Source organism: Eublepharis macularius, chromosome 12 (assembly GCF_028583425.1).
Source record: "Eublepharis macularius isolate TG4126 chromosome 12, MPM_Emac_v1.0, whole genome shotgun sequence".
In the NCBI taxonomy this organism is placed as follows: domain Eukaryota; kingdom Metazoa; phylum Chordata; class Lepidosauria; order Squamata; family Eublepharidae; genus Eublepharis; species Eublepharis macularius.
In genome coordinates this window covers 52,103,917-52,173,942 of record NC_072801.1, presented here as the reverse complement: position 1 = coordinate 52,173,942, position 70,026 = coordinate 52,103,917, and the positions used below count along the sequence as shown (strand labels likewise).

Genomic DNA, 70,026 nt, shown 5'->3' with positions numbered 1-70,026 from the left:
TTTGGACTTCGGAGTTCTAGTTGGACCTTTATGACTCAAGCCTGACAAAGTAACATCTGTGGTAGGAGCCCAAAGCCTTATTTACTTTTATTATTTTCTTTCCTGTTTTACACATTTTTCTACCTTTGTAATCTTTTGCAAACTTCTTAATAAAGTTTATTCATTATGTTTCTGTGGTGTTATTTAGTTTTTGGGGCTTCAATCGAAATCCAGGACTTTGGCCTATTTGGTTACAGCTACCAAATCATTGTTCTGTGGAACTCAGCCTGTGGGCATCTTACCTTGCAGAATTGACTTCTTGATTAATGCACAGTAGGGTTGGACACTTTGTTTCTCAGGGCCAAGCTACACATGACGAATGACACTTGAACAGCAAGTGTATTTCTCCCTGTTCACTTGCCCTCCACTCAATCCACTTGCCGTTCAAGTGTCATTCGTCATGTGTAGCTTGGCCCACACTTGAACAGCAAGTGTATTTCTCCCTGTTCACTTGCCCTCCACTCAATCCACTTGCCGTTCAAGTGTCATTCGTCATGTGTAGCTTGGCCCTCAGTCTCTAAGCTGAGGGTTAGTTAAGAGGGCCTGGTGGTGACTCCTGTCACCCTGGGAAGTGAGGATTCGCTCCTCATAGTGTATTTTGTTCTTGCTCCCACTCTAGACCCCTTTGAGGATTCAAGTGGTGGTAACAACTGACCATTTCAGGACACTAAATAAGGGGCATAAAGAAATTCTGTCCTCTACCTTTCAACAAAGGACTCTACACAACAGTACTGCCTTATGTACAGTCTCCTAAAGGATAGAAATGATGGTGATTTCTTCATCTCCTCTGACAGATCAGTTTATTTAATTCTCAACATGGCCCCATTTGTGGATTCTTAAATCTAGAGATCAGAGCCATGAACAGACAAATCTGAAAAAAAGCACCGAGTTGGCAGAAAAACCTGACATAATACATGCATGAGGGGATAAAACATCACAAAATAATAAAACAGTACCTGTACCTGTAAGAAATGTATGGTCTCTGAGATCTGGCCATTTTAGGGGTTGGTAGGCAACCACAACCATATTGCCAGCCTTCAAACCTTGGTATTTGTTAGTAAAGGCTGGGGGGAGGGGGATCTTTCCAGGACTATTTTGGCATCCTAGTTCACCTCTGCTCTCTTTCGTCCTGTCCTGGAGGGAAGACTCATCAAGATCAGGAGGACCAACAGCAACTACCAGACATGGGCACGGACAGCATTACTAACAGAAAAAATCAATGAACCGCCTAATCTGCTGTTCTCGAACAAGCTGTTCGTGAGGCCCCATCCTAAACCAACAGGTGGTCTTTCCAAGCCTCGTTCGTTGCCTTCGACAGCCGTTCATCAAGCCAGACAGTCTGGCACCTGCAATCAATCCCCTTGGCAACTGGAGGCTGGGAGGGACTGAATTCCGTCTGAACTCCTTCTGGCTTTCCTTCTGGCTTTAACCCTTCAAAGTACTTCCAGCAGAGAGTCCCGTTTTTGCCACTTTGAAGAGAAAATGACACCCAACGGGTAGATCCATGGATCACGCCTTTCCTGGGGTGCAATCTCTCTGAAACTTGGGGGGGGGGGGTCTTCAGAGGACAGTGAGGACTATGTCCCCTGCAAATTTGGTGGGTATTGGACATTGGGAAGGTCAGTTTGTTGGGTGTTTAAAGAGCCCTGCCCCTTGCATGTGGCAGGAAAGGGCCCTATAAACTATCAGCTGGTATGCAGCAGGGGTAAGTGGGTTTGAGGGGAGGGGGTCTAAGTGGGGGAGTTGGAGGTGGGGGTGGTTCTGGCCCCCATGAACAACAAACAACAAACCTGTCCGGGAACAGTTCATGTTCGTCCATGTTCGTTGTTCATTGTTCGTTGTTCATGGATGGCACCGAATGACGAACAGGGTGTTTAGGGTTTTTTTTTCCCCGTGCATGCTCATGTCGACACACAACTCACCTGAGCTACTTGCTATTGCATCACATTTGCAACTTGGCTAGACTTTTCCTAGGGATATGCTGTCAGGGAAGGGAAGGAGGAAAAGCTGAGAGCCAGGCTGTGGGTGTGTATTAGTCAGAGCACCAGACTAGAATCTGGTAGAGCCAGGTTAAAATCCTCAATCTGCCAAGGAAGCTTGGAGAGTGACTTTGGACCAGCCACACACTCTCAGTGTAAACTGCCTCGTACCTTCCTGGTTTTCTATCTGAACTGGACAAATCTCAGGGGGATTGCAGTACTCCACTAAGACATCTACACTGCCAAATATCAAACAAATAGAATAAACGAGTCCCCCCTTTTTGAGTCAATGAAATGTGCCCATGTTTAACATTAAAGTCTATCGGAGAATTTACTAATTGGAAACAATAACATAGAAAGTAGCTTGATGAATTGGCACTGTAGCTACTTAGCTTGTAGAACAGTAGCTTGAGTTTGCAGGGGTAACTTCCAGTGCCAGGTAGACTGCTACTATTGTTGGCAGCTGCTGCTCTTTCAAAATCACCCCTTCTTTTCTCCCTCTGGCAGATCTTCCCCCACTATGTTGCACATTCTTCCCACCAGAGTCCAAAGATATGCTAGTCATAATGTGCAGTATTTGTACACAAATGTCACATAAAATAATATGTATATGAAATTTATGTGATTTTATTACTGGGCAGTGTGTGATAAGACAGATAAATAAAATTAAAGTATTACACTTGGGTTACAATTGGGACACCCATAGATACAACACAGATTCACTTACACAAGACAGATAAATGCTAAATTAATTGTAATTCCCAAAAACCTATAGCAGATCCTGTGGGGTGGGGAACAGTTAAAAATCAAGAATCTGGTAGGAATAGGACACTGAGGCAACACACAATCATAGCAAGTCACACACTGAAACAAAGAGGTAATGAAGCAGATAAAACTGACTGGGGTTAAATAACAGAAAGGCTCCTAAGAGCTGGAAGTGGCCGAAGGAAGCCAGAAGGCAAGTCACAAATCAAATAATAAGGCAAGTATAGGGTTGTCAGGTCCCCTTACCTTCCCAGCGGGAGAGTGGGAGACCTGGCTCTTACCTCCTGCTTCTCCCCATCATGTCTTACTGCGCAAGTGCAGTCCTGCCGCTGCACAGTGATGTGCCTGCCAGTGATGTTGCTTCTGGTTGCATCACTGTGCAGGTATGGGAGTACGCGGCCGCTTTGCCACGGGCCTATTTGGGCCTCAAATGGGCCTGATTCAGCCTGTTTGGGGCCCAAAGTGGCCTGTGGTGAAGCACAGGAGTGCTCTCAGGGTGGTGCCATGCCACTTCAGGAGTGTGCTAGGGGGCTTTCCTCCCCCCTAGCCAGGTAAGTTAGGGCACGGGCTAGAGGGTGAAAGTGGGGACTCCCCCACCCCCACCAGGAGAATAGGATCTCTAGGCAGGGAAGAAGGGTGTGGAGGAGCAAGGCCTAAGTAAAAACAAAACAAAATGCTTCTGAGAGAATTAGAAAAAACATATAAACAAAAACCAGAAACTATATTCAAGAAGAAAGTTAAGAAAGCAAGAAAGGAACAATATACAATAAAACAGTACAGTGTACTTCCACAAGAAACTTTGCAAATGATTCCTCTCCCTTTGAGCTGCTTCTCTCTTCCCTACAAATAACTATGTGAAACCAACTGATCTGATTCAGAGTCTCACCCCATATGCTTCAGGATTGGTCTACCTTACACATATATGCCATCCTAGTGGCTACATCCTGCAATCAATCAAGAAAGCCCAGAGAGTTACTGCCCCCCCCACCACCAAGGAAGACAGTTTCATGCCCTTATTAGAAAGCACAGCAGAGAGAAAGAAACAGAAATTCCCTCCTGCAATAAGAAAAGCTGCATAACAAAATGAAAGAAAATCATGGGTTTCTTTTGTTATATGCTATTTAGATAAGGAATTTGTTTCATTTTCATATTTATTACTATAATTGCGAAACACTGTACTTTTGTACTTGCTGTAATTATTAATGAAAGAAATGCATATATCCAACCACTAATTTACTCTGTCAGAAAAAGGGTAAGATTTAACCATTTTTTCATTAATTTTGCTCAATTCTTTCCCTTATTACAGTCTCCTTTCTACATGGTTTTTCATTAAAAAAGCCATGATGACCCCAGTGTAGCCTGTTTGAATGGTTGAAAGGGACCCATTCTTCCTTTTTCATCAGCAGAAAAGCTAGTTTGATCTTTCTTATGGGTTAATTTGCAGCGGCCAGCTTACATCAAAACTGAACAAGAATAAGAAACTGTTCCTAAAATTTCTTCCTTTGAAACATTAAATAAGATTTATTCAGAATCTCTTACTTCATATACCCACAGTCAGTTATAGCTAAATTCCTTGAAATGTTCTTTGACTGGCTCACGTGATTTTTTGCTCTTCAACCACAATTTGAGGCTTAATTGTTGTGGAATAGTCTAGTTTCAAAAAGAGAGTGTTCTTTCATCATCAACCTCTTCATTGCCAATTTCACTTCCTTATTCCGCAGGCTGTAGATAAGAGGGTTGAGTGTTGGAGTTAAGATATTGTATAGAACCCCAATAAGCTGGTCTCTTTCCAGTGAGTAGGTGGAGGTAGGACGGAAATATGTGAAGATGCCAGAGCCGTAGAACAGAATCACAACCGTCAGATGAGATATGCAAGTAGAAATAGCTTTGTGACTCTGCCGCTTCTGTTGGCTGCTCAAAATGGCATGAAGGATGAAAGCATAGGAGACCAGAGTAAAGAAAAAAGGGCTAAGCCCTACAAAGACACCCACTGTGAAAAGAGCTGCTTCATTGACAGATGTGTCTGAACACGAGATACTCAGCAGTGGAGGGATGTCACAGAAAAAATGGCTAATTCCATTAGATTGGCAGTAAGACAGATGGAATGTGAGTGTTGTATGGAGACAAGCATTGAGGAAGCCACAGATCCAGGATACGGCAGCAATCTGGAGGCATATCCATTTATTCATGAGCCTGGTATAGTTCAAAGGGTGACATATAGCAAAATAACGGTCCAAAGCCATAGAGGCCAGCAGGAATCCCTCTGTGCCCACTAAAGTGACTAAGAAGTACATCTGTGCTGCACATTCCATGAAAGAAATTCTTGGGAATTCAGCCCAAATATCTGCTAACATTTTGGGTACCGTAACAGAGATGTAACAGACATCTAGAAAAGAGAGGTTGCCAAGAAAGAAATACATAGGGGTGTGGAGTGTCTGATTTAAGAGGACCACAGCAATTATAAGTGAATTTCCTAATAAGCAGATGGTATACATGGTAAGAAAGAGGATAAAAAAGAAGCTCTTTCCTTGCTTGATGTTTACAAATCCCAGTAGTATGAATTCCTTGATGGATGTTTGATTCTCAGCGTAGGAGAGGTTCATGTTTTCTAATCTAAATATTATAAATACAAAAACAATCATAAGTATGTAACATAATTATGGATGTAGATATCAAAATATAATACTTAGACATAAGGAAATTGTATGAGCTTCATCACACTCTCAGATGGTCCTTAAACAACAATTCTTGCTATATAGTTGTAGCACTTGTGCCAGCCATTATGTATTGCAATGTGAAATTGTTAGATGTGGTGGGACTAACAGAATATGCCATGGTGGTATAGAAAAACTTCACTCCCTCTCCCTTGCTCTCACATACACCCCTTTGTTTTGATTGTTTCAAGTAGGTAACTGTGTTGGTCTGCAGTAGAACAGAAGGATTTGAGTCCAGTGACACCTTAGAGACCAACAAGATTTTCAGGGTATAAGCTTTTGAGAGTCAAAGTTCTCTTCTTCAGATGCAAGTAGAAATGGAAATCCCTGAGCCTTTATATCCCAGTCAGGAGGTGGAAGGGGTGAAGCAAAGAAGGGAGTCAGCATGTAAAGGTACAATGCAGCTTGATTACCTGTGTTTTGAAGCAACTTCGTTTTGAAGCAATCGTCTTCCCAAATGTTCTCCAAACCTATTTGTTTTTGTTTTCATCTCTAGAGGGTGACTTTTCCTGTTCTCTCCATTATATATTTTCGGGCTCGATACCTTAATCATTTCCTCTCTTCCCCATTTTAAGAATTATTCCCATTAAGAAAACATTGATGGTGAAGAGATAGAGTGGTATGCCTGGATGTCCATGATTCAAGTTCTGCCTCCTCCATAAAGTCAACAGATGGCCTTAGGCAGCCACCATCTATCCTGGTTTTCTCTTCCCATCTTCCAGGGAATACTGACTTAACTCCCAAGTTTGTTGAAAGGATTTCTGACAATGTATGTGAAATGCTATCAACATTCAAAACATTATGGCTTGGATCTTCCCAGCTTTTTCTGCTAGCACAAGAGAGAAGAGGGATTAATCCCTTCCTTGCTGCTGTTCCATGATTTCTAGCATAGTCTTTTGGGGGCTCAGAAGGGACCCAGCTTCCTTTTGCATCAGCAGTAAAGCTAGTGGAATTCAACCACAGAGATGCAGAAAGGTATATGCAAACATAAGTAATAAAGGTATTCTGTTACTCTATTCATGCTCCTTGGTAGAAAGGCAGCAAAGGTCAGAGCTATAAGACTAACACATATTTCTATGTAACACATATATTCTTGAGGAAACAACTAAAATTCATGGATTTAAACCATGATCCTGTACATTTTTATTCTGAAGGCAACCTCATACCTTTATGATTCAATATTCAGTGTGCATCACATGGACCTATTGTATAAGTCTATGGGCAGCATTAGGATATCACAAGTATCCATGAAATATGATGTAAAGCTCATGGCCCTATCATTGTTTGGAATTTGCTTCATATTGTTTGTATTTTCTGGCATCCTACCATCAATCTATGGAAATTTTTTGGGGACAAGCTTTTCAACATGCTTGGATGTAGACTAACCTCATGTGCATGCTTCCAAATAGCTTCATCCATAAGTCCAGGCTGACAGAAAGTTAGTTGACAGAATGGCTTCTTCAAAAATCCATCCATTGAGCCAAGTCATTGAATGGAAACCTGAAAGTATACAGGAAATTCTGACTTTGGACCAAGTTCACACATGCATCTTTTTTAACCCTTGCTTCCCAATCCATTTAAATTCCTCCTGTCTAATGATGCAGTTCCAGAGAGTGACAGTGACAGTCTCCTACTGTTGTAATCTAGCTAGCTCTTCTAACTACTAACTCTACATCAGATTTATTTTACTAGCTAACAGTACCATCTTCTTCAAATGCAAGGAGCCTTCTTCCAGCTCCTTGTGCTGGAGGAACATCTTGTCTTAGCTGAGTAGAGTATTAGGATACAACTCATTGCTTCTCTAAGTTTACCTACAGTATCTTATAGCTTGTTGAGCTTTAACCCTAAAAAGATGTGCCAGAAAGTGAGGAGGAAGAACAAGATAGCTAGACATTGTAAATCCTCACTGCTATTACTAATTGGAGACTATATATAGCACATTTTAGGTAAGTCTTTAAAAAAACTGATTGAATAAGTCCCAAATTACCATTGGTCCTCATACAAAGGTGATCCAAACACTAATGAATCTTGTAGTACTGTACTTGGCTGTCTGGACATTGCCGTTTCTGTAGGCAAATCCGTATGTCAATGGACAGTGCGCTACAATCATTCACTCTCTGAATTTTCCAGTCTGGATGTTGCCCTATTCTATGGAAGGAACCATGTAACATTTGACAATACACAACTATCATCATCCACTTCAGAAATTTTCCAGTTTGGGCAGAATCTAGTTCAGCTCCAAATAAACATGCAAAAACTTACTCTGAACAATGCAATCCGTTTGTTTCATTCTAATGCAAAGTCATTCGGACCTTGTTAAATTCAAATATAATACTGAGTCTTCTTGATTTAATGGCAAAAAACATACCATTTCAGCCTATTTCTTCTTTCACTGAAACAAAACAAAGTCTGGCTCCAAAGAAGGGCATATAGGAACACAGGAAAAAAGAGTGTTTCCATTTATGTCTGCTGACATTTGATGTAATTTCATTCTTGAGGGAAACTATTGGATAATGAATCCATGGGGATGAAACAATAGCACAATATAGTAAAATGCATGATAAAAGAACATTTCCTCCAGAGATGGCAGAAAATATTAATTCCATCTCACTACCCTCAGTCTGAGTTTAAGTCATTTGAAAAGGGGCTCCCACATTCCAGCAGGAACTCATTCATCGAGCTGATTTGGGAGTGGGCACTCAATATTAAGTAGCCATGCTGAATCTTTTAGAAGAATTTGATGGAGCTGGAAAAGAATACCTCCTATTACTACGAAAAGTTCAAGAAGGTGATTTTATAAAGGGAATAGGACTGTGGGCTACACTACTATGTGCAGTACGTATTATCTGCTTGCCCTATATCTTATTCTCACTACATTATATACTTTTGTAATTCCAGATATTATCATTTTAAAAATATCATGTCTAATCCTTATGCTTTGTTTTCAGGTTTCTGTAATCCTAGTATTATTACTCTGCTTTTTCAGATGCCTTATTCTATTGATTGCACTGATTTACATTGTGTAATCCATCTTGGTTCTCAATGAGAAAGGTGAACTCTAAATATTGTAAATAAAAATAAATACCAACTAATATGTATGCAAGTCCTTCAGATCTCACAGATCTCTTCTCTACCTAGACTATCAAGATGTAGAGAGAAAAATAGATGTCTCTGAGCTGGGACAATGCAGGGAGGCGCAAGAGAGACTTTTGGCCTGGCTCTCAAGAGGAAAGGGGGCCGAAATTTTAGAATATTTTTGGTATTTGATACATTTTGAAACTTGTTTAGTGTAGAATTGCCAGCTCCATTTGGGAAACATCTTATGAGTTTGGGGTAGAGTTTGGAGAAGCTGAGATTTGGGAAGGGCCATGAGTGCAGTATAATCATACCATAGAGTCCAACCTCCAATGCAGCCATTTTTCCTTGGGGAGCTGATCCCTGTAGTCTGGAAAGCAGACTTCTAGGGCTGTCAATCTCCAAGCAAGGCCTGAAGTTTCCCCAGAATTACAACTGCTGTCCAGACAACAGAGATCAGTTCCCCTGGAGAAAATGGCTGTTTTGGAAGATGGACGGAATTATAACCCACTGAAGAATATCCCTTGCCCAAGCTCTGCCCTGCTCAGACTTCATCACCAAATCTCCAGGACTTTCCCAACCTAAAGTGGGCAACCTTACTACATTCAAACTGAGAAACTGTTTCATGAAAGAATTACATATTTTATTTTGTACAATGCATAGTGCTAAAGCCAAAAATAAATTTTCTCTGCACTGAATTCCTTATTCCGCATTGTCTTCACTCCATTCATGATGTCTATAAAGCATCAAAATGTAGTTAGCTCTGACATATGAGAATGTGCCCTGTTACCAGTTCATTCCTGCTTGGTAAACAAGATCCACCAAAGATAAAACTGGATAATATATATAAAGAGCAAAGATCACACAACGACCAAATGTTGTTCAGATTCCAAACTCTGCTTCTTTCAAATCAGATAAGATTCAAGAAATCTAAAGGACAGGCTCAATAAAAAAAATATTGTTATAAATCCACAACAAATACATGTTCTGTTTTGTCGCCTATGTGTTATATTAGCCTCCGTTCCGGCTCGAATGACTCACACGACACCTGTTTTGGGTTAGAAAATGGCCACAACTTTATTGATTACAGCTAGATGGAGCATTGGCCCGGCATCTGGGCACGGATCCCCGTTGGCATCAAGGGCCCCCTGCCAATCGATGCATCGTCCGCCAGTCCCGTGCTGGCCCAACACAGCAAATGTCATCCCCCGCCAGCACATGCCAGGCGGCCTTCTCCTTCCCATCCGTCGGGGTGAGCAGACCCGTGGTTGACTCACCCTGTTTGGGATCCGGCCCAATGCCACAAACCCGCCAAACCCATAAAGTTGTGACAGTCCTCACTCCTTCCACTGAGCGGAGGGTGGGTGGGAAATGCGCTGCTCCTGCCGCAATCCTGGGAGGAATGGCGCCTGCCGCGTTGCTGACCGGACGTGGGCTGGGCGCTCCTCCCCATCCTGGGATTTGACGCCTTCACTGCGTCTTTCACACGGCGACAACTCTGCACGCTGGTAATTCAGCGAGCTTCTTTTAGAGGAAGGTTTGGAGTTTTGTCTTTAGCTTAAGGAAGGAGACCAAACACTGAAACAGAAGCATGAATGCATCATTTTGAAGGACTAGCATGAAATCTGTAAGTATTAGGTTGAATCCATCCAGCTTTTTCACTCAATTTCACCTAATTCCTCTCCTACTACAATCGTCGTCTGACAGGGCCTTTGTCTATGCAGGTCCCACAATCCCAAGCTTAGCTCTTTTGGGTGATCAAAGGGGACTCCTCCTTCATTTTTTCTTACCAGCAGAAAAAGGTGGTTGGATCCAACCCATCACTTCACTATCAGTATTTGAACCCACTTGCCAAAATAAAAGGTGTCCTTATATGTGATGAGGCAATCACATATGGTTATATGTGCCATTATGGCCAAACCTCAACCAGGTTTTTGGTATCCTTGATTAATAAATATTCAAAGGACCAGTAGAGAGAGTCAAATATAAAGAGTCAACCTCGAATGCAACACTTGTAGGAAGTTAATCTTTCCCTGGCCATGAGGTACATGAAAATGTGAGGAGAGTGGGGTGTGCACAGGAAGTGTGAAATATCCCTCTCCTACTCACCCCTTCCCCTTTCCTAAGTGTGTCTTTTCCTCACTGTTTTTTTTTAAAAGTTATTCAGAAGACAAGAAGTTACCAAATAAGGGTCCATAATAGACATGGGCATGAACAGCATTACAAACAGAAAAAACCCACAAACAGCCCAATCTGCTGTTCGTGAGCAAGCTGTTTGTGAGGCCCCATCCTAAACCAACAGGTGGTCCTTAAAAGCCTTGTTCGTTGCCTTCGGCAGCCCTTCAGCAAACCAGACAGTCTGGTGCCTGCTGCAATCAATCCCCTTGGTAACTGGAGGGAGGGAGGGACTGAACTCTGTCTGAACTCCTTCTGGCTTTCCTTCTGGCTTTAACCCTTCAAAGTACTTCCAGCAGAAAGTCCCATTTTTGCCACTGTGAAGAGAAAATGACAGCCAACAGGGAGATCCGTGGATCATGCCTTTCCCGGGGTGCAATCTCTCTGAAATTTGGGGGGGGGGTCTTCAGAGGACAGTGAGGACTATGTCCCCTGCAAATTTGGTGGGTATTGGACATTTGGAAGGTCAGTTTGTGGGATGTGTAAAGGGCCCTTCTCCTTACACATGGCAGGAAAGGGCCCTTTAAACTATCAGCTGGCAGGGATTCCCCCCTGCCACCTGCCAGCTGATAGTTTAAAGGGATCTTTAAAGGGCCAGGTAAGTGGGTTTGAGGGGAGGGGGGCTAAGTAGGGGGGTTGGATGGGGTTCTGGCCCCCATGAACAATGAACATGTCCGGGAACAGTTCATGTTCATCCATGTTCATTGTTCGTTTTTTGTGGACGTCGGCACTGAACGTCGAACAGGGTGTTCAGTTTTTTTTTTCCTGTTTGTGCCCATGTCTAGTCTATAACTGAATCTCTAGGTCCAGACTGAACGATTTAGAAAGCGTCCTTTGACAACAGCATTTTGCCCCCCTCCCCAAGTTGGAAGAACGAGACAGACACAAGGCTTTGGAATTAAGGGCCACTTTATTAAATACAACATCAACTGTAAACTGCAGCAAAATCTAACTAGCGGTACAGGTCAAGCCACGGGGTCACTCCCTGACTTCTGCCTTGACCTGTCTGTGAGAGCCCCACTGCTCCGAGCATGAGCCATTCTTGGAATGGCCTCGGCCCAGCCAGCCAGGTAAAGGGTTCCCCCCATCAGGCAAAGGGTTCCCCACATCAAGCTCCTAAAGCCTCAGCCATACAGCACGAGGGAAGGACTTGCACCTGGGGTTCCCTGGAGGCAGTCTGCAAGGTGGTGGTAGCCATGAAGCATACCATCCCTCCTGACAGACCCCATTTCCCCACCAAAGGGGAATTGCCAAAGGGGTGCTCACCAGCCCGCTTCCTATTCCCCAATTTTCTCCTGCTATGGGCAACCTACAAGGCACCACATCAAAAATTGCCTCATACCCCTGCTTCAGTACAAGGTAGGCAAAAAACCCATTCCCCTCTTTGCCAGTTAGGAGAACAGGAAAAAATTCCTACCTGGCCCTAAAAAAGCAACCAGCTAATCCTGAACTGAAAAGGGAGAGGAGGGTGGGCTGAGCACAAGGAGCAACTGTGCTGTCAGGGGTGGAAATGCCTTTACTGGCTCTGTCTCCGCCCCCAAGGCAAGGACCCGGATGCCCAGGACAGCCATCTGTCTCCTCCTCCTTCCGATGAGGCAAACTTTGGCCCCACGGCTATAGCCTCTGCGCGGTTGCAATGCATGGCCGCATTATTTTTCATTCAAAATATAGCATTCTCATTTGAGTCATCAAGCAAAGATGCCTGAGGCACATTTAGAGACATCTGGTCTAGCAAAAAGGGGGGGGGAGAGAAACAGAGATGTAATATGAATAGCATTTTTCCTACACATTTTCAACATCCCTAGACAAAATTTATTATCTTTAAATCCTTCCCAGACTATTCTGCTGCAGAACTTGTTGATAACATCCCTTACACATACTAATCATGAGTCATTTATTCATCTACTGCTTTAGAAATGACAGTTTAGTGCCCCTCATATAGTTAGAAGCTGTGTGCTTCTTTCTTTCATGTAAAGAAAGACCATGTTCTTCAGTCACTCTTCTACTTTTAAATCACAATTGGAAGTACTCAGTCTAATTCAGTTATTGTGGAAGACCCTACGTTCCAAAAGAGAATGTTCTCTCATCAGCAACTTTCTCATTGCCTGTTTGACTTCCTTGTTACGAAGGCTGTAGATGAGAGGGTTTAGTGTTGGTGTTAAGATGTTGTATACAACCCCAGCAAGTTGGTCCTTTTCTAGTGAGTAGCTGGAGGTTGGACGGACGTAGGTGAAGATGCCAGAGCCAAAGAACATAATCACAACTGTCAGGTGAGATGCACAGGTGGAAATGGCTTTGTGGTATTGCCCTTTCTGTTGGCTACTCACAATAGCACGAAGAATGAAAATGTAGGAAACAAGAGTGAAAAGAAAAGGGCTAAACCCTACAAACACACCTGCTGAAAAAAGGGCTGTTTCGTTGGTTGACGTATCTGAACATGAGATGCTCAGTAATGGAGGGATGTCACAGAAGAAGTGACTAATTCTATTTGATCGGCAGAAAGAGAGACGGAATGTGAGTACTGTGTGTAGGGAAGCATTAAGGAAGCCACATGTCCAGGACATTGCAGACAGCTGAAGGCAAATCCATATATTCATGAGTCTGGTGTAGACCAGTGGACGACATATAGCAAAGTAGCGGTCCAGTGCCATAGAAGCCAGGAGGAATCCCTCCGTGCCTGCCAAGGTAAGAAGGACATACATCTGTACTGCACATTCCATGAAGGAAATGCTTGGTGATTTGGCCCAAACATCAGCTAGCATTTTGGGTACAGTCACAGAGATATAACAGATATCTATGAAAGAGAGGTTGCCAAGGAAGAAATACATAGGAGTATGGAGAGATGGACTGAACACAGCCACAATAATTATGAGAGCATTCCCTAAAAAGCAGATGAAATACATGGTGAGAAAGAGGATGAAGAGGAGATTCTTTTCTTGTTTGATATTTATAAACCCCAGCAGTACGAATTCCATGGGAGTTGTTTGATTCTCATTGTAGTCCAAGCTCATTATGTCCAATCTGAATAGTATAAAAGCAAAAATTATTTTTAAGATAATCCAACATTATTCAATGAATTCTCTAAAGATTCTAGAATGATAGCTAAAGAATCATAGATACAGTACCCAGGATTTAGAATGGTATAACTTAAGCTTGCACCATCAAATATATAGACAAGGAAATTGCCTGAGCTGTACTGCACCCATCGCTTGCCCATGAGCAACAATTTTACTACATATAGTTTTGCATTGTAGATAATAAATACCATTACTTGTATTTATTATCTACAATACTTACTACGCTACTAGTGTTACTGACACTAAAACACTAGACTGCCTTCCTTTAAATCGAAACTTTCACATTACAATACCCCATCTCTTGCTAAGGTTTAGTCCTAAGGAAACACGCTGGACAGAGGGCTGCCAAAGAAGATATGCTACACATTTTAACACACTCCCACAAAGAGAGAGAGAGAGAGAGATGGTTAGAGGGAGGAGATATGGCTTGCTGGAAGGGCCTCTGCTTTGTGTGCAGGAGATCCCAGATTCAACCTTCAGCATCTCCTGTTAAAAAGGACCAGGCAGTAGATTATGTGAAAGTCCTCTTCCTGATATCCTGGAAAGCAGCTGCCAGTCGGTCTACTGACCTTGAGGAACCAATGGTGTGTTCCAGCATAAGGAGCTTCATGCATGTTCATGTGTGGAATAAATTGCAAAAATTCACGACTTCCCATATAAATATGAAGAGCTATTGTCTCCACATTCGTGGAGCTGCTGAAAGTAGTATCCACTGGTGTCATCTGTATCACAGACTCCACACACACACACACACACACACACACACACACACACACACACACACACACACACACACACACACACACACACACACACACACACACACACACACACACACACACACACACACTAGATACAGGAACACAGATATGCAAGTTGATTCTCTCTACTGTATAATACATTAATTTCAGTGTAACACCATTTTGAGATCATTCGGGTCTTATTCTAAAAATAAATAAATAAATAAATAAATAAATAAATAAATAAATAAATAAATAAATAAATAAATAAATAAATAAATAAAAAGTTGAAAAGTTTTGATTTCGAGGAAGCAAACTTACCCTCTCCGATAATGCTTTTTTTTTTTTTGCAGAAGGAACAAGCACTCTCCCTAGATTCATGGCAGTGCAGAGAGGTATGGCTAATAAAAGAGCGTTTATATTTCTCTCTTCACATTTACTGCAGCCCAGTTCCTCAGGGATGCCATTGGATCCATTTCCCAAATGAACCCATGAGTCCTAGAACAATAACAATTCGTGTTACAGAATGTATCTCTAAGGCTTGCTCCCTTTTCCATATAGAACCAGTCTGCATAGTGAATGCTTACTTTTGGAAAATGCTCATTGTTTTCATTTTAAAGAATATCTAGCCTGAAGAAAAGTTTTGTGTAAATGCTACACTATCCATATTATCTTTTTATGTAAATGTATAATTTTCCCAAAATGGAATTTTGAAAAAAAAACAAAACCATAATGCAGCAGTAAGGTTTCCAACTAGAATTAAAAAAAAATCTCACATGTTCTAAAATAATGGTCTTCTACCTTTTCATAACCAGTTCCCACACTCACACAGTAGCATGGAGCCCATTAAAATGAGAGCAATTAACAGGATGTCGTGTGACATCAAAGCCACAAAACAGGAAGAGGAGGAGACATAGTTATGCTCTTAATACTCAGAAGGGAGAAGGGAAACTCTGTGTATAGATTATTGGCAGACTAACAGGAATGAGAGTTATTGCATAGTGAAGCTCCTGGGTTCTTTGACTCTTTATTTATTAACACTGGAACTTCAGGGTATAGAACTTGGCTTGAAAAGGAAATATAACAATACTTGCATAAAATTTGCTTCTTGCCCAACTCGCACAAGGATGTCCTGGCGAGATTCTGAACTGTTTATTTAGGCCTAGCACTCCAGCAGATTCTTACCAGGAAAGTGAAATGGTGTCACTCACACCTACTCTCCTGCTTGCATGGAGGCCTTCTTTGTTAAAGTCTTAAAGAGGCAGTTCATAACAGGGGTAGCCCAGGGAAATAGACAGAAGAGAATTTTGTTGGCAAGCTAGGGTTGTCAGGTCTCCCTACCCTCTGGTGGAGGGGGGGGACCTGGCACTTACCTCTTCACCACTCCCATTGTGCTCTTTGTGTGTAATGCCATCACTTCTGGGAAGTGAAGTCATCGCATAGGCATGGGGGCATGCACACACTCCACAGTGGGCCAATTTGGGCACCAAATGGGCGTGGCCTATTTGGGGCCCAAATTGGCCCTCTGCAAAGCACGACAACATTTTCGGGACAGTGCAATGACATCACTCCTGGGAAGTGATGTCATGCCACCTTGGAGCACACCTGGGAGGCCTGTTCCTGCACCTTTCCCACCCAGCAGCCAGGTAAGTGGTGGCAGGGGGTGGAAGGTGGAAGTGGGGGATCCCCCCCACCAGGGGAATGGGATCCCTATAGTGAATAATTTTCTGAATTAGGGTGTGCTAAACAGAATCTTCTCCATTTAGAGTTGCCAAACCAAGCCTGACAACTGTCAGGAGGGTTAAGGGTGGGGAATGAGCTATCATTGTCAGCTCTGACCTGTGAATGAAATTCCAGAATCAGGAACAATAGGTGTTTATCGGTGTTAGTGCCTGCTAGTTTTGCCTGCAGTTAATTTTGATCTATCGAGTCAAAGGCAGCAATCAGATCCACAAATGCTGCAAACATAGCCTTGGTGGGGCCCTTAATGCTATGTTGAGTCAGCTGATAAAGAATCAGGTAGTGATAAATAGTGCCTACACATTTCCTAAACCCTGCTTGCTCAGGATGGATAATATTATTAGAGGTCTCCCAGTCCTCCAGTTTGTGCAGCAAAAATTTGCTGTATTTGGAGGCTATATCCAGCAAACTAATTAGTCAATAATTTGGGGGGCTGGTTTGCAGCCCTTTTAAAATATTGGGACTACGTTTTGTTTTCAGCAAGGGAAAAACACTAGTTCGATTGATCTGGGTAAACAACTTTGCAAAGATGGGCACCTACCAGTCAGGGAAGGAGTTAAACAACTCAGGAAGGATCAGGGCCTCGCCAAGGGACTTACCAGAGGAGAAAGAGGAGATGGGGCCTCTTATTTCAGATGCTGTAACAGGAGGCCATTGTGGTGAGCCGGACAGATCTAAAAGTGGTATCTGCCCTACTGCCTTATTCTCCCCAATGGTGGTGCGGGGATGGGGGGGGGCGCTAAATACCTGTCTGTAGTGAGCATGCCAGTCTTTTGCTGAGCCACTGATAAAGGGGGGGGAGTGTTCTGCCTAAATGAAAGAAATAAGTTCCTGGAACTGGGACTTCCTCTTGTCTTGGGCTGCCATACTAAGTTCCTGCTATTGCAATTTTGCAAAGGCATGCTTCTTCCGCCTGAGCAGTTAAAATCTGAATTAAAATGTGGTGCAGAGATTCTGCTCTGTAGGACCTCATCTTCCAAAGTAAGGTGGGTGGTTTCCAGAGGTGACCTTTTTTGCTGAGACACACACTTTGTGAAACACCTCCCTGCACCTGGCACAAACATTTTTTGGGTATTAGGTACAGTTATAGATTTTATCTCTTATTTTCCCAGACGTGGCTAAAGGCAAAAGACTTTTCCATTCACCACCATCTTGACAATATGATATACTGAGTAAGGCAAAGACAAGATGCGTGCAATGACATAGTACATACTATGTATAATTAGGCATTCATTCCTCCACCCCATGAGTCTTGTAACAGTACTTTTAAATAGGAATAGAACAACATCCTGGATATTTGATGTTCCACTTGGATCTTACTCTTCTAAGTTTTCAAAATATGTATTCCTGAATGTATGGATCCAGATATGAATCCAGACTGAACAGATGGAACAGAGAAGATGAGAACAGCTAATGTTATATCATCAGAATTCTTGATGTAAATAAACTTAAATCCTATAGAACATCATAAATCTTAACATTATAATCTAAAAGGATCTGCATTGGTGGTAACAAAAGAATTGTGATTCTTTATTTTATGTTTTTGTACACCAACTTTTCTATCATAAGATGTAGACATTTACAAATTACAAATTAATACAAATTAATTTACATACGAAGAGTGAAAAGAAAAGAACCAAAATTGTTAGAGAAAGATTCCTCAGTTAGTAGAAGAGAATCACTGGATCCATTCCATAATAAGACTTTCATTTATTTTGACAATTCAGATTACAAAGTACTATTGTTAAGTGAAAGTCTCTTAATTCATCTTTACTCAGTTTCTCTCTGAAATCCAACAATCAATTTCTTTTCCTGTTTTGGGAATTTGGAGTCTGTTTCCCATCAATTTCATTTTGATCAAATTGAAATTTGAAGAGGAGAGGAGCAGGAAAAATTCAGAATTGCACTCTGTAAATGCTTAAAAGCAGGTCATGTCTTCCCAAATCTTCCTATCCTCCAGCTAGTACACCACCCTATGCTACGTAACATAAAACAACAGCAAGGACTGAAGTTATAAAACTATGCATTGATTTCTGTACAAAGAAAAATCAAAGAGAATGAGAGATCTCTCTTAGAAAAATCTGAATAAGAGGAATTAATGTCTATATGTAAAAAAGTGAATTTCGAAGGAAGAAATTCTCCTCTACGTAACAATACTATTATGGAGAAGATTTTTTTCCCACAAAAGAGAGGGAAACATCCACATCTCTAAAGTAAACAATGGATGGGCTTTTTGTATAGAGTGGAAATACACGTTACTAAATACCTAAGGATGTTCAAGTGAACCTCATTTCATGTGTGTCCCCCTCCAACTTCCCATGTACTCGCTCACACAGTCACACTTCAGTTTGCTCCACAATACATTCACGTGTTCGATATCAGTTCCTCCTCAACTGCTAAAAGTATCCCAGTTTCCCCCACATCCTTTCAGCTTGACTCTTTCTCACACCTTAAAGAAATGCAAATTGGCAAGTTAGAGAACCCTCCAGTACTTGTTCTTACAATGATAACAAAGCTGAATTGGTGCTTTGCCCTCTGGAATCTCTTGCAGATGCAATCACACAAAGGGAGCTCCTGTAAAAGCAGCATTTAAGTGTGCTGAGCAAGAACAGCCTGTATCTGAACTGACGACTATACATACAATCCTGCACTTGAGTGTCCTACAGCCAGGTTGGTGTAGTGGTTAAGAGCATCAGAACTCTAATCTGGAGAGCTGGGTTTGATTCCCTAGTCATCCACTTGAAGCCAGCTGGATGTTCCTGGGTCAGCCCCAGCTCTTTCAGAGCTCTCTCAGCCCCACCCACCTCACAGGGTGATTGTTGTGAGGGTGTGTAACACACCTTGTGGGTAGGTGTTAAGTTGTCCTGAAGGGCAGTATATAAATCAAATGTTGTTATTGTTATATTATTAGGTACTTAGTAACATATATTTCCACCCTCAGTCTTGTCTATTTCTCCTTACTATATCATCCGTTGTTCATGCAGGTCCCATGGTCTTCTCCTTTTTGAGGCTGGTCAAAGGCTCTTCTTTTGAGGCTCTTCTCTTTTTTTACTAGCAGAAAAACTGGTTGAATCTCAAACATAATTTTGAATTTTTGTCAATATTTATTTAGTTAAAAAGAGGATTTCTTTAACTCACTGAGAAAAGTTTCTGAGGACAGATGATTAACATTGTACTTTGAAGTAATCTGCAAATGTTAGCAAAAAACTTTGATCCATGGTTGTGGAAACTGGGAGATGAAAACCAGGAAGCTTTAACAGTAGTCAGCATGTTGTCAAGAGCTCATTACTAGAGATGGGCAAGATCCTCATTACAATAGAAAAAAACCCACGATAATGGCAATCGCGTGATCAGGACCCAGTAGATCGTGCTTGGGCACGGCCAACGGTCCAGCAGTTGGGGGGGGCTGGATTGGGGTTTGATCAGGGAGGGAGGGGGAAGGGGGTGTTCTGTAGCCATGGGCACTGCAATCGCATCCCTGCAAACCCTGATAGGCAGCTCTGATGGCAAAACACAGACAGCCAAACACAAACACAGATGCCGCCAGCATCAGCCACCGTTCCTGTATTGCTGGGAACAGCGGGGCACCCCTCTGCTTTTGCCTCCATGATCCACGATCCACGATTCATGAATTGGAAATGGGAGATGATCGGTGTGGATCATTAATTCAGGATCGTCGTCAGCGCCGATCCACGATCAGCTGGATCGGTATTTTTTTTTTTTGGATCGTGCCCACCTCTACTCATTACATCAGCCAGCTACCAAGTGTGGTTGTCCAAAATAAAGTATGAGGTGCCTTGTAAAATTCAAGTCATTTATGTCATGTTTGTAGAGAGTTATTGTTATCTCTCTGTTCTGACTTATTTCAGCCTTTACAAAGGAAGCACGCCAAGAATTATATTGCCCTATGTACAATTATAGTCCTTCGAATGGACTTTGCATTGACTCTGTACTTGGTTGGTCACTTTCACGTGTTAAGATCATGTTGGAATCGAAATAGTTGGTGGCCTGATGAAGGATTCATCCTGAAACGAGCCAAATCGAATAGGACCGGTAAGCTCGTTGCCACTCAGCGTTCCTGGATGCCTTCAACTAGCTCCCACGGACTTTGGGACATTATGCATTAACAGTGACGTGATCACCACTTACCTGTTGAATGTTTATAGAAACATGATGGAACTTTTCTTGCTCCTATGATTATTGTAACTAATTGTTATTGCACCAATTGTTGTAATCTTTATTGTATAATTGTACATAGGGCAATATAATTCTTGGCGTGCTTCCTTTGTATTTCGTTTGGTGTAGCTTTTCTGAGGAAGCCTTTTCCCTTTTTGGTTTTTGTTATTTCAGCCTTTCACAGAACCCTTGCTTTTCATTGCAGTTCCCCTCTTCGCAAAGAGAGCTTTCTTAAGGGCTGTTTTCACCTCCTTGTTCCTGAGACTGTATATTATAGGATTTAAGACTGGGGTTACTAAGCAGTAGAACACAGCTACTACCTGGTCCATGTTGAAGGACAGGTTTCTGGTGGGCCTGACATAAATGAACATCATTGTTCCATAGAAGACTCCAACTACTGTCAAGTGGGAGGCAAAAGTGGAGAAGGCCTTTTTCCGTCCTGCTGAAGAAGGAATGCGCAGGACAGTGATAATGATGGCAGCATAAGAAACTATAGTTACTGTGAAGGAGCCAACAAGGATAAATGAACAGATGAAGAAACTCAGCATTTCATTCAGTTGGGTCCTATTGCAGACTAGCCTCAGCAAAGGCAAGATGTCACAAAAGAAGTGATCTACCACATGGCTGTCACAGTAGTTAAGCCGAGAGATAAGGATCACGGGTATTAATGGCAGGACCAAACCAATAACCCAGGACCAGGCTGCAAGCTGAATATAAACAGTACTACTCATAATGGTGTTGTATCGTAGAGGGGATCGTATAGCCACATACCTATCATATGCCATAGCAGCTAATAGTAGGCACTCAACACCACCAAGACCATGGAAAAAATATATCTGGGCAAGGCAATTGTTGAAAGATACAATGTTATTTTCCCTCATGAGATCAACAAGCATCGTTGGTACTGTGACAGAAGTAAAACAGATCTCCAGGAAGGAAAAGTTGCCCAGAAAGAAGTACATGGGTGTATGGAGAGAGGGTTCATGTCTGGTGATAAAGACTATGACCAGATTCCCTGTTAGTGATAATGTGTACATTATTAAGACCAGCACAAATATTGGAACTTTTATATTTTGCAGGTTGGGAAACCCTGTGATGATAAATTCATTCACTCTCGTATGGTTTGAAAGATCCATCTTATGATTGTATCTTTATCTGGAAAGTGGAAAAGAAAAAAAAATAAATGACAGTTATTAACCCCAGTGAATATTCTGAGTATTTATTTTTTCAGTAGGAATGGTTTGACAAAGTAACTCAGAGCTCCCTAACAGCAAACATTTCCAACAAAACATTTAGTGAATGGAATGTTAGTCCTATGCACTGTGTTTTAAAACATAGGAGTAAAGATCGTGATGTTTTCAAGCTTAGCAGCCAAAGGAAAAGGAAACTGTTCCATTGCTTAAGAAATGTAATGGTATGAGTGACGAAAAGAAAGCCTCAATGATCATGGCAGGAGCTCCTTCCATCATGGAACACAAGGTAGTTTACATGAAACTCCACAGGTAGTTTCCCATCCAGGTGTTCACCATGTACAAACCAGCTTAGCTTTAACAAGATTGCCGCAAATGACCTTCTTTTCATATCTCTGACCAACTGAATGATTTTCTGAGGGGAGAAAAATAGCATTAAGGTACAACTGGGCAATAGTTTTATTTATTCTATTTCTCTAGTCATGCAAGCTACGGTTCTCCATTATGGGTGTCTGGACATGTAACTGTACAGTTTGCTAAGGCTGTTATCCTTTACATACTTACATGTAAGTCCAAATGCATTTGATGGGATTTCTTCCCAAGTAAATATGCGTAGGACTTTGCTGCATATATTTTTCAGAAGTTTCCTCACAAATTTATTAATAGCACATTACCAAAATTAAGAAACATATACTGGGATTTTTTTTGTATAAAACTAAAATAAGTTTTAGAATATATCACCCATATGGAAATATCTTTCTTCATGTTATATTGCTTTGTAAGTATTGCAGAAAGGAAGAAGGAAAATGCCATTCCTTCCCATTGACACCAGGCTAAAAATCTTAAAGCTTACCCTTGTTAGCTTAATAAAAAAATATTCACCAGAGCATATAAAAATAACATAACCTTTAACATAATCCTGTAAATAAAACGGTCAATGGTTTGAAATATTTAGCATTTTTTGGATGTCTGATAAGATAGGTATCAATAAAACAACATTTATTACATTAGATCAGATAGTAGTGAAATAACATGATAATACTCACATTAATGGAAACCACACATCTTGAAACTAATTTTTTTCCAAGAGTGTCTTAGTGCTGAGGTAGGCATTTAATTCTTTCTGAAACAAAGTTAGATGTGTGTCATTGACTATCTCAAAGTAGGAAGAAGGGGAAAGTGTTAAAAAAAAGAGGCCTAAGAAGTCTAAAGAGAAGAATAGAATATAGACGTGTTGATACATTCTCGAGCACTGGCCAGAAGATAAATTCTGTCATCTTGCTTACATGAGAAGATTTTCCCCAGCATATAAACCCATTCTGAGTTGCCGCCATTTCATCAGCATATTCAAACTCTGGGGAACCTGATCTCCAAAGGATCAAACACTGGAGTTTACAGTTAGGATTCTTGGCAGCCAGAATAACCTATCCAGCTCTACAAACAATACTGATTAAAGTAACGGAATATATACCAACATTTTTAATTACCCTGCAAAATCCCTGTGAAATTAATAAGTGTTGGAACATGATTAAAGATTGGGCACTATCTAATTAAAGATTTAAGGTTAAAGGGTTGGATTCTATCAACATTTTCACTGCAGAAGTGGAGGAATGGAATATCAAACCTGGCTCTCCAGATTAGAGTCCCACACTCTTAACCACTACACCAAACTGGCTCTCAGCTAACAGAGTCACCAACACAGGTACCAAACCCTGCAACATACCCAGATGCCAACTCTACCCTCATATCTACCCAGAAAATATGATTACAGGACCCAATGGCTTCAACTACACTATCTCTGGCTCTTACAGCTATTCATCGTCCAACGTGATATATGCCTTCATGTGCCAACAATGTCCATCTGCTCTGTACATTGGACAAACCAGCCAACCTCTGCACAAAAGAAAAAATGGACAAAAATCTGACACTAAAAATGGCAACATCCAGAAATCAGTGGGAGAACACTTCAATCAACATTCCATCAAGGACTTAAAGAGGGGGCGCTGGGTCTTTAGGCTTTTGGAGCCCCATCTCCTTTCCTGCGGCAATGCTTGGGGGGGGGCTTCCCGTGCAGTTTGTCCCTCCCCCTTTTTTTGCCTTTTGGAGGGTTGCTGCATGTGGGTGTTGGGGGCGAGCGACAGCTCCTTTCAGAGAGTGGGTTTTTGGAGGTGGGGTGGCTTGCTCTTCCCCTCTTTGCCCTGATTGCACGGTGGGTGAGTGAGGGTGGCAATTTGGCCTGTCGCTGGCTGTTCAGCCTCCCCCCTTCCCCTTTTTCCTGTGTGAGTGGCCACCATTTTGGGTGTGCTGGGCGGCCATTTAGGGGCTTGAGTTCGAGGCTAGGCTTGTGTGAGCGTGCCTGTACTGGGCCTTAGGCGAGGAGCCAAGTGGTTTAGTGGTTAAAGGGACAGGATTTTAATCTGGAGGGCTGGGTTTAATCCCCACTTTTCTGCTTAAAAGGCCAGCAGGGTGACCTGGGCCTTTCACTGTTCCTTGTGTTCACTCGGCCTGTCCCACCTTACAAGGGTTTAAAAGAGCAGTTCTTGCCATTCTGTGGGCCATTTTGTCGCCAGTGTCAGTCCTTGACTCAATTGTAAGTTCTGTGATTTCAGAAGCTGAGCAGGATTTGCCTTGGTGGAACAGGATAGACTGCAGTATGCCTCCAAAAAAAGGAAGCGGCCCTTCTAAAGGGAAACAGCCAGCGAAGAAGGCTGCTAAAAGGCCCCTTCCCCCTGTGGTGTCTTGTTCAGATGAGGAGGATGGGGGTTCCTGTATGTTAGAAATAATGGAACGTTTGTCGGCCTTGGAGCGGGCCCGTGCAGGGACTCAGCCTGAAGCTTCGATGGCTAGGGTTCGTCAGCCTACTAAAAAAAATTGCACCTGTTGTTTTTCAGAAGAACGTCCTGCATCATATTGCTGCTTTGGAGGCGGCTTCTGCCGTTGAGCGTGGCGAACCCAGTACGAGCTGTGACCCAGGACATCCGGTGGAGGAGGTGTCCGTACTCGAGCCGGAGCAGGAGGCTGCAGCTGAGGGCGGGCAGGTTGCCGTTGCGGTGGATCCTGTGTTGCAGGAGGGTAAGTCGGCTGTGTCTCAACAGCCTTGCACCTGGCCCTGGGGGCCCTGGGGTCAGCCTCCTGCCTCAGCGCCTTCTGGCTACACCTCTCCAGCCTTGCCTCACTCGGCTCAGGCTTGGAACACTGCTCCCAACACTGTTCCATCTTCATCCCCATCTGTATGGCCACCGGCACCTTCCTTGGGTTGGCATGGTGGTGCTAGTGTTCCTCAGGGCCAATCGCTGTCCTCGTCCTTGGGGTTGCCCTTATGGAGTTGGCCATATGGGTATGGAGGCCAAGTAGGTTTCCCTCCTTATGGGCCCTCGCCTTACAGCCTTGTGCCATATGGGGCTATGCCATTTGGGGACACGGCTTTGCCTCTAGGAGACCACCTCACTCAGGCCACCAGGGACAAAATTGTCCGGGGGGAGTATGTGGACGTCTTTGCCCTTCTCTTCAGGGAGCTGGAGAAGAAGGACAAAGACGATTTGGATGAAAAAGACAAAGAAAAAATTAGGCGGCATAAGGTGGATAGGAACTGGTTGAATTGGTTGCCCGGGTTCCTGATTTATGCGGGCGTATTGGTGAGAGCGCAGCCCTGGCGGGCTGTTTCTCTTTTCCAATACTTAGATATAATTTACAAGGGATATATGATTTTTGTTAGCCCTGCCTGGCTCCAATACGACAAGGAGTTCAGGATGCGGGCTGCTATGAGCCCGAACTTGCCATGGGATCAGGTTCACCAGCAGCTTTGGCTGCAGGTTATGACCCCAGCTAAACCAAATTCGGGTGATAGGTCTGATAGCGACCATCTGATTTCCCGCCCCCAAAATGTGACTGGTTCCCGCGCCCCGGCGGGGCAGCAGGTTCAACCCCGGCTGCTGTGCTGGAACTTCACATCCAGGGGCCAGTGTAATCGGAAGGCGTGTAAATATCACCATGAATGCCCTGCCTGCGCAGGCCCCCACTCCTATGCTGCTTGCACCAAGGTCAAGCCCGGTGGGGGAGGTAGGCGATTCGGTGGCGGCGGCAATCAGCATGGGCCTGGAAAAGGGCCCCAGCCCAGTAAATCTGAGGGTACTTGAGGGCCTGTTGGCCCTTTACCCTCGCCATGTTGATGCGGATTATTTAGTCTCTGGGTTTAAGTTTGGTTTTCGTATTCCTTTTCAGGGCCAATGCACGCCTTTCATGGCAGCCAACCTACGGTCTGTGGCTGGCATGGAAGACGTGGTGCGGGTTAAGATTGCGAAGGAGTGTGCTGAAGGCCGTGTTCTTGGCCCATTTGATTCTCCTCCTGTTCCTTGTTTACGGGTTTCCCCACTTGGTGTGGTGCCAAAGAAGGTGGCTGGTGAGTTCCGCCTTATTCACCACTTATCTTTCCCTAGGGGAGAAACTGTAAATGATGCCATTCCTGAGCATCTGCGTACGGTGCGTTATACGTCCTTTGACCAAGCGGTCAAGGTCGTGCGCCGTTGTGGAGTGGGTGCTGAAATGTCAAAGTGTGACATTAAGTCTGCGTTCCGCCTCCTCCCGGTCCACCCCGAGGACTTCAATCTCCTCGGCTTTGCTTTTGAGGACAAGTTTTACATGGATAGGGCCCTCCCTATGGGCTGCTCCATTTCATGTGCGGCCTTCGAGCACTTCAGTTCCTTTTTGGAATGGGAGCTGCGTTGTCGCTCTGCTTGCCCTGATTCTTGTCATTATTTAGATGATTTTTTGTTCGTTGTTTTTAAACTGATCCGACAGATAAAATTGAAAGCTTTTTTCAGTGGAACGACCGAAGTGAAAAACAAGGACTCAGGGTTAGAGATACCTAAGCGCCTCAAGCAAAAGTCCAATTTTATGCCTCCCATGACCGATCACAGAATTGATACTTTCGAGTATATGGTCATGCGGGACATTAAAAATCTTGAGAGCCAACCGATAAGGACCTGGCAGAATATTTCCAAGGATGAGAGGAGAGCAATCAGCAATTTAAAAAATGATAAAAACATCATCATAAAACAGGCGGACAAGGGAGGGGGAGTGGTAGTTATGGACCGGGATATGTACATGGAGGAAGTGAATAGGCAGCTAGGAGATGCCTCTAGTTATCTCAGGATTCCATCTGACCCAACAAAGCATATTAAGGACATCATTAAGGTAGTTATTGATGAAGCAAGGGAGATGGGCGAGATTGATGATCAACTACACAAGTTATTACAAGCTAGAACCCCACGCATACCAGTCTTCTACATACTACCAAAAATACATAAAAAGATCTTCCCCCCTCCCGGACGGCCGATTATATCAGGATGCGGGTCTATTCTGGAACCGTTAGCTCTACTTCTGGATATGACCCTGAAACCAGCAGTTGCAGCAATTGGTCCTCTCATACAGGATACCAGGGACTTTATCCAAAGAATAGAGGGGACACCCATGGTGGAGGATGCATGCTTCCTCACCATGGACGTAACGTCATTATATACAATCATTCCACATGATTTGGCACGAATGGTAGTGGAGGAGGCTTTGGATTCAATAGGAGGCAATAGACCATCAAAGAATTTTCTTCTACAGCTTTTGGACCTGATATTAGAAAAAAACTATTTTCGCTTTCAGGATCAGTTCTTCTTTCAAGTGAGGGGAGTGGCCATGGGGTGCTCTGCAGCACCAAATATTGCAAATCTCTTCATGGGTAAATGGGAAAATCAGCACATCCTGGATCAATCGAACCCGTTTGTAACACAGATCATACAATATTTTCGATTTATTGATGATCTCTATTTCGTATATAGAGGGACAGACTCAGTCGTCAAGTTTTGCGAATGGCTCAATAACAGGGACCCCCATGTTAGGTTCACCTGGCAATATAGTAAGAATGAGATCAATTACCTCGATGTGATTACCTTTAGGGATGTAGAAAACACCATCAGGGTACGTTCCTTTAATAAGGAAACAGATAAGAATTCCTATCTACACTTTGACTCGTTCCACCCCCGGCATTTGAGGGAAAACATTCCCTTTAGCCAATTACTGCGGATTAAACGCAATTCTTCCTCTGCTTTGGATTTCTTAAAGGATGGGAGGAGGCTTTGTGAACAGTTTAGGAGAAGGAGCTACCCGGTCAAAGTTATAGAGGCAGCTTGGAAAAGGGCAAATAATACAGGAAGACCGTTACTCTTCATGCCGGGAATGAGGAACCAGGGTGACAGGATAACGTGGGCGTTGGATTTCACCCCCAGAGCCAACCAGATCAAAAAGATAGTATATCGACATTGGCCTCTGATAGAAGGAGTAGAGGGTTGTGAGTCTAGACCAAGGATTGGTTTCCGCAAAACCAAAAGTTTAAGGGACGACCTGATACGGGCAGACATTAGAGAGAGGGAGAAACATCTTGATCTCCCACAGGGTAACTTCCAGTGTGGCAATTGCCAAATTTGTAGCATCATGAATGTGGGTAGGGAGTTTAACATCAGAGACATTAAAGTGACAGTTCACCATTTCGCCTACTGCCAGACCAAGGGGGTAGTTTACCTTCTGGAATGCCCCTGCAGAATGCTTTACGTCGGCTGCACGTCCAGACCGGTCAAGGTTAGAATACTGGAACACATATCACGCATCCGCAATAACATACAGGAAGCTCCACTCACACAACACTACAGGGAACGCAGTCATCCAGAGAATGCCCTTAAGGTAATGATCCTAGAAGTAGTGGGAAGAACTAGCGCCGATACAATCCAAACAAGGCTTCTACGCAGAGAAGCTTTTTGGATTCACAAACTTGACACGATAAAACCAAAGGGACTGAATAATGAATTATGTTTGAATTGTTTCTTGTGAGGAACTGAGGCACATAGCATGTGAGGTTACAGCATACAGTGTGAGGTTGCTTTAAGAGAGGGTGGTACCAACAGGCTACAGCTGATTTAAATAGAGGGCAGTTTGCAATGACGTACAAGGAAGAGAACAAGCATACCTACTAACCAGGCGATGAGAGAAATGTGGTGGTGACATTCTACTGGGGAGTGTTTGTAAGTAGGAAAGATTGTGAACTACAGGGAAGGGGTATTATGGAGAAAAGGCTGTAAATGGGTAGCATACTCATAGAGTGTTTTCATCATAGATGGCACGCTCCTGAAGAAGGTGGCACGAAATCTGCGTTCGTAGCCGGCCCCAGATTGAGCGTGGCGGTCTCCACTCCCTCCTTTGGAATTTATTTGGGCTTTACACCACCTTTGGGAAGAACTAGTTGAAGGAGAGGAAGGAGTGAATCTGTATAAAATTCATTGTATTACTGATATACCTGGTATTGTAGAGTTGTACTGCACCAGAAATGAAATTGCACATGTATGATTTTGCACTTGTACGATTTGCACATGTATGAATTGTCCTATGAGCAATGGTCTTTGTATGAATTGCAATATTGGCTCAATCAACCTACGGTCTGTGGCTGGCATGGAAGACGTGGTGCGGGTTAAGATTGCGAAGGAGTGTGCTGAAGGCCGTGTTCTTGGCCCATTTGATTCTCCTCCTGTTCCTTGTTTACGGGTTTCCCCACTTGGTGTGGTGCCAAAGAAGGTGGCTGGTGAGTTCCGCCTTATTCACCACTTATCTTTCCCTAGGGGAGAAACTGTAAATGATGCCATTCCTGAGCATCTGCGTACGGTGCGTTATACGTCCTTTGACCAAGCGGTCAAGGTCGTGCGCCGTTGTGGAGTGGGTGCTGAAATGTCAAAGTGTGACATTAAGTCTGCGTTCCGCCTCCTCCCGGTCCACCTCGAGGACTTCAATCTCCTCGGCTTTGCTTTTGAGGACAAGTTTTACATGGATAGGGCCCTCCCTATGGGCTGCTCCATTTCATGTGCGGCCTTCGAGCACTTCAGTTCCTTTTTGGAATGGGAGCTGCGTCGTCGCTCTGCTTGCCCTGATTCTTGTCATTATTTAGATGATTTTTTGTTCGTTGGGCCTAGGGGCACTGGGCAGTGTGCCCAGTTGCTTGCCACCTTTGTTTCCCTAGCGGAGGAGGTAGGGGTCCCCTTAGCTCATGAGAAGACTGAGGGCCCCTCCACGGTGTTGACCTTCCTGGGTATCGAGTTGGATACCATTCAGCAGTCTTTAAGACTACCTGCAGACAAGGTCCAGGACCTTCGCAGGCGGCTTGATGAATTTAAGGGCCGGAATAAAGTTTCCCTCCATGAATTGCAGCAGCTGGTTGGCACCTGAACTTTGCTTGCAAAGCTGTGGCCCCAGGTAGGGCTTTCTTGAGGTGTCTGTGTGATGCCATGGGGTCCTTGAAATTGCCTCATCACCGTCTGCGCCTCAGTCGTGGCATGCAGGAGGACCTCCAGGTTTGGAGGGACTTTCTGCACTCCTTTAATGGGGTGACGTTTTGGAGCGAGGATTTGTTGCTCGAAGCCGAGCTTCAAGTTACTTCTGATGCGTCTGGTGCTCTGGGTTTTGGTGTGTACTTTAGAGGGCACTGGTGTTCAGCTCATTGGCCGGCTGATTGGATGGAGCATGGGCTGTCCAGGGACTTGACGTTCTTGGAATTTTTTCCCTTGCTTGTGGCAGTCTGGCTGTGGGGAGACGAGCTGTCAAATCACACGGTACATTTCTGGTGTGATAACCAAGCTGTGGTGCATGTAGTGAACTCCTTGACGTCAAAGTCGAACAGAGTAATGCGGCTGGTGCGGGCTTTTACCCTTAAGTGCTTACAGTTGAATATTTTGTTCAGAGCCAGACACGTTCCTGGAGTTAGTAATGGTGTGGCAGACGCTTTGTCTCGCCAACAGATGGAACGGTTCTGGCTCCTTGCACCAGAGGCTGATCGTTTGCCAGCATGGATGCCCAGTGAGCTTTGGCGTCTTGGAAGGTAGAGGCGAACCGGGCGATCCAGTCGGCCTTAGCTCCTAGTACACGGAGGGCATATGATCGTGCGGTAGGGCAGTTCATGGAGTTCAGGGGAACGGTGGGTCTCTGGGATATTTGGACCATTCCTACGGAGCATCTTATTCACTTCTGTGTGGTGCAGCATGGTCGTGGCTTATCTGTTAAGTCCATTAGAGGCCAGTTGGCTTCCCTGGCGTTTGTTAGTAAGGCTCGTGGCCTGCCAGAGGCCACGGGGGACTTCAGGATCCGCAAAATGCTCGAGGGTTGGTCTCGGGAGGCCGGTGCTCCTAGGGACCTGTGGCAGCCTATTTCCCCTTCAGTTTTGAAGGGTTTGGGGGCCACGTGGGCTGAGGTGTGTTCATCATCATATGAGCAAAGGCTGTTTCATGCAGCGTCCTTAGTGGCCTTTTTGGGGGCACTAAGGGTTAGCGAGCTGGTAGTGCAGTCTCGGGCTGATTCATCTGGTAGGGCCTTGGCTGCCGGAGACATTAAATTTGTGGAGGACAAGGTATCCATACGGATTCGTCGCTCCAAAACGGATCAGAGGCAGTTGGGAGCCACTCTGGTTTTGGGCCCCTGTTCGGATGAGGGGCTTTGCCCTTCGGGATTATATTGAGCTGTGGGGTGAGGCCCCAGGGGCTTTCTTTCAGCATGCTGATGGTGCTCCGTTGACCCGTTATCAGTTTTGGGTGGTTACAGAACGGGCCCTTGGTAGGCTTGGGTTGTTGGGGGTCAAATTTGGCACCCACTCTTTTCGAAACGGAGCAGCCTCTACGGCCGCGGTGATGGGTTTTCCCCAGCAGGCTATACAGCGGGTAGGCAGGTGGTGGTTTGTTGCATTTCGTTCTTACATCCGTCCTTTGTCCCATTGTTGACAGCCCTTGCTAACTGTCTTTTCTTAGGTGTGGCGCCGGGCCCTGTGAAGTGCAGGATCGTAATTTGTGGACATAGCATGGTGTTCTGGGCCGCCCACCAGGCCAGACGGACTCCCATCGGATCCCAGCTCGGGCTGAGTGCTGTGGCCACGGTCGAGTGGCTTGGGAGGCGTGGCCTTCATTGGCCAGCTTTGTTGCCACTCTTGTTTTGGGGGCGGAAGGGTCCGCCCCCGCACATCTTGGTCATACACTTGGGTGGAAATGACCTTGGTCTTGTGCAAGGAAAGGCCCTTTCATTGCAGGCAACTGCAGACCTTCATTAAATAAGCTGCCGGTGGCCGGGTGTGCTAATATTTTGGTCTGAGATGTTGCAGCGTCGGGTGTGGCATGAGGCGTATGACCCACGGGCGATTGAGGGTGCGCGGCGCAAGGCAAACCGGGCTATGAAGAACCTTTAGGGGAAGGCCTGGGGATTTATTTGCCACACCCTAGGATTAAAGCTGAATTTGCCCATCTCTACTGGGATGACGGTGTTCATTTATCGCCTGAGGGCAATGATATATTCCTGGATGACCTGCGACAAGGGCTGAGGTTGGCCTTAAGCCACCTGTGGGGTGTCAGGGCCTAAGCAGAGGCTTGGCCCTGGCGGTGGCAGGAGATTTTGGGGAATAGGGAGTGGGCCGGTGAGCACCCACTGGCATTTCTCCCAGATGTGGGGGAACAGGGTCTGCCATCAGTGCGGTATGCTTGTGACGGCTACCACAGCACAGGCAGACGCCTGCAAAGATCCCCAGGTACAAGTCCTTCCCTCATGCTGTACGGCTGGGATGTTAGGAGCTTGGTGGGGGGATCCATTAGCCTGGCTGGCTGGGTTGCAGCTATTCAATGGATGGCCTACACCCAGGGCTTTGGGGCTCGCCCAGACAGGCCAAGGCAGTGGTTAGGTGTGACCCCGTGGCTTGGCCTGTACCGCATAGTTGGCCCTTGCCATAGTTATGCAGTTTATATTGTTGTTATATTAATAAACGGCCATTTATCTCCAAGCCTGTGTCTGTCTCTTTTTCCGGCTAAGTCAGCAAATAAAAGAATGTCACTAGAAGAGCATGTCATCTTTGACTGTAAGATATACACATAAGTACAAGAAGATTGCATAAGGCCCATAATTTCTGACCATTCTGGAAGACATAGAGCTTCTCTCCTTTCAAAAATGTTCTCAGATAGATCCCAGGGCATAACATATAAGGTTGCCAAATTTGGCTGGTTGGAAATGAAGAACAGGAGATTGTTCATTACTAATTAAGGATAGTCTTGTATGTGGTTTTATGGTATCTGGTTATGATATACTAAATTCTAAATTTTCAACTTTTTAATGTAATGTAAGGCAATGTAATTTATTATTATATTGATGTACGTTTTAAATTGTACGCTCTATTTTTACTCTTGTTATATCCTTGCTGGTCTAGGACCATAATAAATTTGATTTGATTTGATTTGATTTGATTTGAGAAACTATGGGCTCTGCACTGTTCACTCCGTTTGCCATTACCATGGCTCACTGTACTTGTGCTGCTTAACAGTAATTTGAACACTGAGGGAGAAGCTTTGTTTCACAATAAAAGTGTCTCAGCAATACTAGATGAAGCAACAGTGAGAGTGAGACATTTTTGTTGGTAAGCTGATGTAGGCAACATTGGATTTATAACAAATGTCATACTCCAACTTGCTCCTCAGTAGGGAACCAAAGGGTCTTACATCCTTGGACAGGATTGCATGTCATCCTCCCAACAACTCTGAGAGATAGGTAAAGGTGAGAGGGTGCGACTTGCCCAAGATCACCCAACAAGGTTCCATGGCTGAGGTGGGATTTGAAGCTAGGTGGGATTTGAATCTAGATCCTAGATGCTAATCAACTAATCACCACAACACATTGTAATAGCTCAAGAGGTTCTTAAACCCCCTTACTTTTGAAAAAAAAGTGATTTGTTCCATCCTCCTGTCCGTGCTGCCTTTCTCCCCAGTGGGGACTCAAAGCAGCTTATGTCATTCTCTTCTTCTCTATTTCATCCTCAACAATCCTGTCAAGTAGGTCTGGCTGATAGTGTGTGACTGGGACAAAGTCATTCAGCAATCTTTCATGGCAGTGTAAGGATCTGAAGCAGGATCTCCTTATCTGCCCAAAACAGACTACCTTAGATTGCATTGAAAATAGCAATGGGGATGCTGGTTTGCCACCCCAGTTGGAATGAAGAGGCAGACACAGGATTTGGAACTAAAGGGCCACCTTATTAATATATCAACCATTAAATATGGCAAGGGCAAACTAGTGGTACAGGTCAAGCCACTTGGTCTCACTGAGAGAGTTTAAAAAGTGTAACTGGGCGTAACGTGCCAGGGGCGAGGGGACCAGACCTGACCAGCAAGTCTGCATGGCAAGACATACCCCAGCCAGGGCCCATGGGCCTGCCCTCGGTGCCCACAGGCTCCCTGCTACAGATACCAGCCCAGTTTACCCATACAAACTCAGTACCTGACAGCATATTTGCACCGCAGTCCCACACCATATGGTCTGGGATACACTTCCCATAAAAAACATAGCAAATGTCCCCATTATCTCCTTAACCGGTGGTTGCACTCCACTATTACCAGCACAAGCTCCAACTACAAATCTCCTTTGGCCATATCCATGTCATCTTCCCCCATTACCTCACAAGAGGCTGTGTGCCAGACTTGTTGCTGCTGGGGGTGCTGGACAACCCCCCTCTGCCAGATGGACTTGACTTCATCAATCCACTGCAACCATCCTAGGACCGTCTTATGGCAGATTAGCTCATCTCAGCTGCTGCCCATCACGGTAATCTTATCAATCAGTTCCACTGTCACCTCTGTATGACTGGATTACAGCAGCCTAGGCCAGATCCACTACTGGCTGTCAATTGTGCAAATCTAGTAGAAAGATCAGATCACATCTTAGACTTCTGTGCTCTGCGTGACAGTTTTGCAGGTTTCAGCAGATGCAACAACGCAGCATGCCTTTAGGTGGCATGAGTGACATGAATGACAAAACCTAAAAACAACCTTTTAGGCCTACAAAGGCTGCAAAATTGAGCAGGGGAGGGGGAGCAGGTGGTTTAACTAGCCACGACCCTGAGACTATAGATCCTTGCTAAGCCAGTAGCAATAATATGTGAGGCAATGCACTATTCAGATGACTGCAAGCCTCCTCCCCAACCCCCGGCCTCAGACAAGCCTTCTCTGCTGTTGCTGTAAGTACTCTCTCCAGACAAAGTAGAACAATGGAGTAGAGGAGGTCTAGACAGGCTGGAGGCCTGAGGGGGCTGGGCCTAACCCTGCTTCAGCCCTCCTGACTGATAGACAGTGATAACCCAATATTTCCTTAATCCCTTTGGCCTCTTCATCATCCTGAAAGGATGAGTCTGCAGGTAGCTGCACAAGCCGCACCAAAATGACTGCTAATGCCAGTAAGCAGGAGGCAAATCAGGCCACACAAATGCCACACTCAAAATAGCCACTCTTGGAGCTGTGCATGTTGAAGATGCCTTCCCAACATGGCTGCACTGCCAGGAAACTAAGAAGGTCACTGGGTGCCACTCTCAAAATGGCTGCACCCAACTGAATAAACTGCAAAATGTCCCCTGCTGCCTGAAGGCCTTAGGCTGAGCTATTGCTGCTAGTAAGTGTAAATGACAAGGGAGGGAAAAGCCTAGATGGGGGGGGGGGGGTCTACCAGCATCCACCATGCTAGGCTAGTAGCAATAAACTATGAATTAATCCACCCCTCAGATGGCTGCAACTCACACCTGTGGCCTACAGCAAAGCCTATTGCTGCTGCTGCTGCTGCTGGAAGTACTCTCCCCCCAAAAAGTAAAACAGTGTTGGGGGGAGAGGAGCCTAGGTAGGCCAGAGACCTCAAGGGCTGGGTATAACCCTGCTTTAGCCCTCCTGACTGATAGACAACAGGCCCCAAATGTAAATAAGGAAAAGGACTCTTCCAAACCAGTGAGCCTGGTGCTGGACCCTGGCTCTCCTCTTGAAGTTTGAAGGTAGCAAGCAGGGGAAATTCACAGTTTCTCCAAGGCAGCTGATGCTGTCTAGCCCTGAGGGCCTTTAGTATAACCAGCCTCAGATGAGCTCGGCTGAGAGAGCTTGAGATGTGCTCTGCTCAGGCCAAGCACGCAGAGCAACTGCCAGCAGGGAGGGCAGAGCCATCTTCTGAAGGCTCTGTCTCCACCCCCCAGCCATATCCCCATATGCCTGGGAGATGCCTCTGCCTGCTTCTCCTTCCAAGGTGGCAAAGTACGGTCCCCAGCTCAAGCCACTGTGTGGCAGCCGGGAGTACTGCATTCTCACAAAAGTCTCGGCCAGGATGATCCAATTCCCTTCATGTTTGGCACTGCAACTCCTATAGTCATACTGAAGCTGGTGGCCAATTTGGGACTCCGAGATTTATGTCTGGATGAGTTATGCCTGACACAGATATTTATTTATTCAATTCAATTTATTGCTGAGGAGGATGGTTTTCTGGAGATTCCATGAGCCAGGATGTTCCAATTCCCTGCTTGTTTGGCAATGCACCACAATCATCTGGAAGTCAGTGGCCAATTTTGCGGTGTATAGCTTTATTTTTGTAGGAGTTATATCTGACAGATGGATAGACGGATGGATGAATCCTATTATTATAATTGTCACATCTCATTGTAAAACACATCTTGGAAAAGGTCCCAGGTTCATTCCTCCAAGATCTTCAATTAGGAAGATGTTAGACTTATTCAGTACCATTTACTATTGTATTCAAATGGTTAAGATGAAAACAAACAAACAGATGCTTATGACATTGCTTCTCCTATCCTGATCTAATTTTGCTCCTCTCTTTCCAGATTGATTAACTTGAATTATTTTTGTGTGTACTAAATTATATTTAAGGCTTCTCTCCACCATCTAAATGATTTTTGGGTAACCAGAAAATGTTCTTCTTTGCATTGTTAACCATATCTACAAAAAAAGTCCAATAGCCATAATCTCATTAAATTGCTATCTTCTCTGCATACATTCTATAGGCTTTCTCTGGAAGACCATTAGTGGTCAGAATTAGGCTGTCTCTACCCTATTGCCTCACCTTTGTCAACAAACTTGAATCAGGAGTGGATGGGCATTTGACAGGGCAATCCTAAAGAGAGTTACACCAGTCTAAGCCGATTGAAATAAATGGGCTTAGACTGGAGTAACTCTGTTTAGGATTGCACTGTAAGTTACTGGGAAATTTCCCAATGGCCTGTTGCCCTAGAGGGCTCCTGGCTAGGAACAAGCACAGCCAAACTCCAGTAGCTCTGCCAGCACCGGAGATGGGAGGCACTTCAGCAGCAATTATCTCACCAGTTGCCTTTTTTCCATACTGCTGCTGGTTGGTGGCAATGCAGGAGAGGAGGCAAAGGACCATTGGCCAGGTCTCAGCTGAGTAGCCTGTTTAATGCTGGCTCATAGCACTGCAAGGGATGCTCAGTTTGGTTTGCTCTAGACAATTTTAATTTCCCAGACTGCCTCTTGTCAACCTTCTCGCAAAGGTCCTGGAATGCACACTTATAGCTGATGAATTTCATTTCATTCCCGAGACCCATCCCTGGACTCAAGCACAGTAGTGTCCCTTAAACCTTTGAAATGTTGCAGGGCACTGGATGGGAATTCTCATTTGAAATGTCACTGGTTTCACTGAAAGAGTTATGCATGTACCTAACTCTCTGCCATCAAAATCAGTGGGATTTGCATTGGCTTAACTATGCTTATAGGGACTTACATGTGTTCATGCCTAGTTCATGGGTTGGGTCTGCATAGCATTTTCAACCATTTTCAATCTTGCCCAATTGTCCCCCTTCCTACATCCCTTGTCCCTCCCGGGTTTTGTCCATGATGGCCCATGATTCTCAATGTAGCCTTTTGGGGAGAATAAAGGGGACTTATCCTCTCATTTTCATCAAAAGAAAAGCTGATCAGATCCACTCCAATGTATATTGTGTGCATAATTTTCAGATTCTGTAGCACAGCTAACAGAAAACTTCAAAGCATGCACTAATTCAGTTTTTTTTCAAGGACCAAAGCATATTCATGTAAATTATTTCATGGCTCTAACAAGTAAGCAGAGGTACAGTATGGTGAAAGGGGACATTATCCATCTAACACAGTTACTAATCATGCTCTTGAGAAACAGGCTCTAATGAGGTGTTACATATCCCAGTAAACAAAACATGCTGGCAATTCTAAAACTCTTTGCATCATTCCTCATTGCTTCTTGATCAGAGATGCCCTTTCTATAACCCTGCAAGAAAAAAAAATGCTGCTAGTCAGAATAATTAAGATGCTGTATTTCTCACAAGCTAATCACACACTTGGGTATTTTTAAAATTTATTTTTTTAGTTGGTATCCACTGCTCAGAAAGTGTTTCATGAACCCAGGTGAAAATCAGATTCCTTACATAGTGAACAGAACATGTTTCATAAAGGTCACAAGGGGTCCTACTCTGGCCACACAGCCATATCTAGAAGGTAGGGAAGGCAAATTGTGAGCCTACTACTTTGAAAAACTTCAACTGCCAATAAAATCCCTTGGTAGTAATTTATGTTTCTATGTTTCTTGCTGTGTGGAAGCTGCCCCCTTCCTCTGGGAGATGCAAGACTCTGTTGGCATTGTATTAACTGAAATGTCAAAAGGCAGTTTTCACAGTGTTTATCCTCAGAGATCTGGGTGACTTCTTTTTTAATATAATATAATTAGAGAGGAACAATAATACTCTTGCAGATCTTTGTTACTCATAATGACAATAATCAAAAGGACAGATTGTTAGTCAAGTTTAACTATCTTGTAACAGAAGTGAGCAATCAAGAACAAAATCAGAGTATCCCCCTCCTAACTTTGCCAATTTATGAGTATATGGTAATTATTAGTTGCATTTTGTCTACAGTAAAATACTCCAAAACACTCTTGCATTCCATCAGGAATAAGGACTTAATGTGTAGAACTTTATAGAAGAATCCAAGTCCAGTCCTCACACTTCATGGAGTGGATGTTGCCTTTGCCTACTCTGCAGAGTTGAGCTAAGTGCAACATGAAGATAAAATAGAGAAGGAGAGAAGGGTATAAGCCACTTTAGGTCACCATCGAGGAGAAAAGAGGTGTATAAATAAAGTAACTACAAATGAAGTAAATTCTGAGTAGGTTAGACTGAGAAATTATGATGGACTCAGGGTTACCCAGCAAGCTTCTATGGACAGTGTGAGCATTCAGGTCTGATTGTCACAAATTCTTGACTGATACTCTAACAACTATGCTACAACAACTCTGAAAATGAAAGCAATCTATGAGAAGGCTATGGCATTAAACAGTGCAATTTTAATAAGACTTACTCCAGTCTAAGCTCTGTCTAAGAGCTCCCAGCCATGGTGACTGAGAGCACAAGACAGGAGAGAATGCATGTGGTGTTGAGAACAGAGTATGCAAGGGGAACTTTGCAGAAATCTGGATGTGCCCCACACTCATACACAGGAGGAGAGCTAAGTCCAGAACACCTGACTAACATCTACCACCTCGGTTACCATACGTGGGTGCTCAGGCGATTGCTCTCAAGATTGCACTAAGAACTTCTGAGGGTCACTCACTACGTCAGCCATTACTGTACTGAATTAACACTCTTTGACACACCAGATTTTCAAATTTTCCCATTTTAGATGTTCTCCTACCATCATGGATATTACCATTTGGCAACTCTATGCCACCTAGAGGGTTTTTCATTAGGTCCTGATATCATCTAACAAATAAACTAGATAATGCAAATATTCAAAGAAAATAATGGGATGAACAGAAAAGTGTGGTGACTGTACAACCTTTACAGTGGAATGAAGGTCGAAAAAACAATGACCGACCCAAGATCACCCTGAGAAGCATGGCTGACTGGATGTTTACTTGAACTGGATCTTCCTAATCCTAAAATGACCACTGCATCACACTGCCTTTGTATCTTTCTGTCTGTACAAAGGATGAGCTCTATGTGACTGTAGGTGGTCACAGATTACCTCTTTCCCCAGACATTGGCCCCGGGAGGCAGCAGGAGCAAGGAGCAGGAGGCTGCCCACTTGGGAGTGTTTCCACAGATAGTAGGAGTTAGGAACCAGTAAGGAGTTACTCATGGGGAGGGTCTTTCAAGGCTCCTTAAAGGCATGCTGTGGCTGTCCTGAATTTGCAGAAGTGGCTGTGTCTGAGGGAGGAGAGTCCCTGGATGGGAAGTGCCAAGATGAGGGTAAGCCACAATGGCAGGCCTGTGGTTGGGGAGGGTCTTAGAGCTGTCTGACAGCATAATTGGAGGGGTTGGGGTTGGAGGACAAGGAAGTCTGAACCACTGAGTGTTACAACACTGAAGTTTAACTTGTCCTGACACTACCTCCAAAAAAGATTTACTGCTTACTGCATCCTTGGCTCATGGCTTCTGTGGGACAGTCGCCATATGGAGGTCCAGCTGAAACTGTGCGTGTTACAGAACCCTACATTACTGATTCCTTGTGGAAACCCACTGCACTGGATGCCCTACTGGGACTGCACTCTACTACTGAGTTAGAGCCCCTTACCAATGGTGCACTCCCTTCCATCCACCAAATCGATGGGATCCAGCCAGCTTTTTTGTTCAGTCTTATCCCATTCTCCTTCTTACAACAGATGACATCTTACGTGGATTTTGTCCTTGCAAGTCCCATGATCCCAAAACTAGCAATTTTGGTAAGGTTGTCAACTCCAGGTTGGGAAATTCCTGGAGATTTGGGGGTGGAACCTGGAGAGGTCTGGGTTTGAGGAGGGGCCTCAGCAATGTAAAATGTCTTAACAGGTTAAAAAAAACTGTCTTAGATTTCACCCTGCATGGAAATTGATCTCTGTAATTGAGATCAGTTGTAAGTAGAGATGGGCATGGAAAAAAAAAACTAACCAGGAGGTTCATGGTTCGAGGGTTTCACAAACCATGAAACACGGAACTGGACTAGTTACGAATCAGTTCGTGGTTCATGGGGTTTAAATGCCCCTTTCCGGCCTTAACAGCAGCAGGGAAAGGGGCCTTTAACAGTTTAAAGGGCCCTTTCCTGCCTTGCAAGTAGCAGGTCCCTTTAAACTATCAGCAAGCAGGTGGCGGGGGGATCCCCCCTCACCACCTGCCAGCTGATAGTTTAAAGGAACATGCCAGTGGCAGGGCCCTTTAAACTGCCCAAACTCCAGCCCCCAACCCCCCCCCCCCAGCCTTCAGCCCCAGCCCCCCACTTACCTTCCCCTGCAGTGCGGCATCTTTCCTCGCAGAAGGAGTGAGAAGGCCATTTTTGACCTCTTCCACCACCCTGGGGGCCTGCAGGGTGGTGGAAGAGGCTGAAAATGGCCACCTCCACTGCCTTGCGGGCCCCCAGGGTGAGGGAAGAGGCTAAAAAACGGCCTCCCTGCCCCTCAAATGGCGGCCACAGCAGCCACTTGAGGGGCAGGGAGGCTGTTTTTGGCCTCTTCTGCCACCCTGGGAGCACACAGGGTGGAGGAGGAGGCAAAAAACGTCTTTCCCGCCTCTCCCGGGAGGAGGGACAAGATGCCGCACCACAGGGGAAGGTAAGTGTGGGTCTGGGTCTGGGGGGTGGGGGGTAGCGGGGCTGGGATTTGGGCAGTTTAAAGGGACCTGTCATGGCAAGTCCTTTTAAACTATCAGCTGGCAGGGGGGCATCCCCCCTACTGCCTGCCAGTTGATAGTTTAAAGGGACCTACCCTTGCAAGTCTTTTAAAGGGACAGTTTAAAGTTCCTTGGGGAAATGGCCATTTAAACTGCCCCTGTAAATACGACCCAACAAACCAGTATACAATTTGTAGAAGTTCCGTGAAAAGGAGCTTCCATGAACCCTGGTTCGTGAACCCCGAACTGGCCTGGTTCGTGGGTTTTTTTGGGTCATATTTAGGTTCGTGCCCATCTCTAGTTGTAATTCTGTGAGATCTCCAAGATCCACCTGGAGGTTGTCACCCTTACTTTTGGGGTGCTCAAAGAGGAACACTTTTTTTCTTTTTCATCTGCAGAAAAAGCTAATTGAACTTGATTTAATGTGTGATTAGGGACTTCCTCATCCATGCATGTTTTCATTGTATACCCACTTGAGAAATTCCTTATTCTTTTTTTTTTAGCATGGAAAATATCACACAATGGGCATCTGCACAACTGAAAAGATAAACATGTGAATATCTGCTCCCTCCCACTGCAAAAGTTTTGTCAAGCTCATTAGCTGAGTCAGAGAAGATCTTATTAGAGTATCAGACCTCTATGGAAACCAAGCTCCCAATGAGAATTGAGATGAGCAGTGGAAGAGATTATATTTTCCACCATTCTATCACTTCGGTCCAATTATAGGAAGTTCCTGTGCTTCATGACATTCTCTGAAACATCACCTTGACAGACAGTTCTCAGTGGTACAGTTCTACATCTACATAACCTGACTTTACTTCCTGAAGCCCTCTTTGCTTCCAAACTTATTCTTTGCATTCTGGATTCTCTATTAATATGTGAGAGGAGGAAAGGAAGCATAGCAGTGAGATTCCCACTCTCTCAAAATTAAATAAAGGTAAGTAATATATTAAAGCCCTGTAAGAAATGTTGCTGTTTGCTAGCCATTTCCTGAAGCCATGTTACAAGCCCATTCTGAATATTATTATTCCTGTTGAATGGAATTAGATTTTTTTTCACTCAGTGAAGGAAAGAGTGTAATCTACCTAGCATGAGAGAAATTTAAAGAGACCCTTTCTAGGTGGGCACATACTTTCACTGATGGTCCTTTCTGAAGAGTAATCAAGAAATGTTCAGGAGGAAGGAAAATGAATCAAATGGTGGTGTAGCACAGTAAGTAAGAGTGTGGGATGTGAACAAAGCCCTTGCCTTAAATTTTCCCTTACTGCGAACTCACATTATAGTTTCAGTCTAGCTTTCTCAGTACAGTGCCAATGCCTACCTACAATCTGGGGAAATTGTATTGTAAAGGATTTAGTGAGAGAACATAATCTTACTTTGAATATTGTAGTGTCATATCAATGCATATAATACTCTTATTAAATTTGTATTCTTAATCATTCTTATTAAGAAGAGGGAGGGTATAAAAGAATGAGCCAGTGCTAGGCTCTCATGGCCCTTTCTTACAAGCCCAAGTTAATGTCAATCGCCACTTTGGGGACAAAAGGAATTTTCCTCAAGGCCAAGATTGCCCAGGGATCCTGGAGGTTTTTTGCCTTCTTCTGGGCATAGAACGGGGGGCACTGAGGGAGGTGAAGGCGGGGAGATAGCTGTGAATTTCTTGCATTGTGCAGGGGGCTGGGCTAGATCACCTTGGGGTCCTTTGTAGCTCTATGTTTCTACAAAATGATTATGTGCTTCAGTTCATTTATCATTTCCCCATATCTTGTCTCCTTTTCCTTCATCTAGTTCTCTGCAGTCTAGAATCCCAGAAACTTATTTAGAGGATCATACAGTGAAAGCCACAGATGTATGGTGGTTAGTGCTTGGACATTGCTCAAGTCCCTATTATCCCTTGAAGCTTACTTGGTACGTATATATGAACATATACAACTACCTTATTCTGTCAAACCGTTCATCAAGCTCAGTATTGTCTCTTCTCACCAGCAGCAATTCTCCATAGTTTCAGACAGAGGTGGATCTATTTGAACACCTGAGGTCCTTCAGATGGAGTTGATAAGGATGAACTTGGGGCATTTTAGATGCCATATATGTGTTCCTATCCCATACTCCTCACAACCTTTAGCCAGTCACTCTCACTCAGCCAAAACTAGTTCATAGCATTGCTTTGAAGAAAACAGAATGGGGAAAACTAAATATGTCATAATGAACTCCTGAGTAAAAGGGCATGATAAAACATAATAGATTAGTTGCACTGTATCATTAAAACCTACTTTATTTTCCACAATGTCCAGTTCTCTATATTAAAGGTTTTTAATGTTTCTTTCCCTTAGATTAGAAATTATGCCAGCATGATTAATGGGAATATAACTACAGTAACACACTTCATCATCTTGGGCTTCCCCGCTCTGAAGAAACTTCAACTTCTCCTCTTTTTTGTGGGGTTAGCTGTCTATATCTTGACTTTAGGTGGACACCTCATCATTATCACCATAGTACGCATTGACCAACGTCTTCACACTCCCATGTACTTCTTTCTCAGCAACTTCTCCTTCCTAGAGATATGGTATACCTCTAATATTGTTCCCAAGATGCTAGAAGTCCTCCTAGATAAAGACAAAACTATCACATACTCTGGCTGCATTACGCAACTCTATTTTCTTATTACATTTGGTACAGCAGAATGTTTCATTCTGGCAATCATGGCATATGATCGCTACTTAGCCATATGCAACCCTCTGCGCTATCCAATTCTCATGAATAACAAAGTTTGCCTTCAGCTGGCTGTGTGCTCTTGGGCTGGTGCTTTCATAATAAATATTCCACCACTAATCTCACTATGTAGACTGCCATTTTGTGGGCCCAATGAAATTAACCATTTCTTTTGTGATGCACCACCTTTACTGAAACTCTCTTGCATTAAACCCCATGTAGCCGAACTGTGCAATTTCATTGTGGCCACTAGCGTCATTGTCAGTTCCTTCTTCCTCATACTGATATCTTACATCCTCATTATAATCACTGTTTTGAAAATACCCTCATCTTCTGGGCGTCAAAAAGCCTTCTCAACTTGTGGGTCCCACCTGGCCGTTGTGACTATTTTCTATGGCACACTAATGTTCATGTATGTGCGTCCAACATCCAACTTTTCAGTTGATTCTGTGAACTTCAACAAAGTCATATCCATGTTCTATACTGTCATCATCCCCATGCTAAACCCAATTATTTACTGCTTGAGAAACAAGGAAGTCAAAGATGCCCTGCAGAAAGCAGTTAGGGGGAAATGTATGCTGCTGTTATCAAAATCAAACACCATTTCAGGTGGGATAATGAATTAGAGATGTCAATGATAATAGAGCAGAGGTACTAGAATTAGGAGAAGCTGAAAAACTTGACTTATATAACTGCTTCCTTGGAAAGACCCACAGATTAATCTGATGCAGTGTTAGACATATAGGATTAAAATGTAAGCAAACAAGTTAGGCATAAGAGCATTCTGTCTAGCACCCCCACCCCCATTTTTCTGTAGATTTTCCTACATGTATCTCCACCAGATCTGTCCATTTTGTTTTCTCTATCTGTTTCTTATTATTGTGATGAATGGGTTGCTGTCATCTTTCTATCAATGATGAGTACTTTTACATGCACTTCTAGATATTGTAACTCATAAGAAATCTCTGTAATAATGAATTAAAATGATATTCAAATTTTCTCCAAATTTCTATCATATTCAAGGTATGATACTCCTCACTTTTATTCCCTCCCTAAAATCATCATTGTGTTATCTATGCATCCATTGTTTAAGTCAAATCACAGCATCAAATCTTTGTATGGTCTACCAAGTAACTCATCATTCTGTTAATATTATTCTGTTATTTCTGTTACAATGATGTAGTGGCTGGACTAGGATCTGGGAGACTCAAGTTTGAATCTCCATTCTGCCACGGAAGATTACTACATGAATTTGGGCCAGTCATTTTCTCTTAGCCCAACGTACTTCACAGGTGATGATAAAATGGATGAGGGAGGGACAATTCTATAAGTTGCTTTGGATTTTATTGGGGAGAAAAGTGGGTTCCAAATATCTTAATAAATAAACAAATACATTCATTTGTCTGCTCAATGGCAGAGCAGTACAAAAACTGTTGTCAGTAAAAGCCAATGACAGTTCTCCTAAGCTTTTAGTAAGGCTTAATACTAATGGGTGAGTAGATCTTGTTGAAATGAAGATCTTGACACTTTCTCACACCTTAAATAAATGCAAAGTGAAAAGTCAAAGGAGCCTACAGTACTTATTCTCGCAGAGAAAACAGAGCTGAATTGGCGCTCTGCCCTCTGGAATCACTTGCAGATGCAATCACATAAAGGGAGCTCCCATGAAAGTGGCATTCATGTGTACCAAGCAAGAACAGCCTGCATGTGAATTGAGGACTACACATAAAATCCTGCACTTGAGCATCCCCAGGTAATTCACAACATGTATTCATTGTGAAACCACTACTCTTAAACAAGTTGTTATACCTCTGGAGGATAGGCATCCAGGTAGTACCTCCTTTTTAAGAACTTGAATAGCCACAAGGTAGAATTAAGCAGATGGGAAAAAAACCTCAGCCTTTGTTGCAATGTTCTGACAAGCAGTAACATCTGTTAACTGAGATCCGGTATGGTGTTATCGTTAGAGTATTGGATTGAATCTAGGAGACCTACATTTAAATCCCTGCTGTGCCATGGATTGTCCTTGGGCGACCTTGGGCCAAACTCTTTCAGCCTAACCTACCTCACAGGGTTGCTGTGAGGATAAAATAGAGGAGAGGAGAATGATGTAAGTCAGTCAGTTTGAATCCTCATTGGTGAGAAAGATGGGGTATAAATGAAGTGAATAAAATAAATAAATAAATTGTGGCTTAATAGTAGCATTGATTATTTGGCTGTTTAGATCTGACAAATTATCTACTAATTGAAATTAAATTTTGTGAGCAACAAGTAGCTTTGTGGAACAGTTAAGGTGTACACTTGGGCATCTCCCCTTTACTAATGCTTTACCTGGCCAATTAACTTGGTTTAAATAAGTTCTTATTTCTCAAACCTCCGTGGAGATCAAAGCTCCCACAGCGTACTGATATTCAAAGCATAAGGCATTATATTTACTAAATTTCATCCAGTTTGTTACTTTGATGGAAGTAAAGGAAGCACCATCAATTCTTTACAATCTTCCTTGAATCCTCCAAATGAAGATACACAACATTCACATGATCTAGAATGCTTTGGAACACTCTTGCTGTCTTACAAAGATATTTAGAACTTCCTTTTTTCATTTTGCCAAGCATATTTGAAAGAAAAACTCCAAAGGAAAGAAAGCAGTGAAGTCAGGTTTCTGGTCACTCAAAATTAAATAAAGGTTAGTAATATATGTTAAAATAATTTTCTAAGATTTGTTTGTTGCTGTAGCACATTCTGGGCACCGATGACTAAAGTAGCCCTCTACATAACTTAAGATTTACTGAAATGTGAATACTGGCAAAATAGACAAATGCAGTCTATGTGTGGGAAAACAAAAAACAGAAGAGAGTTTCCCTTTGACTGCCACAAAAGATGATTCTAGCAATCATCAGACCTGCATGGAAAAAAGCCATGTGGAATGTTGCCTATAGCAAGGAGGAAAACTGGGTGAAACTGAGAGGCTTGCAGGCTCCGACTCTACTTACGGAAAGTCCTAGTTAATGTTTCAGCTTTGCTTTGATAGCATGTTGTTCTCTTTAATGAGCCACCAACAATTGTTTATGTGGAGGCAACTATCCTGAACTAAATGGGGTACTGATGGGGGGGGGTGCATACCAACACAGAGAAATAGTAGCATAGCAAATAAGAGTGTGAATCATAAAGGTCCAGCTTTACCTCATCCATGAACTGATTGGAACAAGCAAATAAACTCAACATCATCTGTGGTATGGGTGTAATAATATTGGCATAGCTTTCATGAATGTTGAAAGGTTAGCTGAGAGAATGTGAAATGCTTTGAACACTTGACGTGCCATATGAATTTTAGAACCTGCAGGAACTTCCAGTGGGTATCTCATTTTCCTCTCACTCACTACATCCTCTTTCCCTTCCTTGGCAGCCACTATAGCAACTCCTCTTTTCCTGCTTTCTTCTCTCCTTCCCACCCACCAGCCAAGCTATCTTTATCTGCCCTCCTGTCTTCAGCTATCTGTTCTTCCCTCCACCTGGCAGCCTTCTGTTCTTCCCTCCACCTAGCCAAATTGCGAGGTACTGATTGAACCAGGCCCAACTGTGCAGTGGGGAACCTGCAAGGACTTGCAGGTGGTATGTCATTTCTAAAGATGGGCATGATCCGCATTACGATTAAAAAAAACCCACGATAATGGCGATTGCGACCCGGCGGATCATGATTGTCCACGGCCAATGATCCAGCGATTGGGAGAGGCCTGGATCGTTGCGTTCGGGCTCGGATTGGGGATCCAGACACTCAGGCACCAGCAATCTATTCCCCTGGCAACGGAGCTAGGGGAAAGCCTGAGCTCTGTTTGCCCTCCTTCTGTCGCCCTGGAAACCTGAATGGAAGCCCAGCTTTCCTTGATAAGCAGGGCTTCCTTCCAATCACGGAGCAGCAAAGTAGTCACAAGTTGGGAGAAGACACCCAGGGGAGGGAGGGGGAAGGGGGTGTTCTGTAGCCATGGGCACTCCAATCTCATCCCTGCAAACCCTGATAGGCAGCTCTGACGGCCAAACACAGACCTCCTGTGTGGCTGAATGGGACCTGAGGGGAGGCGGCTCATCACCACCTCCCCGTGCTCGCCAGGCCCGGCAGCCGGCGCCACCTTCCCACATAGCTGGGAATAGCACGCGGCCCGATTTGGCCTCCACAATCCACGGATCGGGAACGGGAGATGATTGGTGTGGATCGTTAATTCGGGATCATCCACGATCAGCTGGATCGTTATTTTTTTTTTTGATCATGCCCATCTCTAGTCATTTCCCCCTGAATCCCCTCCCGACACTCTTTCCTCTTTTCCTCCTTCTAGCAGCTCTAGTATCCTTCCCTTTCTCTGCTTCCTTCTCTTTTTCCCATCCTCCAATCAACTCCCATTTATCTGCTCCCCTCCCCAACTCTAAGCTGTATTTATTATTTATTTACTTCATTTTTATCCCATCTTTCTCCACAATGGGGATTCAAAGCACCTTACATCATTCTCCTTTCCTCTGGGCCTGGGTAAGTCACGCAAGTTGCATGGTAGCAAGTCATCTAGTCATCTAGTGCTTGCTGCCAGACCTGTCCCCATAGAATATTCCTTCAAAACAGCCCTGGAGAGGGAAATGCCCCCTCCCTCAGCCTTTTACTGGCAGAATCCAAGTATTGCTAAGATTAGCTATGCTGTTGTGATTGCCTAGAAATGGCCACTGAGGGCATCTGTTTCTTAACGCTACAGATACTACTTTTATCATTTTGTATTTTTAAAAATTCTCCCAATGTGTGTGTGTTTAGATTTCATTCCTCCCCCACCCCTCCCCAAAACTCTAGGCTTTTCTCAGGTTTGTAGAAAGATCTGTCTTGTCTGTCCATACCCACAGTATCTGGATTTAAGTAATCACAGATGGGGACATGTTAAGAATTAGGTATCTTGATTAATTGATATTATCCAGCTAGACAATCTTGAAGATTTAATTAGGGGGGGGGGATATGCTGACTGCACCCTCCCACTTGTCCATGATGCTGTTACTGAGGATCTAGTGAGCTCCAAGAACAAAAGCTTTGAGGGAGGAGAGGAAAAAAGAAAGTTGCGCTCTGCAAAATCCTCACTTACCACTGTTGTTGACAAAATTGAGGCACAACTTTTTTTCTCCATAAAGTTCACACGCTGTTCCCTGTATCTTTCCTTCTTTCAATCATGATAGTTCTGGCCTGGGGGAAATAATTGCTCATTCAAATAGCCTATTTATGCGAGCCATATAATATGAGAACCATAAACTCATGAGTGATTGTGTAATTATTTTATTTCATCAAAAATTAGGACACACCTGAGACCATGAAGGTGACTTTCCCTGAGTTAGACCATTTGTTTATCAAGGTTGGTATTGGCCATTTCCACATACGTTGAATAATACATATTTAATGCACTTTAGCAATCCTTTGGAAGTGGATTTTTTGTTTCACATACAAATGATCACTAAAGAGCACTGAAAGTGCATTATCTAACGTGTGGAAACAGCCTTTGTCTACTCTGACTGGTAGCAGGAGCTCTCTGGGATTTCTTTCATATCAGTCAGTACCTAATACTTTTAACACCAGATGCTAGGAGTTTAAGCTGGGGTCTTCTGCATCCAAATCAGATGTTCTACCACTGAGTCATGGGCCCTCCTTGCAGCCACACTCTTGCCAGAATTTACAACTGGCAGATTATACATCAAATATTACCTAAAGAAATAGCTTTCCCCCCACAAGTTGCCTGGTGAACTATTATCAGAACCACCCAAGGTGTCTTTGTTCTCTTCACTAGTTTCTACAACTATGATAATAGAACCTTTTAACAAATACATACATTTTTAAAATAGGTACAATTGTTTTATTTTCTACAAAGCTTTGGTAGGAATAAATAACTGTATAATTCTTATATTTTCCTTATATATCAGTAGGAAATGACATCATCATGGTGAGTGAGAATACAACTATAGTGACACACTTCATCATTTTGGGATTCCCAGGTCTGAAGAAACTTCAGCTTCTTGCATTTACTGTGGGGTTGATTGTCTACATCTTGACCTTTTGTGGACACTTCATCATTATTACTATAGTACGTATTGAACAACGCCTCCACACTCCCATGTACTTCTTCCTCAGTAACTTTTCTTTCCTGGAGATATGGTACTCCTCTAATATTGTTCCCAAGATGCTAGAAGTCTTTTTGGACAAAAACACATCTATCACTTATGCTGGCTGTATTACCCAGCTGTATATCTTTATTACCCTAGGAACAGCAGAATGTTTCATTCTGGCAATCATGGCGTATGATCGTTACTTAGCCATATGCAACCCTCTGCGCTATCCAACTCTCATGACTAACAAACTGAGTCTTCAACTGGCTCTATGTTCTTGGGTTGGTGCTGTCATTATCAACATTCCACCACTTGTCTCAATTTGTAGACTGCCATTTTGTGGGCCCAATGAAATCAATCACTTCTTTTGTGATGTACCCCCTTTATTGAAACTCTCTTGCCTAAACCCACATGAAGCTGAACTGTCCAGTTTCATGGTGGCCACCAGCGTCATTGTTACTTCTTTCTTCCTCATATTGGTGTCTTACATCTTCATTATAATCACTGTTTTGAAAATCCCCTCCTCTGCTGGACGCCAAAAAGCTTTCTCAACTTGTGGGTCTCATTTGGCTGTGGTGACTATTTTCTATAGCACCCTGATGTTTATGTATGTGCGTCCAACATCCAACTTTTCAGTTGATTCCGTGAACTTTAACAAAGTCATATCTATGTTCTACACTGTTATCACCCCCATGCTAAACCCAATCATTTACTGCTTGAGAAACAAGGAGGTCAAAGATGCTCTATGGAAAGCAACTGGGAGAAAGGGTATGCTTGCGGAAAGGTCAAGTATCATAAAAACAGGGATGATGAGAGATGCCGATAAGAATGATATATGGAAAACCAATTTGAAGAGAGGGTGAAAAAATTCCTTAAGTCTGAAGAGATAAAGAGAGAAATATTTTTTAGAGTATATAATTGCTTTCTTATAAAATACTAGTTTATGCTGCAAACGGATGAAATCAACAGCAGATTGTAAACAGGCTTTCTCTGTGTTGGTCCCTATCCTGTGGAATATCCTGCCTAAGGAGGTCAGGAGAGCCCCCATTCTCATGGCTTTCTACTCAAATGTGAGGGATGTATTGTAGGGATGGGGTCTCAGGTGCTTTGCTAATGAGTAGACATGGGCATGAACCCAAAAAAATTAATGAACCAGTGGTTCACAGTTCAGTGCCGATGACAATCTCAGTCGTGAACAGCAATGAATATTTTCCGTTGCTGAACTGGTTTATGGGGTGCAGAATGGCCCCTGTGGCACTTAGAGAGCCCATATTCTTTTTTTTTTTTGAAAATTTTTTTATTGGGTTAGGATCAATTATTTTCACATTACAATCAATTCTCCCATTTCCCAATTTCTAACCCCCTCCCTTTCCCCCCCTTTTTGTTGACTTCCAACAGTTTTCCAACCCTTTGTCCCTTTTCCCTTACTCCTTTTATATTCCTCTATCTAACAAATATATATTCTCCCTTTATTCTAAGCAATAATTCTTTAACTATTTTTGATACTCTGTACCCTAACTTTGAGTCCCTTTTTCCATATTGGATAGACAATTTATCTCATTTTTCATAATTTCAGACATTTCTATAGATCATAAGAGAGCCCATATTCTCGGGGAGTGTTTTGCAGGCTCTCCTACAGCCATCACCCAAGTTTGGTCAAGAGGGATCTTGGAGTTATACCCTCTCCAATCCAAAGCCCCCAGGAAGCTCCCACAAAAATCCAAGCTCAATTACACTCTCTGTCTCTCCCCAAAGGCTAGCAAGTAGCAAGCAACAGCTCTGTCACATTCCACTGCTTGCTGAAAGTGAAACCCAGCCTGGGAGCCCATGGATATTTATAAACACAGGTCCCATTGAACAACACAGGAGGTCTGTGTTTGGCCATCAGAGCTGCCTATCAGGGTTTGCAGGGATGAGATTGGAGTGCCCGTGGCTACAGAACACCTCCTTCCCCCTCCCTCCCCTGGGTGTCTTCTCCTAACTTGTAACTGCTTTGCAGCTCTGTGGTTGGAAGGAAGACCTGCCAATCAAGGTAAGCTGGGCTTCCATTCGGGTTTCCAGGGCGACAGAAGGAGCGCAGACAGAGTTCAGGCATTCCCCCAGCTCTGTTGCCAGGGTAATTGATTGCTGGCGCCTGACTGTCTGGCTTCCTGAACCGCTGCCGAATGCACCAAACCAGGCCTCTCCCGAACACTGGTTCATTTGCCATGGACAATAACGAACTGCCAGATCGCGATCACACGATCGCCAATTTCGTGGGTTTTTGAAGTTCGTAATGTGGTTTGTGCCCATTTCTACTAATGAGTTAGGGAACATAGACTTCATCACTATACTGCCTCACATATTATCTGTTGCTTTAAATATGTATGTCTATGTACCACCTGTGCTCCATGTTGTCTATTGTCTGTTCTAGAATTGATTATGGTCTGTTTCAGTATTTTTTCTACTCTCTATTGGATTCTTGTTAATTCTATGTCTTTTAAATTTGTATCTATTTAACCTATGGCATTATTTATGGAAATATCCTTGATACTCTTTTAAAATGTACTTGATACTGATTGTACTAATCTCATACAGTGTAATCCACCTTCGGTGTCAGTGAAAAAGGTGGACTATAAATTACATGCATACATACATACATACATACATACATACATACATACATACATACATACATACATTTGCTATGTGATTTCCTACAGCTATTCTTCCTACATCAATTTAAATATCCAGTTAATGAAATTCTATCACTTCCTTTTTCATCTTCCATTCACCATGATAAGTTTGTTTGCTTCTCTATCCAATGGTGCAGTACTCATATAACAAAGTGGGCTGGTTGCTGCAGAGCTTAGATACATGGGAAACTAGCCCAGAAGGGTATCCTTCATCAGTTTTGTTTTCACTACATCCCTACTACTGGAAATACTGAGAATCCTGCCTGGGTGAAACTATATATTATTGTCTTATTTCAATGTACACATGACTAGAAACAGTAAAGTAATGAACTGGTCTGTAATCAAAAGATTTTATAATACAATAAATCTGTTAAACTTTGAAGCACCACAAGTCTTGCCATTTTCTTCATTATGAAGACAAATTCTTATATGTAGCGTCAACTCTAGCCAACTGTTTCACTGTGTCTCACCAAACTCTTTTCAGAAGTACAGCCCCCATCTTATTTGGATTTTTACATACAGATGCCATAATCCCCAGCATAGCATTTTTGGGTGGTCAAAAGGGGCCCCTTCTGCCTTTTATACTAGCAGAAAAGCTGATTGGTTCCCAATATAATTGATTTTGAAGGTAGGATACTCATTTCACTATCTGAGCTGCCACCACTTCCATGGCTTCTTGTAAGTCAACTTTTACTTCTGCTGTAAATAGCAGAGGGATGTTTGGGAGCTAAACTCTGTCAGGATAGTCCATTTCTCTTCATATTTGGGATTGACAGTTTTGAAACCTCAGTTTTCTTTTTTCCTCATGTATTCTGCCTGCCAAAAACAGACCACTAGCGGTGGGGAGTTGTGCTTCTGCAGATACCCTGGGCCAGGATGTTCCAATTCCTTTCATGTCTGGCACAGCAATCCCCAGAAACTGGTGACTAATTTAAGAGCTCTTTGCTTTATTTTCAAACATGGAACATGGTGTCCAATTTTCAAATGACTAGTTTTATTTTCTGATGAGTTGAGTCTGGCCCTGACAACAGTGGAGTCCAATGCAAAAGCAGGGGGCAGGGGTGTCTGGAGAATATATAGGCCAAGATTTTCCAGTTCCCTTCATATTTAGCACTGCAGCTTCCATGATCATCCTGAAATTGGCATCCAATTTTGAGACTCCTAGCTTCGTTTTCTGAGGAGTTATGTGTTCCACAGGTGGACAAACTGAGGGACAGAGGTACGGACAGTTCCTTTCATTGTTATAGATGCCATTTCCTGTTTCCCTATGACAATTTCCTCCCACTAAATGGATGCTGTTTCTTTCATCAATTGCATACAAATACTGTATCATTTAAAACTGGTGTAAAATGGTGTTAAAATGCTATAAAATTAATTGGAAACAACAGCAATGAAAATGAATCAAAACATAAGATCACAAAAAGTAAGAGGTAATATTGGAAGATCCCAGAGATAAATGAAAGGTCAGCTTGGCTAGGGCAAAGCATGCCACGTTTTCAGTGAGATGGGGCTCTAAACAATTGTCAGCTTGCAGGGAAGGAGGGTTGCTGCCTTTTGATGCTTGCTGGTTTGAAATATGAATAGGGAAAGATCTGAGACATAAGGGACATGGGAAAAAAGGAACAGGGGAAGCTGAAGAGAAAGTCATTGGAGGAAAAATGGATGGAAGAAGCAGAGGCAAAGGAAAAAACAGCAAAGTGAACAAGAAGGCACAAACATGCATTATTGGAGGAGTTTTTCCCTAGCCAAATTGGTCTTCCATTTCCCTCTAGGAATATTTGAGAGCCAGCATGGTTCAATGGTGAGTGTCTGACTAGGATCTGTGTGGTCCAGATTCGAATCCCCACTCTGCCATGGAAGTTTGCTGGATGACCTTGGGCCAGTCTCAGCCTAAGTTACTTCATAGGTAAGGATAAAATGTGAGGATAAAAGGAAGAGGATAAAATGTGCAGATAAAAGGAGAAGAGAACAATGTAATCCATTTTGGGTCCCCATTGGGAAGAAAGGTATGGTATAAATGGAATAAATCAATAAGATTATGGGGGAAGGCTAAGTAAAAAAAAATCTCAGAATAAAATCTAGTGTCAAGAAGGTTTAGGGCAGAAGGTGAAAGAAGAGGTGTTGTGAGATTGCTGGGAAGTTGAAATGCTAAGTGAATGGGATGCTGTGGAATAAAGACGGTATTGCTACTGACCTGGGCCGATTCCAGACGGCCCTCCCCATGCTGAAACGTCGTGCGTCGTCGCACGGAAAACGCGAAATATCACATTTTCTCACGCGAGTTTTGCGCAACGTCGCGCAAAACTCGCACGAGAAAACACGATATTTCGCATTTTCCGCGCGATGACGTGTGACGTTTTGGCATAGGGAGGGCAGTCTGGAATCGGCCCTGCATTCCCTTCTCCCACCTATTTGTTTGCAAGCACGCTGCCATCCATGCTTCCAGCAATACATTCTGTCCATCATTTTGGGGGAAAGGATGTGCAAGTGATACAGGCAGCTGTGAATGCAGGCAGTGAGAAGATTCATGAAGGGATATGGGAAGGATGCACAGGCATGTGAATGCGCAGGTGGGGGAGGTCTGGTGGCAGGCTGAGGGCCAAGCTACACATGACAAATGGCACTTGAACGGCAAGTGTATTTCTCCCTGTTCACTTGCCCTCCACTCAATCCGCTTGCCGTTCAAGTGTCATTCGTCATGTGTAGCTTGGCCCTCAGAAGGGCAGGGTCCCTGGGGACTCTCTGCTCAGGGCCTCCCAAATTCTGTAACCAAGCCCTGAGAGCAACAGGTGAGACTGAGATGGAGAGGGACAGAAAAGTTTAGAAAATGACCTGCAGCGGAGGGGAAAAACTACCCCTTTCTGAAGAACTAAGGAATGGGAGTGGTTGAGTGTTGTTTGCAGGGGAGTAGACCAGACAGATATTTCTTTATTCATTTATTCTTACTTAGAATAGTTTTGAGCTGGGTGGGGGAATTGGTGCAGGGAGCGAAGCAAAGCTAAACATCATATACGGAGCTACACAGCCTGTGTTATGGCTATAGGGGCTCTGGTCAATCCAAGGACAGAAAAGAGATTTTCACAGTATCACCTGATTAGTGTGCCTAAATACAATGAATAGGTTTTGGCAAAATCAAGCTCTGACTTCCACCAGTATGCTAATAATCTAAAACAAATTATGTATAGTATTTACTTGCTTCCAAATATTTTCCCAAGAGCCCTTTTCACTTCCTTATTTTTCAGGCTGTATATAATCGGGTTCAACATGGGAGTCAAAATACTGTACTGGACAGAGAAGATTTCATCCAATGTCATTGAAGACACATTGCTGGGTTTCATGTATTGAGACATTCCTGTCATGTATAGTAAGCCAACCACAATGAGGTGGGAGCTACAGGTAGAGAAGGCTTTGTTCCTGCCTTCTGCCGAGTGGATCTTCAGGATGGTGGAGATTATGTGAATATAGGAGACAAGTGTTGGAAGAAAGGACCCAAGTCCAAAAATTGCAACAGAAGAAAAAAGGATCACATTATTTAGAAAAGTGTCTGAACAAGACGATTTCAGTAGTGGTGGAAGTTCACAGCTAAAGTGACTGATTTCACGGAAGCCACAGAACTGTACATTTAATGTTGGCACTGTGTTTATAATTGCAAAAAGGAAGCCCATTATCCATGCGCCCATCACCAAGTAAGTGCATGTGGCTTTGTTCATGATCACAACATAGTGCAGGGGGTGACACACAGCAGTGTATCTGTCATAAGCCATTGCAGAAAGAATGAAAACCTCTGTGACACTCAACAGAAGGCTGAAAAACATCTGTGTAAGGCAGCCAACAAAAGATATTGTCTTCTGCTTTGTTAGCAAATTCACCAACATTTTAGGGACGATGTCTGTAGAATAACAAATGTCAACAAAGGACAGATGAGTCAGAAAGAAATACATGGGAGTATAAAGTGATGGGTCCATTCTTATGACCAGAATGATTGTCAAGTTTCCTGACAATGTGATTAGGTAAATGGTGGAGAACACAAGAAAGAAGAAAATCTGCAGTTGAGGGTCCTTGGAAAGTCCCAAGAAAATAAACTCTGAGGCACTGGTTTGGTTCTCCATTTATTTTTACCTACCTGTGAAAGAAATAGGAACCAATACATACAAAATTAAACATGATTCAATGCCATTGTTTTCAACTCTTCCATTGCATTTAATTGGACTTTAATATACTTCATTTTGCAAGCACCATATCCACATAAATTATTGATTCATGGACTAACAGACACTCAGACACACACACCTATGCATGTTATGTTGTCTTAGAGAAAAGAAGCACCGTGTGAAAAGTTCAGGACATGGTAACATTGACTCAGGCATTACATTTATAGTTCATATTAAATAAAACAGAAATTTAAGACATGCAACTCGTAATATATTATTTAGCATAATAAAAAAGGAGAGTGTCCCTTGGACCACACAGAAAAGGGTAATGGAACATACAAGGACAAAAATCATGCATGTTGGGAGTTGTAGTGAGGAGGGAACTGGGTGAGATAGAGTGAAAAAGCTTGCTAGATCACACCCATACTATTCTAGTAGTTAGCAAGCAGAGTTTGAAATGGACCAGATGTTCCTTAGAAGTTTTGCAAGTGATCCCCAATGAGATAAATAATATTGTGCAAACATTTCTGGAAGATAGGCTATCCTACATTACTGGCCTTCTCTTGTAATGCACCCTGTATGAACTGAGTGTGTACTCTAGAATTCTCCAAGAAATTTCTGTGATGTGCAGGGATAATGTGTCATCTATGTTAGGGTTCCTCAGCAGATTAGTCAACACATTGCTTTGAGGTACAACACAAACACTCCTCTGCTGCTGTGTATAGTTTTGTGAGCCGGAGATGCCTATCATAAGCTAACATTGCTGATAAATTTACTTTTTAAAGAACTGATCATTGTGGTAGTGGTGGCCAACAGATATGACCATATTTTAAAAGATGGAAGAACTCACCTGTTCTGGTCACAAGCAATGGGATGGAATAAAACATCCTATACAATGAACATTGAAGTTAGAAGGAGAAAAACCAAAACCCAAACCTAATCCAGGTAGAATCCATGAGTTCTTTCAAAACTTGATGGAATGCATTGTGAGTATATGTTCTCTGTTTTATGAAAACATATCGTTCCCCAAACAATGACAGATACATGAATCCTCAGAGGGAATAGCTAGTTCCACCTGGAACTATTTGTTCACATCTCTCTTCTTCAGCAAATAATACATTACAATCAGCAGGTGTTATTACATCACAAGTTTGGCAATGGAGAGCTTGCTGAACAATGCAAAAGTTGGCAAGCACCTACAATATGGCACATTTGAATGCCCAATTCTATTTTTCCCTGAATCTCAGAATTTTTTTTGCCAGCACACATTTGAAGATTATGTGGGCATCTTATGAACTGTGATTTCAGTTCATGTCTAATCTCAGTCATGACATGAGTATTTATTGATCAGTTATTGGATGCAACTGATTGTAAGTTGCTATATAATGTGTTTATGGGGAACAGTGAAGTAGTTCTGCCAATGAGGTGATTCTGCCCAGATCCAGTAACCACTGCATTTTGTCTCTATAGATCCTGGCCCAAAAACAAAGAAGTTATGCTCAGCCACAAGCCTTTTATCATCACTTTAGACACAAGAAGGAAGCCTGACTTGGAATCTGTTATAAGGCCAGGACTTGTCACATGACATTCTCTGACCATCAGCTGTTCTGGTGGTGGTGGTTGAGTCTGGCTTTCTTTCTTGCAAACCTTCTCTTTTAAGCTGAGCTCAAAAATGCTGCCAAGTGGCTAGATGACATAAACCTATCTGAGCTGTAAAACTGGAGAATGGAATATCAAGCCCTGTTCTGAGTGCTTGAGAAACTACAGAGAAGTGAACTCAGCCATAGGTCTAGCCAGAAACCCATGTCAGAAACGGGATCAAAAGTATTTCACAGTCTGCCAAACCAAGAGTCCTGAAGGAAAGGAGGACAAAGAAAGTTGTGTACAAGATGGAATTGGGGGGAGACAACAGCAGTAAATAGATGTGCTGAAATGTCCTCTGCTGAACAAGCTTTAAAGACAGTTGGTGGCTGGAGATCTCCTGGAATTGCAATTAACTCCAGGAAACAGAGATCAGTTCCCCTGGAGGAAATGGCTGCCTTGGAAGGTGGGCACTTTGGCATTATACTCAGCTGAGGTCCATCCCTTCCCCTTCCCTTCCTAAACCCCACTTTACCCCAGCTTCACCCTTAAAATCTTCAAGAATTTCCCTATCCAGAGCTGGCAACCTTAACTTTAAAGGAACAGTACCATTGCTGTTCTTTGCACCCTAACAGCAGGACTTTGCACTTTTATGTTTCATTCATTATCTGGCTGTAATTCTTACAATAGCTCTATAATGTAAAACATTCTTTTTATCCTCACATTACAGGGGAAGCAGAGGCTGAGAGAGTGGAATTTGCCTAAAGCCGTCTGTAGAGTTTGTGGTAAAAATGAAATGTGGATTACCTTGCTGCTTCAAAGGGAGACATTACCAGCCTGCCTGGGACCAAATGATATTTGACTGCACATCTTCCCAGAACCAGCTCCTACAGTGGCCATTCCTTGTGGTCATTATGGAACAGTTATATACTGGAGCGGATTGCAAAGCAAAAATGGCAGTGGAAAAGAGAGAGGAAGAGCTAGCCACTGGCTTGCCAAGGGCTGCAGTCTTGTAGTGCTGGGTTGTGCACAAGGGTTGCCAGCCTTCAGGTGGATGCTATGGCAATATACCCTGTTGAGGTCTCTCCCCTTCCCAAACTTCACCCTCTCAGGGCTCCATTCCAAAAATCTCCAGGCATTTCCCAACCTAGAGCTGAGACTATGGTTACCAGGCCTGCCTTGGCAACCAGTGGGAGACTAGCTGGGGCAGGAACATCTGGGGCAGCTGTCAGCAACAGTGTGGGATTTATTATAAAACCATAGTTTTTAGCAATTCCTTGAGAGGACTGAATCACATCCAGGTTTTCCAGAAGGGATGTCATGTCTCACTGATGGCATTTTTAAAAACTTTTTCCTTTATCGTGCTGGACACTTAGGGTCAAGCTAAACATGCAGGTTTCCAACTCGAGTTCTCTGCAGCTACACAGCAGCTTTGGGGAATAGCTGTTTAGAAAAATACAGGAGAGACATAATGGCCTCAGAATGCCTCTGCAGGGGGAAGAGAGGCTCCCTCAAGCCACTTTCCTATGTTAAAAGAGTACAGGAGGAGGGTTTTTGGTCCATCTAGCACATAATGTCATACCTTGACTGGTAGTGGATTTCAGATTTCAGCCACTGATTTTTCCCAGCTCTGCTGTCAGAGACCATTTATCTGGAGATGTCAGCCACTGAACTTAGGTATCTTCTGCATGAACCACCCTCTTAATTGTGGTGGTGGAGAGGACTAGAGATGAGCACAAGCTGGTAAAAAAACTGAACCATGTGGTTCGTGGTTTGTCAAATTTCATGAACCAAGAACCATGAACTTTCACAAACCTGCCCCTGGTTCGTGAACCGGATTGTTTGGTTTGTGAAAACGCCATATCCAGGTAAAAAAAAAAACATCACTTCTGGGTCAGCAGAAGGTCACTTCTGGGCCAGCAGAAGGTCTGCAGGAAGTCCATCCCCTGCTGCCTAGGAAACTGATTGACTGGCACCAGGCTGTCTGCAGTGACAAACCAAAAAATGAACCAAACTTAAACCAAACCAAACATAAAAATGAACCAAACCTAAATGAACCAGCCTAAAGTTCGTGGCGGTTCGTCAGAAATGGGATCTGATGAACCGCTGGTTTGTGAACCATGAACTGTCCTGGTTCATGCTTAATTTTGGTTTGTATTTCGGTTTGTGCCCATCTCTAGTGAGGACACACCGTATCTGGAGTGTACTCTACTGTTGTCATCAACAATGTGTTGTTCTTTAAAGTGTCAAATAACTCCAGGTTCCTAGACGGGTAGCCCTTTTAACATTTGTAATAAATTCTTCAATAATTTTAAGAATGAACTGAAAGAACATATAACTTAAGCATGAAAGAGCACACAAATAAGTTTAATAATGTTAATTGAACATCTGTTAAGCACAGTGCCGGGCATTACAGGAATATTCGTTAATTAATGGATGATTAGTATAGGGTTTTTCCCCCCAAATAAAAACACTGAACAGAAAAGATCTTCATAAAAACACAGATAATGAATCACAAACTTCTATATGCTTTCAGATTATAAAATGAAAAGATATTTCTGTTTTTTAAAATATATTTGCATCTCTTTCCCTACATTTTTTGTTTATTTGATCATTTTGCTATAGCTCACAATTTATATAAGTTTTTCTAACACTGTTTCTCATATTTCAAAACATAACTGTTATTGTGAAAAACTAAGCATAACAAAATAAAGCAGGCAAAATATTGTAGTCTTATTTTTTTAACCTCATGTTTTGATGCCAATACTTTGAATTTATTATTAGTTTGGACCAAAACAAAGGATACATTCCAAAACTCATTACTGGAATTTAAAACTCATAACCCCCAATTAAGGGTGTACATGCACAGAACAAGGCCTTTGTATATGTGTCCTTAGTTGCCCATACAGAAAAACAATGCATGCAGTCAGGGAATCTATGTGGCTTCCACAAATATATATCCTGCACTTGCCAGGTAGGATGCATTCAACTTCATACATTCAACTTCACTGAAAAAATTAGTGATGAAATTGGTCATATTTTTATGGGGAGGGAGCAAGACACATTCAATCTCTCTTGTTGTCCCCTTCCCCATTATGAGTAGATGACTCCACTGACGTCAGTAATCTGAAGTCTGGGCTAGCCATGCAGCAGATTGCGATGGTAATGAGGAGTCAGAGGTGGAAGAACGGGCTGTACTGTTTCAGAATGCAGATGAGGGATTATGGCCACAATCCCTATGGATGGTGACCTGAGAGTAAATCCTATTGAACTCAATGGTATTTGCTTCTGAGTAGATCTGCTTAGGATTGCTTCCTACATTTCTGTAAATGACCAATTCATATGCACTGTGCAGTGGTACTGCCCATTCTGCTCTCTCAGTCATTCTGCTGCATGTGTAGATTGGGTCTGAGGGGAAATATATGAAGGTCTACTTAATGAAACGTAATTCATGAACTATGTACTCAGCAGCCTATTATTATATGTTTATAGGTAAATAGAGAACAACATTTCTGTTTTTAGAGGTCACCATATCCGTACTGTCATGGCCGCCTGATTGCTTCCGCACAAGTATAAGTCTCTGAGATACTTGTGAACTCTTGGAAGGAACATGTGGTGTTATGTACCCCAAATCTTTGTTGGACATGAAACAACCAGAGGTCCACTTCCATGTTAATTCAGCAATCCCAATTAACACAGCAACTGCATCTGTAACTCACTCAGGTCATGTCTAGCTCTTTTAATACCACCCCCCCCCATCCTGTATCACTTTAAGGTTTATTTCTGAGGAATGTTTTCTTCAAAGCCTCTTTTACATCCTTGTTCCTCAGTGTATATATCATTGGATTTAACAGTGGAGTTATCACTGAGTAAAAAACAGCCACTACTTTGTTGGCATTTGATTTGTATTTCACTGCTGGACGGACATACATGAAAATGAGGGTCCCAAAATAGATAGTGACTACAGAGAGATGTGAGGCACATGTAGAGAATGTTTTCCTCCGGGCTGCAGCAGAAGACATTTTTAATATGGTGACTACAATGTGCATATAGGAAGCTAGAGTGAATAAAAGAGCAGCCATTACAATGATAGAGCTAAAGCTGTAGCCCACAACCTGGATAGCATAAGTGTCAGTACAAGCAAGACGAAATATCTGCCCAGCATCACAGAAGAAGTGGTTAATCAAATTGGGGCTGCAAAAGGAAATTTTAGCTAGCATGAAAGATGGAAAAGTAGGGCATATAAATCCTACAAACCAGCACAGGATAGCCACATTTTTACATGTCTTAGGGTTCATGATGGTGGAATAGCGTAGTGGGTTGCAGATTGCTAGGTACCTGTCGTAAGCCATGACTGTAAGGATGAACAGTTCTATGGCAGCAAAGGCAAAGAAGAAGTAATATTGGGTGATACAACCCGGGACTGAAATGGCCCTCTTGTCTGCCAGGAGGTTCGCCAACATCTTCGGCACTGTGACAGTAGTATACCAGACCTCGACCATTGACAGATTGCAGATGAAGAAATACATGGCAGTCTGGAGGCGTGAATCCACCACCACAATGACAATGATCAGCAGGTTCCCCAGAAGCGCCAGGATGTAGATGATTAAGAACAGCACAAACAGTGCAGTCTCAAGGCCAAGTACGCTAGTGAAATGAAATGAAGAAAGACAAATTCTGCAACCACAGTTCGGTTTTCCTTCTCCATTATATCAGACAGCTACAGGGACATAAATAATATCAATAACAATAATAATAGTAAATCAAAATGACCATCATAGGACTAAGAATATAAGAGATACTGTGCTGGGTCAGAACAGTGGTCCAACTAGTCTAACATTTGGGTTCACACAAACCGAATTGGTTTGCACATGATAGCCATTGGCTACATTAAATTGTCTCACATACAGAGTTTATGTATCAGATGAGCAGTTTGGTGTTATCAAATAAACTAAGTTTGGTTAAACACATACACACACACGTACAGTGTTAAAGGTGTCTAAAATAATCGGTGCAATATATTATTTTCTCATGTCTGTGAGGACAGAGTACTTCACATAATGATTGACGCCACGGTGATAAATAAACAAGATTTTCATGAGTTTAGATAGTTTAAAGTGATAATTACGAGTTATGTCTATGTGAATTGGGTATGTTCAAGTGTACAGTTCATATTTTGTTGGTGTTTGCATGGCTTATGGCTTCAGCCGGAAAAGCAATAAACATATTATTATATAATGATTGACTTGTAGTTTCGTTGGCTTTGAAAGAGGATTAGACAAATTCATGAAGAATAGTTTCACCAGCTGTGATACATTCAGAGACCATAGCCCTTCAGGTACCACCGGTGAGGGGAAACAATAGTGGAAGGCTATGAGCTCTGTCTACTGGTATCTTGTTGGCACTGGATGAAACAGGAAGGATTCTGGACAAGGTGGACCACTGGTCTGACCCAGCAAGGCTGATCTTATGTTCTTAATTCATGATAACATAATGGCCACCACCATAAATGGCTTTTAATAAAGGATCATATCTCCAAGAAAACCCTGTTGATGACAATTACACATGCCGAGTAAATGATAATGCTATATGCAAGGAGGGAGAAATACACTTGCTGTTCAAGTGTCATTCGTCACTTGTAGCTTGGCCCTAAGTACCTGGGGACACTCAAGTGAACCTCATTTTACATGCCCCCCCTCCAACTTCCCATGCACTTGCTTGCACAGTCACACTTCAATTTGCTTCCCATGAGTACATTCACATTTCATAACTCCTTCTCAACTGCTTAAAGAATACCAGTTTCCTCCACATCCATTCATTAAAATTCAGATATTGATGCTTTCTCACACCTTGGAGAAAGGCAAATTGGCACTTCAGTACTAGTTCTCACAGCAAAAACAGAGCTGGATTGGTGCTTTGCCCTTTGGAATCACTTGCCGATGCAGCCACACAAAGGAAGCTCCCATGAAAGCAGTATTCATGTGCACTGAGCTAGAACTGCCTGCATGTGAATTGAAGACTACACTTACAATCCTAAGTACTTAGAGCCAAGCTACAAGTGAGGAATTACACTTGCCTGGCAAGTGAACAGGCTCACGTGTATTCTTCCCTGTTCGCTTGCCATTCACTTGCACTCCACTTGATCAAGTGGAGAGCAAGTGAACGGCAAGTGAACAGGGAGGAATACATGTGAGCCTGTTCACTTGCCAGGCACGTGTAATTCCTCACTTGTAGCTTGGCTCTTAGTAGTATGTAGAGAGATTCACAATTATTATTAGAAGAATCGATTTTGAAGATGTTCTAACACTGAACTAATGGTTGGCTGAAAGTAGAATGGCTTTTAATAGAATGATACAATTTAGCTTGACCATGTGAAGCTGCCTTGTATAATGATGGCCAGCACCTTGGAAATTTTACCACGGACAGGCTACCAAGAGGAGGAAAGGAAGGAAAGATAAATGTAGATTGGCTGGTGGGTGGAAAGAAGAGAAAGCAACAGAAAATGGAGAGAGGCTATGGGAGCTTTCAGGGAAGAGAAAGAGGAAATTGTGTGGCAGGGGAAAATGAGATGCTGTCTACAAGTCCTTGTATACCCTCCACTTGTGTTCCCTAACATGTTTCCATGGCTGACACATGGTTCAAAATTGTTTCATGGACTGGAATACTAATCACATTGAATGAATCCTATTTCATGAGGATGTTCTGAAATGAAATGGAGGAAGTCTGAAATTTTCCAAGTTAACATTTAGTCCAACTTGAATGAAATGGCAAGGAACATTTTAGATTCCGTAGGTGATTCACAGTGCAGTCCTAAACAGATTTATTTGCTTCTTGTGAGGAAACTTACTATAATCCCAATATTGTAAGAACCCAGTCCAAGACTTTAGTCTATAGTTAAATCAAGGCAGAAAAAACATTGGCAATAACAAAAGCATTCATTAGAGAAAGTCACTCAAATAAACCCTGATGCATTACAGCATATTCAACACCAAGGCATGCAATACAAACTTCAACATTCTCAAATATAGCTTCATACAGAACAACTTGAAAAGATAAATTGTTTATGTTAACTAAATTCGGCACACCCAGCTGCAGCAACGCTGCATTAGCTGGGGGCCGTGCATTCCAGCCTGGCATGGAGGAAGAGGCAGTCCCCCTTCCTGCGCATATGGGGATTTGGTCAGGAGTGGAGCCATCGCCTTAGCAGGTGGCTCCGCTTTCCCAACCAGCAGTCGCTTCCTTGGCTTGGCCCACCCACCTCACCCTGTTGTAGTGCAGGATTAGCCGGTTGCTATTTCAGAGCCAAGTAGGAATTTTTTGCCCTTATACTCAATTGGATGTATAGTATGGCGTTTTTTTTGCTTACCTTGCACTGCTGGCAGTGGTTTGAAGTTTTTGGCCTGAGTGGTGCCATTGTTTTCCCCTGGCAGGAGATTCTTGGGAAATAGGGAGCGGGCCAGTGAGCACCCAGTGGCACTTCCCCAGCAATGGGGAACAGGAACTGCCATCAGTGTGGTATGCTTGTGACGGCTACCACAGCACGGGCAGATGCCTGAGAGGATCCCCAGGGACAAGTCCTTCCCTCATGCTGTACGGCTGGGGCGTTAGGAGCTTGATGGGGGGATCCATTTGCCTGGCTGGCCGGGTTGCAGCCATTCTATGGATGGCCTACACCCGGGGCTTTGGGGCTTGCCCAGACAGGTCAAGGTTGAGGTCTGCAGAGGACCCTGTGGCTTGACCTGTACCACTTAGTTGGCCCTTGTCATAGTTTTACTTATGGTTATTGTTATCAATAAACAGCCCTTTTCTTCCAAGCCTGTGTCTGTCTCTTCATTCCGGCTAAGGTTGCAATAATTGATAAGTGTATAAAAAGGATTCAAGAAGGTTGACAGTATTTTCCCCAATAACTGACAGGTCATACAAATAAAAAGGTCACCTAGTACCTTCCACTGGCACCTCATGTTATCTGAAAGAAGGAAACATAGTAAGGAAATGATAAGGAGGAGCGTAAAGAAAAACAAAAGTCTGGAATTCAAGATTGTGTTAGAGACACAACTTGCCATGTCTCAAAACACTCCCTTCTGCCCCTTCCTTCAACTGAGACACAGATTCAAAACAACAACTGTCAAGACAAAAATAGATGAAAGGGCACAGTGTTAGGGTTTGCTGAAACTCATGTCTATGGAAATTTGCCTTAAGGTTTAATAGAACCACTAATTAATGAAGGCTTACAGAAAAATCCCCTATCACTTCTCAATTGAAGTCAAGGAGCATAAAAAGGTATAATTCAGCTTGGGACTGCACAATAATTAACCCGATTTCTCTGTTTGCCATGAGTGTAGCTTTCCCCCCACCCAGAGAAGAAAAAAAGTGTTCTGCCACTTGAATAGATGCTTAATGGGATATTATTTACCTGGCAATTTTATTTCCATGCAATGAAAAACTTCTGGTGCCCATTTCCACACAGTAATCTCTCTGTTAAAAAGACAGGACATCATTCTTCAGGGATGTTGTCATTTGTCAACCCTTCATGAGAAACATAAGCCACTGTCATAGACTGATGAACATATGAAGCTCCTTCTAAAGAGTCTGGCCATCTTGATCACTATTGAGTTGCAATGGCTGTCTAGGTTCACAGGGGTAAAAAAGTCTGTTAAAACTACTACTACCTTAGATTTTTTTTAATAAACATGCTGCGCACAAATGAAATAAATAAATGAAATAAATATCCTGTGGCACTGAAATCTATAAGTTAATTAAGCAAGAAGGTAAATAGAATGAAATGCTATAGAAAATCACTTACCTGGAAGCTCCCGAAAAAAGAGCTGAGAGGCTGGAAGTCACTCTGTCTAGTGTTATTATTAGAAATCAGTCCAGATACTTCATGATCAAAAATTAAAATAAAAAATAAATATAACTTTTGCTCCAGCTGTTCTTGGCATGCTGGCACGCTGGCACACTCTCTATTTGCTTTACCAACTGCATCCTATGTATTTAACAGCATCTGATCTGGTGTGCTGTTATTGATCTTTCTGAAACCCAAATGCATAGATGCACGGTTGTTGGAATTTGAGTGGGACTCTAGGGAGGACACTTATTGCATCTTAAATTAGCAATACGGTATTTAGAACGAAGACCCATGAGAATACAAAAGTAGTTTGGTGCATTCAGTTGTGTGTCAGATGGCAATCCACGTGTGTAAGTAAACAAAACACAATTCTGTGCAAAAATACCGGACTTAGGCTAGGGTTACCAGGTTCCCCCTGGGTAGGTGATATTTGCCTTTGTGCATGTGTGCAATTTACTGAGTATGCATTTGCATCACTTGGTGTTTTCACCAATTATTAAGAATTTGCCTGGTCCCATTGCCATCAGTTCCAAGACATGCCAGAACTGACATCATTGCACTCCCATTTCCCTGGTCTTCCTCCTCCCATGCACGCTTATTTTCCAGACCTTGCTCCTCCTGCTGATCAGCTGGTGATCAATGGGAAATGGCATGAATCTCCAGAAGATTGTCGTCCACTATTAGCAGGCACCTGGCAACCCTAACCTAGGTCTGTCTACACACTTAGCAAATGAGGTAGCAAAATGCTAAGGTAGAATGGACTATCACAAGTCAGTATGGGGGTGAGGGATTACATTTCTCATTTTCCTACAATATTAACACCCTGTGAGTGGAAAACTAGCACAGCATGCAAAAGACAGGGCTTCACCTTATTCCCTAAAGTCCTATTATTACCTTTTAATTGTTTTCAGGGAGATTTTACATGAGTGATCATTAAAAAATTGACCCTGGCACCGAACATTCTTTCTCCTCATCTTTCTGCTACCTCATTTTGCTGCATGTGTAGACCAGGTTTTGTGGGCTTCAACGTATTTGAATTAGTATTGTCTAACTTAGCCTGAAATCCAATGGAAGATGGGTTGGAGCAGGATTAGAGATAGGGTTTTCAAGTCCCCTTACCCTCCAATGGGAGGGTAGGGACCTGGTACTCACCTTCTCTTTCTTCCACACTCCCGTGTGATGACATCACTTCCAGTGATGGAACTTCTGGATGATGTCATTATGCAGGCACAGGAGCATGTGTGTGCTTTGCAGTGGACTGATTTAGGCACCAAATCGGCACAATTTGGCCTTTTGGGGGCACAGATTGGCCTGCTCTGAAGCACGGGAGTGCTCTCAGGGCAGTGCAATGATGTGACTCCCTGAAAGTGATGTTGTTGCGCCACCCAAGGAACAAGCCTGGGAGGTCTGTTTCCGCACCTTTCCCCTCTGTTGACCAGGCAAGTGGTAGTGAGGGGTTGGAGGGCAGGGGAGGACTGGTAACCATAGATGCCAGGCTCCCTGGACTTGAATCTGGGGGACAGGGGTGAGGGGGTGCGGGTATGCACAGAATATTTGCTAAGGAAATAGCATGACTTGTGTGGTAATCCACTAGCTGCTGAATACCATTGAAAAGGAAGGTAACTGACAATACAATTCTTTAATGTGAGTAATACCAGGGCTTTTTTTCAGGGGGAATGCGGGGGAATGGAATTTTGGCACCTCTTGAAAATACTCAGCAATAGTGCTTGAAAATAATATGATTTCAAAGAATCCTGTGTGTTTCTTCCTCATTTCCTTTTGAGAGTTCCGCCACCCCTTTTCTCAGAAAAAAACCCCCTGAGTAATACTGAGTAAACTTCAGTAGGATTCTGTGTAGACCTGTTTAGGATGGCTCTCTATGAAAGCCATCCTAAGTAAGTCTACTCAAAATCCTACTCAGATCTGTTCAATGGAGCTTACTCCCAAGAAAGTGATTTTAGGATTGCATTATTAGTCTCTTTAACAGAGGGTGTTGGGAAGCAACAACAGAGGCTCCGGGATGGTTGTTGCAGCACTATGGATGTGCATGGTTACAGACTGGATAGCAGAACATACCAGTGTTATGTACTGCCTCTTTAAAAGGCTAATCCAGTAGGCTTCAGTGCAAACAGGAAATTAGGTGGGACATCTTTTTACTTCCCTGCTAGGAGTGCAGGGTGGCCTATCAAAAACTCATCAAGATCAGACCAGGCCGACACTGGGCCTAATGGACAAGAAAGAACTGTAATGGATAGGGGTGTGCAGTTCGGGTTTTGGAAACCCGAAAAAAAACCAAATCACCCCGATTCGGGTTGATTTGGGGAAACCCAAATCGATTCGGGAAACCCGAATCGATTCGGGTTTTCCGAATCGCCATAACCCGAATCGATTCGGGTTGATTCGGGATGATTGGGATTTTTCAATGGGAAAATGCCTCCGTCTTCCCAGACGCTTGGAGGAGGCATTTTCCCACCGAATCAAGCCAACATTGGTGCAGACCTTCCACTAACTCCTCTCTAACAACCCCCCAAGTTTCAGACCGATTGGACTTTGGGGGGCCATGTTATGGCCCCCCAAACCAGGTCCCCCCATCCTCACCTAAGAAAGGGATAAATGAGCATCTTTTTAGCTTGCTGCTGCTAATCTTCTTCATTATTTCCTATGGGGAAAAAATGAAGAGGCAGGCTTCCTTTGCCCAACCCTCAGGGGCCCTTCTCCCACCTCTACTCCCACCCCCCACCAAGGCTCAGCCTGCTCCCACTTGGGGGGGCATTTCA

The 70,026-nt window shown here is 43.2% G+C and overlaps 6 protein-coding genes and 1 pseudogene across 6 annotated transcripts; 2 read left to right on the top strand and 5 right to left on the bottom strand.

Annotated features, from left to right (window-relative positions):
* Window positions 1-4,414: 4,414 nt before the first annotated feature.
* On the bottom strand, window positions 4,415-5,386 carry LOC129339312 (olfactory receptor 5V1-like). Its single transcript, XM_054993897.1, has one exon. The coding sequence runs from the start codon at window positions 5,384-5,386 to the stop codon at window positions 4,415-4,417; it is 972 nt and encodes a 323-aa protein (XP_054849872.1).
* A 7,400-nt stretch (window positions 5,387-12,786) lies between these two features.
* Window positions 12,787-13,758, bottom strand: LOC129339311 (olfactory receptor 5V1-like). The gene has a single exon (XM_054993896.1). It carries the CDS (start codon window positions 13,756-13,758, stop codon window positions 12,787-12,789), a length of 972 nt encoding a protein of 323 aa, XP_054849871.1.
* Window positions 13,759-20,650: 6,892 nt separating this feature from the next.
* On the bottom strand, window positions 20,651-21,616 carry LOC129339310 (olfactory receptor 6N1-like). Its single transcript, XM_054993895.1, has one exon. The coding sequence runs from the start codon at window positions 21,614-21,616 to the stop codon at window positions 20,651-20,653; it is 966 nt and encodes a 321-aa protein (XP_054849870.1).
* A 21,897-nt stretch (window positions 21,617-43,513) lies between these two features.
* On the top strand, window positions 43,514-44,500 carry LOC129339309 (olfactory receptor 11L1-like). Its single transcript, XM_054993894.1, has one exon. It carries the CDS (start codon window positions 43,514-43,516, stop codon window positions 44,498-44,500), a length of 987 nt encoding a protein of 328 aa, XP_054849869.1.
* A 5,328-nt stretch (window positions 44,501-49,828) lies between these two features.
* On the top strand, window positions 49,829-50,857 carry LOC129339308 (olfactory receptor 6-like). Its single transcript, XM_054993893.1, has one exon. The coding sequence runs from the start codon at window positions 49,829-49,831 to the stop codon at window positions 50,855-50,857; it is 1,029 nt and encodes a 342-aa protein (XP_054849868.1).
* A 5,000-nt stretch (window positions 50,858-55,857) lies between these two features.
* Window positions 55,858-56,778, bottom strand: LOC129340332 (olfactory receptor 5A2-like). Its single transcript, XM_054995056.1, has one exon. The coding sequence runs from the start codon at window positions 56,776-56,778 to the stop codon at window positions 55,858-55,860; it is 921 nt and encodes a 306-aa protein (XP_054851031.1).
* Window positions 56,779-62,171: 5,393 nt separating this feature from the next.
* Window positions 62,172-63,109, bottom strand: LOC129339307 (olfactory receptor 6N1-like; annotated as a pseudogene).
* Between the last annotated feature and the right edge of the window lie 6,917 nt (window positions 63,110-70,026).

Excerpts from the sequence above, each read along its gene's own strand:
- LOC129339312 (XM_054993897.1), bottom strand. The coding sequence starts at position 5,386 with ATGAACCTCTCCTACGCTGAGAATCAAACATCCATCAAGGAATTCATA.
- LOC129339311 (XM_054993896.1), bottom strand. The coding sequence starts at position 13,758 with ATGAGCTTGGACTACAATGAGAATCAAACAACTCCCATGGAATTCGTA.
- LOC129339310 (XM_054993895.1), bottom strand. The coding sequence starts at position 21,616 with ATGGATCTTTCAAACCATACGAGAGTGAATGAATTTATCATCACAGGG.
- LOC129339309 (XM_054993894.1), top strand. The coding sequence starts at position 43,514 with ATGATTAATGGGAATATAACTACAGTAACACACTTCATCATCTTGGGC.
- LOC129339308 (XM_054993893.1), top strand. The coding sequence starts at position 49,829 with ATGGTGAGTGAGAATACAACTATAGTGACACACTTCATCATTTTGGGA.
- LOC129340332 (XM_054995056.1), bottom strand. The coding sequence starts at position 56,778 with ATGGAGAACCAAACCAGTGCCTCAGAGTTTATTTTCTTGGGACTTTCC.